The sequence below is a fragment of the Sphaeramia orbicularis genome, chromosome 12 (assembly GCF_902148855.1).
Source record: "Sphaeramia orbicularis chromosome 12, fSphaOr1.1, whole genome shotgun sequence".
NCBI lineage: Eukaryota > Metazoa > Chordata > Actinopteri > Kurtiformes > Apogonidae > Sphaeramia > Sphaeramia orbicularis.
In genome coordinates, this window is record NC_043968.1 from 1,150,830 (window position 1) to 1,218,165 (window position 67,336).

Sequence of the window (67,336 nt, forward strand, 5' to 3'; positions counted from 1 at the left end):
AACGATAATAACCTTGTTAATTACATCTGTGATGGGTCCAACTATGCAGCAGGGACACGGCAGCTGACAGGACATTCCTGTAAACCCCTCCCTGCTTGTACCCCAAAGTTCCTGCAGTGGAAAAGCACCTATACCCTCTACTGTGACATGGCTCAAGAGTCAATCTCTTTTTTTTTTTTTTTTTGGAACATTCATAAGTTAAACCAAGTGGGAGCCGGCCCTATCACCAGCCCAGAACCACCTCCAGGTCCTCATTGTTCAAAGGGGTATAAATCAAGCTAATCTGCTTTCTCCTCCCTTTCAACTCCAGGCTCTGCAGGTCCACTCAGACCTCCTGGAGGAGGACACCAGCACTCCAGAGGTGGAAAGCCAGGGCCTGGATTCCTCCTCCGGCACCTCCCAGGACCAGGACATCAGTGCCCGCCAGGCTTCCCTCCCAGAGGAAGAGGAGAGTGCCAGCGCCAGTGACGCCACCACTAGCGAGAGTGAGAGCTCCAGCACCCCAGAAGAAGAAGAGGAGGAAGAGGAGAGCGCCAGCACCAACAGCGACAGCTCCAGCGCTAGCCAGGAGTCTGAAGATGAGGAGAGCCAGAGCAGCGAGGAGGCCACGGCCACGCCCGGAGCTGCCGACAGCGACTCAGATGAGACCGACAGCTCAGAGAGTGACTCAGATGAGGAGGCGGCCGCACCTGATGCCACCACTGACATGCCAGTGGTCATCACCGCCAAATAAGTTCCGCCCACACCGGAAGTGATCACATACAGCAACCCACTCACCACAGGAAAATGTTGACATTGTACATTTCTGCAAAACCATGAACGTGTGTAATCTAAATGTAAACCGTCACTGAAGGATCTGCCACCTTTTGCCTCTCCTCGATGGGCAGGAGGTGTTCGAGGTGATGGTGGACGAACAAAACTCAGGACTTTGACACCAGAGAGTTCAACTCCTAAATGCTACAGGCTTAGGTTTAAGTGTGGTTAGGGTTAGGAAAAGGTCTCGGTTATGTTTAATATAAACTACTAAGTTTATATCCATGTTTCCATTCAACTGTCAAAAAAAAAAAAACAAGCAGCAATTTAAGCATGTTGCAAGTTGACTGGGTGTCTGAAGATGACTGCAGTCTATGTTACACATGGCTGTAAAAAACCTAGTAGAAGTAGAACGTTCAGTCGTTGCCTTCTTTTTTTGGTGTTTTTTGTGGATGGAACTGAAGAATAATTGTTTCTCTTCATTTGTCTACTCCTCAAACAATGGATCAGTCATGTGAATATACTCCATCTTCATTTACATGCATTAACTTTTCGCACAATTAAGCAATTTTTTTTTTTTGTCTCTTCTAAGGCAACATTAAAAAATATGCACTGATGGAAGCATGGTTATTGTAAATCCTTTGTGAGTCTGTCAAGGCCCTGGTACCTTTCTCTAACTCTAACCAAGTGTTGCCTATGCAAATAGTGAAATAATGCTGGGAATGTAAAGGACATCAGGAGGATGAGTACCGAATACGAATCCAGGAATTGCAGATATATAAAATGCTAAGGTTTTTTTCTGGTGAATGGGTTGTGTAAGAGTGCACGCTGCATCCAGGTGCAATTAAAACCCCTTCAGAGCTGCTTTCCACTGCAGGGCCCAACAGGGACAGCAAAACTAACTATCATCATACACATTGATTTTAAGTCAATCAAGACGTCTGATTACAGGGAAATCCCATCGTGTAGACTGTCTGGAACATCCTGGCCCTGAAGGAGAAACGTGGTCGGTGTAACTTCTGACGACTGCTACCAACAAAAAGAGGTTAATGAACCTCCTGACCTTTGCCCCCTCCCATACGTTACTGCAGGGCAAAGAGTCAAAACAGCATCCAAACGTCCTGACATCAACAGCAGCGAACACAGCATTTACTTATGATTAATTAAAGGCAAAGTTACAATGTTATTGTGCTTAAAATCAAATAAAAGTGCAGTTTATTTAAATCTCTGTAATCATTTCATGCATAGCACCATTAAAGTTGACTTTAAGCCACGCGTTTGCTTCCTGTGTGGCTTAGCTTCGTTGCTCGCTATATGAAATCAGCTGGTGTTGATAGAAGGACGTCCAGGACGGGCTTTAATCAGGTTTAGACGCAACACACAGACACGTACAGCACAATCCTGTTCATTTGCACAGTTCTTACTTACACTACATGTTGTTTGTCCCATGTTGTTTACTGTAATGTATCATATTGTACCATTTCTAAAATATGAATAAAGTTCTTTTTCATAAAACCAGATCCCGGCTCCTCTTCTCTGTATGTTTTTTTCCGCTTTCTATAGCATCATACTTTAGTTTCACTACATTTTTCGTCCACTAAATTTGTCTGACAAAATGTAGTAGTAGCAGTTAGGGCTGCTCGATTATAGAAAAAAAAAATAATCACGATTATTTTAGCAATAATTGAAATCACGATTATTAAAAACGATTATTTGTCAACCTTAAAGTTGTTTATTTTTTTTCTTGCAAAGCAAGGTAAAATATACTCTTTAAACATAAATGAAGCTTTTAACCACTAAAACAAAGTATGTTCACTTTTGTATGAAACAAAAAAATCTTTGAATGCAAGTAAGTGTACTGTAAATTCAAGTATGTTTCCTTTTGTAAATAAATAGTGCACTGTAATTAAACTGCTATAGACTTGCCATAGAACTGTAGCAATAAAAAAAACTCACGTAAAGTGCAAATTATAAATTCAAGTATGTTCAATGTAGTATGAAACAGTAAATTCAGTGGCGTGCCGTGAGGTTTCAGTTCAGGCCTTCTGTATACATCAGCCATCTAGAAAACGCACGTTAGGGTTATACGGGTTAGGTTAGGTTAATACGGGAGTTACAGCATAAAGAGATTCGGAGACTGAAGATTGCATTGCGGACGAAGTTGTTTTTATGCGTTTTAGTTTTTCATAAGATTATGACAAAGGTGGCAGTGGTTCAACTTTAGATGGTTAAAAAGGTTTGTTGTGTTAGCGGTCGGTGCGGACACAACTACCAAACACTTTTTGCATGTGATGTGTTTTTGCTCTTCGTCTTCTTCATCAAACCCAAACTGATTCCATACAATTGAATTGGACTTGCCTTTTTTGTTTACCAAGCACTTCTGCTGTGATTCTCCTGCCGTTTTTCCAGACCGCTAGATACAACTTTCCTCTTGGGGTGGACCTGCCGGCTAGCTGGCAGCAGTAGCTTAGAGTGGGGCCGGGCAGAGCTGCTCATGGTAGCTTGCGTGCGTGTGAATTAAAACAACTCAAAATTAATCATCGTTTTTTCTCGATTACATAATTTTTGTAATTGTTGCGTGTAATAATCGAAATCGTAATTGAATTTCGATTAATTGCACAGCCCTAGTAGCAGTATAATGCAGTAGTAGTAGAAGTGGTAGTAGTAATAGGGCTGGGTATCATGGCCAATTTCCTTAATCGATTCGATTTCGATTCATAAGGTTCTGAATCGATTAATTGCGATTGGATTCGATTCAATTACATATTAATTGACTGATTCAGATTCATTTAGTGATACCAAACTACAATTTTGAGTTATAACATGATTTGAGTACTGCAGCCATGCAACAAAGAATCAATATTGATATTAGAAAGGAAATAAATCTGACATTTCATCAGTAAACAGTTGAATCTGCTCTGAAATAATGAACAGGACACAAACAGTACCACGTTTCTCCAGTGGCTCAGAACGGACTTCTGTTTCATCTTTATTCTGTTTTATACCTGGTGCTTCCAGCCTTAAGGCACATTACTGTCACCCTGGGGCACTGCAACCAATTTGCCCCCCCCCCCGAAACAGAATCATGTTGGGCCCTTGGTATAAGAAACTCACTGGAGGGGGAAGGTGGGCGGAGCTTAGCGATTTCCACTTTACTATTCCTCTAACTCCACCCTCAGCCACAGGTGATCCAAATTAATATTTCTAGAACAGGGATCTGCAACCTTTATTATCAAAAGAGCCATTTTGCCCCCTCTTCTGCCAAAAAAAATAGTCTGGAGCTGCAAAAAATAACAGAGCTTATAAACTTTTACAAGTTTTAATCTTTTTTTACATTTTATCTGTTACAACCACTGAATACAACAAACAGAAGTACAGTGTGGAATGGATTCTGGAGTATGATTACTCTAAAAGTACACAGTGAAAGTATTTCATAGTATTTGTGCTAATAGTATATGAAGTACTAATACCAAAAATACTAAATTCACGAGGTACTCATTGGAAAAAAAAATTATTCATCATTGAATTTAGTCTTAAAGCCTATTTCAGATGAAAAAAGAAACATTTTTGGAGCTTGGAAGGGATTTTTGAGTATGATTACTTCAAAAGTACACAGTAAAAGTAGTTCATAGTATTTTTGCTAATAGTATGAGGTACTTATTGGAAATCATAATTTTATTCATCATTGAATTTAGTCTTAAAGCCTATTTCAGACGAAAACAAATACTTTTGTAGCTTGGAATGGAATCTGTTGTAGGATTACCCCAAAAGTACAGAGTACTTATACTCATTCAGTTGCTCTATGAAAAGTATTGTTATGTATGAAAATTATTCTCTTCAAACACATACTACATTAGTAGAAATGAGTGTAGCCACAAAAAGCCACTGCCAGTCTGCAGCGGGGTGCGCAGACTTATAAATACAATTATTCTGACCACTGATGTGCATGAGATTCAATATGAGATTCAATATAAAATAAATTTACCAGTGAGACACCTCTGAGTATGATACCATACATTAGGGATGCACCAATACCACTTTTTTCCAGACCGAGTACGAGTACGAGTACTTACTTTTGAGTACTTGCCGATACCGAGTACCGATACTAGTACTTAATAATCCCATTCTAGTTCTTAGTTCCTTTTGTAAATGTGCTTTATTGTCGTTGTCATTAGTCTGACTGGAACAAAGTGCTGCTACTGACATTTAATGTGTCTTCCTGATGACGTGAGACAGGCCTCTACTGTGACAATGTTTAAGTCCAGGCTAAAAACAGCTCTGTTCAACTGTGCATAAAACAACTGAAAGGGTTCTATCTGCACTCTTCTCTTTTACTTTGTTTTAATTGATTATTATTTATGTTTTATTGATTATGTTTTAAGTGTAATTGTGTGTTTTTAACCTGTCTCTTTTCCATTTTTGTAAAGTACTGAGAATTGCCCTGTGTATGAATTGTGCTATACAAATAAATCTGCCTTGCCTTGTTGGAATGAGTGTTTCTCAATTAATCCGCCAGGGGGTGCGGCTCTTAATTAACCATACTGGACAAATACCATGAAGAGGAGGAAAGTTTTTTGAGAAGAAGAAGAAGAAAGTCAGTAATAACAAACATGGAGACGACAGAGGCAACACTAATGTGATACTAATATTGCAGCATTTTCACTTGTAAGGTTTAAAAGCGAAGCTTCAGCAGGAAGAGAAAAGAGAAATGAGCCAGAAGTTTTCATTTTCACTTCCGCTGGTGGCGGTCTGCACCGCTCTGTACCCCTCTCTGTCTGTGCAGTGTGAATTTGTAAAAAATCGGAAACGTTCAGGTGAGTTCGATCGCTCTCGGCAGCGTTCTTCAGTAGTGGAGACCGCATTTGTTATTTTCCTTGGTTATCGCTCGGACATTTTCAATCAGAGATGCAAGTTGGTTGATTTTACTAAAAAATACCTTCGCCACTGTGGCTACACAGATTGAAAACAACTTCGCCAACCTGGAAAATGCATCACCAATGGCGATGTGGCAATAGGCTAGTGCAAGCCTAGCCACTAGGGATGTAACGAAAATTTCACATCATGGTTATTGTGACTAAAATTATCACGGTTATCATTATTATCACAGTCTTGTTGAAATGTCCTCAAAATGTTCAAAAAGTACTTATACACAACCTGAAATAATTTAACCAAGTTGTATTTTGAAAAAAAAAAACAAAAAAAACAAAAGCGTCTTTGAGTACTTAGAAAACCGCAATATAAAACCAATGTATTATTACTATTATTATTATTGTTATTATTATTATTATTAAAACAATAGGCCCAATGTACTTTCTGTTGGCAGAAACATTCAAATATCAACATGTACACATCAAACATATAAATGTGCATTAAAGATGGCACCTTATAGCCACTGTTTGACCATTTTCCATATCAAGTTTGTGTTGAAAGTGCGGTAATCAAACACAGATATCCTGATTATTAGAATTTAAATGGTAATACTAACCATCAGGAATTTTACCGCGGTTTATCATTATACCGGTAACCGTAACATCCCTAATTCCCACAAAGACCAAGTATTCTGTCCATTACTAGAATGATGACTACAGAGTAAACTCATGCAGGTGCTTTTGTGAATAGATCCCGGTCGCTGCCTTTCTTCAGGTACTGACTGCCTCTAGTTCCCAGTGACTGAAGATACAAGTCTGAGCAGAACTGAACATGGAAAAAAAATGTTCCAGTTCTTCACCGCAGTATTAGACTGACTGCTTACAGTAATATATCATATCCCAAACCCTATGTTTAAAGTATAGATTTTTTTTGTAGCTGCACATACTTAAATAAAAGTCAGATGAGATCAGTGCAGCCGAGCTCTGACAAGTAAACCATAAACCTCTGTGCGTTTTTACATGTCTGGTTTTTCCACCTCAGGGCTGCGACAGCGATAAGACGTCTATAATCAGTCTGTTTATGTGTACGTTTGTGAGTAACGGGGGTTTCAGCTTAAGAGCAGCTCCCAAATGTTCTCAGCTCTGAACTCAAAAGACAAGATTCATTTGTAAAATCAAAGCTCCAACATGATGTAGTGAAAATAAATCCATATGTGAAAACAATTGTATGTGTCTTTAAATCTAAAAGGAAGATGCACACCGTGCCACATAAAATCAAAACGGCAAAAATATGTGTTAAATGATGCGCTCCAGAGATTTATCCCCCACTAAAAGGTTTCATGTGGATAATGTTTCGGCCGTATGACTTTGTTTCAAATGCTAGTGTTGCTTTTATCTGCACATGTGATTTGTAGATCAGGTCCATGAAACAGTGACAGTGTTCTTTCTGTCAGTTCTTTAATCTGTCAGACTAGATCTGGTCTTGAGCGCTGAATGTACAGTAAAGGATTCTTGGTTCTTATCTACAGTTTGTACAAAGTGCAGTTTCCTCTTATGGCCATAAGGTGTCATCTTTATCACATTTAATAGCTTCAGGTGATGTTGCATAGAATAGAATAGAATAGAATAGAATAGAATAGAATAGAATAGAATAGAATAGAATAGAGTTGTGCAACAAAAGTGCAGAAGGAGTCGATAATCACATGTCCAACTCAAGGACATCCATCTGATGAAGCTCCTCTATTGTGGAACCACCTCCTGCCTCGGTCCGGGAGGCGACACCCTCTACGTTTAAGAGCAAGAATAAAACTGTCCTTTTTGATAAAGCTTAGTCAGGTATAGTCTGCTCCTCCTCCTGTCTGTCCTCCTCTCTGCTCCTCCTGTCTGTCCTCCTCTCTGCTCCTCCTGTCTGTCCTCCTCTCTACTCCTCCTGTCTGTCCTCCTCTGCTCCTCCTCCTGTCTGTCCTTCTCTGCTCCTCCTCCTGTCTGTCCTCCGCTCTCTTCCTCCTGTCTGTCCTCCTCTCTCTTCCTCCTATTTATCCTCCTCTCTGCTCCTCCTCCTGTCTGTCCCCCTCCTGTCTCAGTTATAACCCACCTGTACTGTAGTACGGTGATACACATTTATGTCACTAGATGGCAGCATTGGCTAATGACAGTGGGTAGGAGAAGGATCACCAACAGCACACAGTTAAACAGTCAGGTCCACAAGTACTACTACATCTACTACTACTACATCTACTACTACTACTACAACTATTACTACTACAACTACTACTACCACTACTGCTACATCTACTACTACTACTGCAACTACTACTACTACAACTATTACTACTACAATTACTGCAACTACTACTACTACAACTATTACTACTACTACTACTACAACTATTACTACTACTACTACTACAACTATTACTACTACAACTACTACTACCACTACTGCTACATCTACTACTACTACTGCAACTACTACTACTACTACTACAACTATTACTACTGCAACTACTACTACTATTACTACTGCAACTACTACTACTACTACTACTACAACTATTACTACTGCAACTGCTACTACTACTACTACAACTATTACTACTGCAACTGCTACTACTACTACAACTATTACTACTGCAACTACTACTACTACTACTACTACAACTATTACTACTGCAACTGCTACTACTACTACAACTATTACTACTGCAACTGCTACTACTACTACAACTATTACAACTGCAACTGCTACTACTACAACTATTACTACTACAACTACTGCAACTACTACAACTACAACTATTACTACTGCAACTACTACTACTTCTACTACAATAATGTAATGCACATGTATAAACAACAAGTTATACGCATAATATTGTTAAAATTGCACTTAACCCATTAAGACCCAGTGCTTTTTTTGTCAGTTCCCAAAAGATTTGTTCTCTATTTTTACTTTTTCTTAGGCAATTTATCACCATTTATTCTAGTATTATGTTCAGTATCTTGCAATCTTAAGTGAGAATAATGTATTTTCCTATATTTAATTTTTTTCCTATATTTAATTCACTGATCATGTAGATGTTCATTAAAGCTCAAAATAAAGTTGAGTGTTATTATATTAAAAAAAAAAAAAAAAAAAAGAGAGAAAACGGAAGAAAAAGTGTCTTTTCAGTCCAGTCTCATTAATTGAATATAAACCCAGTGTATCCATCCACTGTGTATAGTTGCTTTTCCACTGGACATCTGTGCAAAACTTTACTGATATTTACTAAATGTCAAAAAAACAGAAGTGCATAATGTTGGTGGTTTTCATTAAATCACAAATGCGATGACTTGTTTATTATCACTAGATGACGCAAGGAGTCATTCCATAAACATGGCAACGAACATATATATCGTGTTCATTTACAGATATATTCATTATTATTATTATTATTATTATTATTATTATTATATAGTATCCCTCTATCTCATACTAAATTGAATAATTATTCGTTTTACTGATGTGTCCACACATACCACTCCATGTTTCTTTTAAAACTCTTCTTCTCTTGTTGCATCATCCGCCAACATCCTTTTTTTTTTTTTTTTTTGGGGGGGGGGGGGGGGGTTGTTTTTAATTCACGACTCTAGTTGCAGAAAGAGGTCTTTCCATTGCAGTTTTGTGTGACATACCATTTGCGCTACGCCTGAAAAACCACCTCTTGCCAGCACAAAAATTTTTAATCGAAAAACGAGAGTTTTGGCGAAATTGTCATTTTTCCATTAGGTACATTTTTGTGCGCAAGTCATATTCATGCAATCTGAGGATCAATGGAAAAGCGACTACTGATCCAACTCCATGGGTTTTGATGCTGAATCAGTGTTGTAGAACAGGGCTGTCAAACTCATTTTCTTCCGGGTGCCACATTCAGCCCAATTTAATCTGAAGTGGGCTGGACCAGTCAAATAATAGCAGGGTAGGCAATAAATAATGACAACTCCAAATTGTTTTAGTGCAAAAAATAACATTCAATTATGGCAATATTTATATCTACAAACTATCCAAACAAAAAGGATGTAAATAACCTGAAAAATGAAAGTGCAATTTTATCAATATTATGCCTCAATTTATCATTTATACATGTGCATTACAGATCAGATCTACAAAGGCACAAAACATTTAGTAACAGGCAAAATATTGTTAAAATTGCACTTAATTTTCTTTAAACATTTCAGGTTGTTCATATTTGTTCAGGTTATTAAAATTTTATTGTTCAAGGATAGTTTCTTAATGTAAATATTTTCATAATTTTATGTTTTTTGCACTAAATCAAAGCGAAAAAATTGATGTTGTCATTATTTATAGGTTATTATGATATTGTTTTTGAGTTTGATGCCCTAACTTGTACTTTGCAAATTTATCCCGTGGGCTGGATTGGAAACTTTGGCGGGCCGGTTTTGGCCCCCAGGACGCATGTTTGACACCTGTGTTGTAGAAGATGATAGTGCTTCCACGGTAACTACGGAGTCTCTGAATGTCCAAATGGGTCATATCTGATGACCATGAAAAGATGAAGAACTGTATTTTACACCAATTATTTACATTTATTGACAGGATTAGTGGATCAACAGGGATTAAACAGTTTACATCAGTAGATGGTTTAGGTTAAAGGTGGATGTTTGGGTCTTTATGGGTTAAGAAATATCAGGTTTTTCAGGTTACTCATCTTTTTTGTCAGAGTTTGTAAATGTAAATATTTTCATAATTTAATGAGGTTTTTTTTTTTTTTTTTTTTTTTTTGCACTGAAAGAAAAAAGTTTGGAGTCGTCTTTAGTTATTGGTTAATTATGTTATCATTTTACTGGACTGGTCCGCTTTAGACCAAATTGGGCTGAATGTGGAATCTGAACTAAAAGGAGTTTAACACCCTTGCCCTAGTTTAATTACATGAACCTGGGTCATAATCTGTCTATTTATGTATATATTTTCTCTTATTGTGTGTGTTGTGTTCTCCCCCAGTCCTGTAGGTGTGCTGTGTCTTTTTGTGTGTCTGTTCTGTTTCATGCAGGAAGCTGATTGGAGGAACAAGACTACCCGGCCCCTTTAAAAATGGCACTGGATCCAGCCGTTCGCTCTCTCCTTGCCTGCTGCCAGCTCCCAACCCTGTTTCCTGTGTGTGTGATCGTCAGTCATCGTGTGCTAATTCAGAAATTGTACATAGTTGTAAAAAGCATTATTGTAAATTCGATCCTTTTTTCTGGTAGGTGAGGACCGCTCTTCTGTTTCACCTTTTCTCCTGTTTTTGGTTAGGGAGTTTTGGGTTAAGTTTCGCGTATTTTATTTCTTGCATTTATTTTTGGTTAGGAAATTTAGTTTGAACGTTGAAGAAGAGATTTTGTTTGTTGTTTTAGCCGCACCCTCCCCTAACCCTCCTTTAGGTGTTTAAAAATAAATATTGTGAACTTCAGTTTTTGACTGACTTGTGTGCTTGGAAGCTGGGAGTTGACAAAGAGTGCATATTATGTACGTCCTGGTAAACCCCTAGGCTGGGACGTAACACAACATTTTATAACGGCAGCCAAAGCATCAACATTAAGTATTGTTTTCAGTCCTTTAAACCGTATTTAATTTGGGAACATATGCATTGACAACCTGTAATTAAACACGAGCCCACTGCGGCAGCTCGGTTATTCTTATTGAGCATGTTCAGACGCAGACAAACAGGATACACCCTGCACAGTCTGAAAAACACACTGTGGCAGGATTACATACTCAGGATACTCCACCACAAACATATTTTAGTCACGTTTCAATGTAATAAAGTGACAAAGTATGTGTCGACACTGAGCTATGACGAGTTAACATGTTCTGACAGCTTTACAAGAAAGAAAATCATCACTACAGTCAATAAGATTAAACCTCTCCTTGTTCAAATTGCATTTTTATTTTTTATTTATCAATTCCAAAGTCCACAGAAAGAAAGAAATAAAAATATATGAACAATACATAATGTTAGGGTGATAAAGAGGACGTTTATGTGGGACAAACGTTAATACTGACACTAATTAACATATTTAGTCATTTTTTTTCTACTTGGATTATTCGCATCCTGCTGCTGAAAATAAAAAGAATAAGAGCTTTCAGGTAAATTATTAAATATAAACAGACAACATAGGTATTAGATTTTTTTTTTTTTAATGACCCAAGTAGTAAACAACATGTATAAACTAAGAAAAGAATTTGCAGGGGTCCTTAAAATGAACCAAAGTGGCCACACAGCAAACAAAACATTCAGAATTATGAATAAAAAATTATCTAAGTAGTCAAATAATCAAAGTAAATACAATAAACACTAAAAAAAAGTGAAAACAGTCAACAAAATGACCAACAGTGACTAAAATGAATAAAAATGAAAACACAAAAAAATCAATAAGCTGAATAAAAAATGACAACCAAAAAGTGAGCAATTTAATCAACAAAATGAATAGCATTGACCCTTAAAGTCAATAAAATAGCCGCTAAACTGACAAAATGAATGAAGCAATAACAATATAGCGTAAAAATATTTTGTCTAAGATGAGAAAAGGTTTTTAATTGTACAATTTTGGTTTACATGGTTTCAAATCTGTCAATATCTGGAAAATTAATAAGCGTTTTCTTATTTATTATGTTTTTAATAGATTAACTGGTATCTGTAACTTTCACAACTGACATTAATATTCATACTATTTAACAGCAGATGTGAAAACACACTTGATTAGAATGATTTTTGGGAAATTCTGTTAAAATTTGTGATAAATTTGATGTTAAACTTGACTTAAATTTCTTCAAAATCTAAGGCATAGTCTTGATATGTGGGATCGTAATGCATATGAAATAATGATTATACTGTAAATACTGGAGTAAACATCAAACCTACAGCTTCAACTATTTACACTAGGACAAAGTTTTCCTGTCCGGTCATGGAGTACGACTCGTTTTATTTGATGTGTTCAGAACAGCTCTCATCCAGTTCCCACCAAAGGTATCCATGCCTGTATATTTCTAAACTCTGAGGTAAAATGTACTGATTTGCACAGATTTCACTAAATTTAAAGGGCTCATATTTATCTAAACCCACTTTTATTAGTCTGTGGTTCATTTCTTTGTGTATTTGGACCCTAATAGTTCATACAGTTTGAATTGGAACCCTTCAGCTGCTGCAAAACTATCTTTATATTTAATTTGGCAAAAATACAGTGGATTTCTACAACCTGTTTGAATTCCTGCTTAATTTGTTACGTTTTATAACTGGTTACGTCTCTACATTTGCACAAAACAGGTCCAGACTTCAGACCAACATTTCTCCAGTATTTCTCCATAATTGTTTGTCAGCAGCAGCGGTTGTAGTCCAGACTGAAATATGTCCAAACTTGGAGCCCATTACCTAAAATGTTCAGTTGTTGGTCGAACGGGACAGAGCAGCACAGCCAATAACCTGGAGGGGGCGGGGGCGGGGCCTGAAGTGGCTTTTGTGCATTTAAAGGGCCAGCGCTCCAAACCACCTTTCTGGTGTCATTACTCAGAAATAGGGTTGAAGATGGACCTGTGGAGCTGAATGAATGAAGAATTCAGACCCAAGCAGAGCCTTTACAGTTTATGGAGACCACAGGGAAATGTGGGAAAATTAAGAATTCCTTTTTTTTTTTAAATATCACTCCTTTAAGAAGTGGTCTGAATTTCACTGTAAATAAGTGCTGCATGTCATTTCCTCTCATTCGTCTGTTATAATAAAAGGATTAAACGCCCAAAAGATGAACAGAAACACGAAATAAGTCACCATTAAATAGTTCTGGCCCCTAGTTGAACCATTGTTGTCATTCTGGAGATAAATGTTTGTTATATCTGCACTCGTTAATTACACATCAGATGCTACATACAATCAATTCATACACTGTTATTGATACTGCGAAGTGTCCAGGAATAAAACAAAGTATTAGCCTCAGAAAAAGCCTCATTTGTCAGATTTACAGGCTCCTGTTCAAAAACTGTGGCTTAAAGGATAAGTCTGGTGATTTCTGGTGAGTTCTGCGAATGCAACCAGATTAAACTTTACAGTTTTAACACTTCCTCTGAAAACATTTTAATAAATGTCACCGAGTCTGGTTGTTGTACAGACACCAGCATTTAACAAAACAGATGAAATCTAATTATGACTGATTCAATGTGTCCAAAAAATTTTCTAAAACCATAAAAAAAATCCTTATTTGAGAAAAAAAAAAGTCCAAATATCCCAAAGATTCTATGTAAAGTTATCTGTGGCAGTAAATTCTACAAAACACAATGAACTATTGTTTTTAACAAACCAGCTTCATCTCAAAACTAGAGATGCATCGATATATTAGAAAATATTGACTGATATTTGCCAAAACAGGAATAGTCAGACAAGACGTCATTCCACTGATGGCATCTGCTATGTTACAGGTTTTCCATATATTTGTTGGGATTCAAAGAAAAAGTGATAAAGGGCTGAAAAACAGTTCAGTTAACCTATTTTTAAAGTATAAAATGAAGATTCACCAAAGGGAAAATGTGTTATAAATAACAAAAATAACTCCCCCCTCTCTGTGGTGTCTGCTGGATGGCCGGGCCTTGGGGCCCTCTTGGTCGGTCCCTGATCCGTGGAGGGAGTGCGGGTGCGGTTACATGTGTGTGTTCTTCACCTCAGCCTGTTTGCCTTGTTCACTTTGTCACAGCAGATGAATGTGAACAACTGACGTTGTGTGGATTTGTTTCTGGTATTATTTGTTATAGGTATTATTTGTGCAAATGTGGTATACAACATTTTGTTCATGCTTTCTTATATTCTTCATTTCATAGGTCTTATGTATCTCATTGTTGTTGTTTTTTTGTAGTTTTGTTTGTTTTGTTTTGTTTTTTTCTCTCTCTTCTGCCCAGTTTACTCAGTTCTGGTTGTAGTTATTGTCACCATTATAATTGTCTCCATGGTTGTTGCTGTTTGTATTGTTGATACTTTCTTGTGAGGGTCTTCACCACCTTCTTCTCTCTTGTTCTCTCCCCTTCTTCTACCCTCCCCCCCCCACCCATGTCAGGTCCGGCATCGAAATGTGGTTCAACAAAACTCATAATAAACACAGTAGAATATCAAAGGGCGCTTCATATACTTTATGAAGTTACCCTTGGCAAAGCAAATTTGTTCAGCACCAAAAGGAACCAGACTACCATTCTGCTGTTAGAACGCTGGACAAGACAAGTAGGAAAAAAAAAAAAAAAAAAAATTAGTGTGAGATACTCCCTGGTAAAATGTCCAAATAAAAGAGGATACACAAGCAAAAATGTTAGAAAAATGGGCAATGATGACTGGGAGTACAGTTGGTGTCGGCTGCTGCCTTATCGGTACAGACAGCTGCCTGTCAGCCAGCTGAGCCCATAAGAAAAAAAAAAAAAAAAAAAAAAAACCTAAACTGATAAACAGAAAACAACATCAGCATCAGCTATCGACCAAATGCTCATTTTAAGCATCTGTATCATAACTCATGCAGTTTGTTTTATTAATTTTACCTTGTCTATATATCCTTTATATGTTGTACATATTTCTTCTATCTGTGGTACAGAGTTGGCCTTCTGTATATTTTTGCATTTTGTTGTAGTTTTGTATATTGTCGATATTTTTCAGTCTAATATTGTCAAATATTGACAAAGATTTGTGGAAGTCACTTTTTCACTGGGTTTTAAAGCTGCTCTTTGCCAAGAGGAACTGGTGTCACTGTCAAAACTGACTTTAGTATTAGTCTGTGGAGCTGGTTTCTTAAATACAAGTGTTCTGCTCTTTTTGATAAAGTAGAAACATGTCATCAATAAACCCATTAACCCATAAAGACCCAAACATCCACTGACAACAAAAAATATCTACTGATCTAAACTGTTTAATATCTGTTGATCCACTAATGCTATCAATGCATGGAAATAATTGGTGTAAAATGCAATTTGTCGTCTTTTCATGGTCATCAGATATGACCCATTTGGACATTCAGAGGCTCCGTAGTTACCTTGGAAATACAGTCATCTTCAACATTGACTAACCAGTAAAACCCATGGAATTGGATCAATGACAGTGGATGGACACACTGGGTTTATATTAAAAAAAAAAAAAAAAAAAGCAAAAAAACATACTAAAATTAAGTAAAGAAGAATAAAATAAGCAACAAAAATGAACAAAACAGCCAAAGTGACCAATAAAATATTGAAAAAATGTATAAATCAAAAAATAATGACAAATAAAATAAGTCACAAACTGAACAAAATTTAAGAAAAAAATAAAGAAAGAGACAAAATGATTAAAAAAATGACAAAATAAGGGTGTAGACACTTGGTTTATGTTTAGTTGATATATTTTACTGAAAAAGTCACTTTTCCTTCAGTTTTCTCTGATTTGATATAATAACCCGCGACAATAATCGGACCTTTTATGAACATCTACATTTTAAATGTAAGAAAATACAGGATTTACACCAAAAAATGCAAAATATAGTGGATAATATTCTAATAAATGGTGATAAATCACTTGAGAAAGGTAAAAGACAGAAAAATTCATTTGGAAAATGCTACTAAAGTAGCGCTGGGTCTTTATGGGTTAATGAAATAAGGTGTTTGTCTTCACCAAGGATTAAAGGTCACCTGACTTCCCCTTTAACAGGAAAACGGCCTCAGGGCTTTTAATTGTCCCCTCGGTTTTCTGTGACCGGAGCTTCGGTTGGAATATCCACAGTGACACAATCTGTTATGCCGCAGAGGGACGTGACTTCAGCGGGCGTCATCGGCGGGGGCGTCGTGGTCTCCATGATCGGGAGGTTGGTGCCCATCGTGGCTGGTTCAGGCGTGGCCGTGCCATCTCCGCTGGTCATGGTCGTCATGGCAGCGGTGGTGGTCTCAGGCTTTGTGGTCTCATCGGTGATCAGGACTTCCGAGGATTCTGAGGATTCGGATGATTCGGATGATTCGCTCGAGTCCTGGAGTCGGTGGTAGTTGGATGGGTCAGAGGACCGCCAGAGCCACCAGTCCTTCCAGTCCATCCATCCCTGAGTCTGATCTTTTTCTGTTATGTCGGCATCATGATGCTGGTCCCGTCCAGCCTGTGTTGGACCAGAACCAGACACTTCAGCCAATCACGTCAGAATCAAAAGCATGTTTATTGACATGTAAGTAAGGGTTCACATTACTAGGAATTTGCTTCAGTGGTTTGGTGCAAACATAGAATCATGGAGTAAGTAAGAAGCATGCAGTAAAAAATAAAATAAAATAAAATAAACAAGTAAGATAAAGTCACAGTGGACTGTCAGATTTTTCAAAATGTACAATTGACAACGTGGACAAAACCATTTTCTAAAACGATTTAAAAAAAAAAAATCCCTATTTGAGAAAAAAAAAGTCCAAATATCCCAAAGATTCTATTTAAAGTCATCTGTGGCAGTAAATTCAACAAAACAAAATAAACTATTGTTTTTAACAAACCAACTTCATCTCAAAACTAGAGATGCACAGATATATTAGAAAATATTGACTGATATTTGCCAAAACAGGAATAGTCAGACAAGACATCATTCTACTGATGGCATCTGCTGTGTTACAGGTTTTCCATACATTTGTTGGGACTCAAAGAAAAAGTGACAAAGGGCTGAAAAACAGTTCAGTTTACCTATTTTTAAAGTATAAAATGAAGATTCACCAAAGGGAAAATGTGTTACAAATAACAAAAAAAAAAAAAAAAATGACAGCATTAGCTATCGACCAAATGCTCCTTTTAAGCATCTGTATCATAACTCATGCAGTTTGTTTTATTAATTTTACCTAAGATATATCCTTTATATTTTGTATATATTTCTTCTATCTGTGGTACAGAGTTGGCTAGTATATTTTTGCATTTCTTTGAAGTTTTGTATATTGTCAATATTTTTCAGTCAGATTTTTCAAAATGTACAATATACAATGTGGACAAAACCAGTGGGTTTGTGTGAGGTTCAGGTTAATTTCCTTGTATAGAAAGGAAAACTAGCATTGAAAAGATTCAATATCAATTATTACAAATGTAAATGTATTGATTAATTGTCGGTTCCAAAATGATGCCCTTAACCAAAGAATGAAAGGGGAAAAAAACAGAAAGTACTCAGAAGTAAGAAAATGAAGTCAGAGAATTAAGAAATTTATTTAAAGAAATTTATTTTTTTTTAAATTACTCAAACCAATTGATCAAAACAGGTGCTAATTCATTTTTCTATAAAATTAGACTCTTTTCAGCAAGTGAAACCACCACATGTTCACCTGGTTTGATTTATCCACCATGTGACTGGATAAAAATCTCTAAACACAATTCCTTCATGTTGAAAGAATACTATCGATGGTATTACAGACAGTGTTTCCTGGTAGTATAGCACCCAGCAAAAGTAAACACTATGAATTAAATACAGAAAAAGCAGACTTTAAACAGCCTCTTAACTCTCAAAGACCAAAGATAAGCCTGTTTTTTGGGGGATTGGACTGTGCTATACGAGTTTTATTTTAGCTGACATCACAGCAAGTTACAGTTTAATAAGTTAAAGCAGGGGTGTCACTCATTTCCTTTCAGGAGCTACATTAAGTTAAATTCGATCTCAAGTGGATCAGACCAGTAAAAAACTAAAACAATAATAATAATGATGATAATAATAATAATAATAATAATAATAATAATAATAATAATAATAATAATAATAATTCCTAATTTTTCTCTTTATTTTAGTGCAAAAAAAACATTAAATTATGAAAATATTTTCATTTACAGACTAAACCAAAAAATGTGAATAACCTGAAAGAACTTGATTTCCTTACAAAAAATAAGTGCAAATTTAACAATATTACGCCTCAACTCATCATTTCAGATCTACAAAAGGCACAAAACATTTAGTAACAGGCAGAATAATGTTAAAATTACATTTAATTTTCTTAAAACATTTCACGTTGTTCATATTTGTTCAGATTATTCACATTTTATTGTTAAAGTTTAGCTTGTAAATATAAGTTGCACTCCTAATTTCGTTGCAGACACAATAACAATGAAGGCTATTCATTGTATTCTATTCTAATCTATGCACATGCAAGATAAAATGCTGCCTGTGGGCAAATGTTTCATGTATCACGAAGCCCTGGATCCATGGACTATATTAATTATTTAACTACCATTTCAGATTTGTCTCCAGTGAGTTACTATTGACTTTATAGCACATTCAGCAAGTTTAGTTTTAATGCATTTACTCTTTATTTTTTCTGAACTACTTTAATCATATCATATGAATCAAGAGGGTTAGTATTTATTATTTAGATACTAATTCACTATTTCTATGCCCTTTTTTTTCTGATGGTCTAAACCAGGGGTGGGAAACCTGTGACCTCCCGGTCCATATTTAGCTCTGGGCCCGTTTCAAGTAGCTCCATGTGGCTTTGTCAAAAAAACAAATGGGAATCAACAGCAGGTTTGTTTGTTTTGTTTTGTTTACACATTTTGTTATTATTGTCACAACCATAAAGCCATTCTGATGTTATTCAGTTTTAAAAATGTAGATTACACTCCAAATGAACACAAAAAATAGCAGTAGTTGTAGTAGCAGTAGTAAAAAAAGGCACATTCATATGTTATGACAGTGAAGGTGCCGACCCATGGTCTAGACGATATTCTGTTGACTGCCTGAAGCTGACAAAACTTAGGATACAGCTTATTAGTTTTTTGTTGATCATCATCACAGAATTAAACAGTATTTTTCTCAAAAGCAGACAAACCAGTGTGTGAAGCTTTCTGTTGAACTCACCGGCTTTGCAGAGGCTGTAGTGAGGAGGAGGATGAAGAATGTGGATGTCAGAAGCTCCATCTTTGGTTATTGTCTGCAAAGAAGGTTGTAGAGTTAAATGAAAAACATCTGAAAACTATCCTAAATGTATAAACATTTGAACACTTTGTACCAATTTACTCAAAACTTACTTTACTTTGCACATTACAGTTTATTTATCTCAGTTCTGTTTTTATCTGTCCACATAATTTATTATGTGTTGTGTGTTTGCTCTTGTACTTTATTTTTACTGTCTCATTAAACTGCATTGCAATTTCCTGGTTTGGGATCCGTACAATCAATCTATCCGTTATAGATCTATCTATGTATCTATTACAAATCCATCATCTATCCATTTATCTATCAATTATAGCTCTACCTATTACAGATCTATCTATCTATCTATCTATCTATCTATCTATCTATCTATCTATCTATTATAAATCTATCTATCTATTACAGATCTATTACAAATCTATCTATCTATTACAGATCTATCTACCTACCTACCTACCTATCTATCTATCTATCTATCTATCTATCTATCTATCTATCTATCTATCTATCTATCTATCTATCTATCTATCTATCTATCTATCTATCTATCTATCTATCTATCTATCTATCTATCTATCTATCTAACTAACTACCTACCTACCTACCTACCTACCTACCTACCTACCTACCACTCACACAATACCAGATAAGATTTAATTTCAGCTACAAACTGAACTCACCAGGCGTCTTACCTTCTGTCGTCTGAGTCTGGCAGTGATGAACAGCAGCACTGAGTTTCAGAGTGAGGTTGAAAGATGTCTCACCTCCATGCAGGACTGGCTGCTCTCATATATGTTTTCTGAGCAGAGTGGGCGGGGCCGTGACAGTGGGGAACAGGAGGGGAGGGTTTGGGATTGGGTAAGAGAGGGCCGGTCCGTGGTGAGTGGATTGGTCGGGCGGAAGGATACAGGAAGTTTACCACATGTATACAGATGCTGAACCAGAGTAAAAGTGCTGGTTTTGGTCAGCTTTTCTAAAGTAAACGCACTAACACTTTTGTTTAGGAATTTGTACCGCACATGGATCACACAAGCCAGTGTCTTTACTGTCATATGGAGAAAGATAAACAAGTTAACCACTCAGTCAAATTCTTCATTTTACAATGTATTTCCGAGTGCCTGTGTTAACAAAACAACAAGAGCATCAGCTCCACAAAGCCACCGCATTCAATTTGACACTACCTGTTTCACATCACCTACGTTATCTACCTTATCACATGACTCAAATAATAAACAGAGTGAACATCACCGCTGTATTACAACTATAAATCAATTACTGCCAAAACCTTTCAATGAAATGTAGGTGTTACCAAGACAACGGACTACAGCCGTTCATATGCACTTCTATCAAAATAAAAGTCCAAAATCAAACTCATGTAAAGTAAACACAAATAATCAACTGACAAGTTGGCGTGCTATACGTACATATTTCCTACTTTTCGCGTGTTATTCAATGTTGTTTGATTATGTGTCAATTTACACCAAGATCTCCGGTTCACATAACCTAACCCCTAGCCCTCAGTGTTTGATGTGGTGTGAACATACACACAGAAAGCTTACAGATAACACACCGGTATATTTATGCAAGTCATGATGTCATGTTGGGTTATCAGCCAGCAGCAACTACAGTTGATGCATCATTGAGATGTTTTTGAACATTAAATACTACTAAATATGTCTCATTATCATTAAAAAATTACATCTGAATAGATGAATGATGTGTTATAACAGAATACTTACGACCCTGTCCATCAAAATGACAGACAATAAAAATGTCTAGCGCAACCTCTGACGGGAACTATATTGATATCTGTAAATATTTATATGTTATAAACCACCAAAATATGGACCGTTAGAGGGCAAATTTTTAATACTTCAAAAATTAAAAAAAAAAATCTACATTTCTGAAAACTGTGAACAAACTTTGCAGACATTGTCCAAAGGAAGATACATATAAAATTTGAAATGAATCCAATGAGCAGTTTCAAAGACAGACTGCTGAAATCCAGACATTGGTGACCTTGGGTTTGACCCTTAAAGGTCATTCAAGGTCAGAGGTCATGGACCCATATGAAAATCCATATATGACTTCCAATCAGTGCTCAGTGGTACCTATATTGATATCTCAAACCATTTACAGGATATAAACCATCAAAATATAGACCGTACCGTACCGTCTTCATCCTCTTATCCAGGTCCGGGTCGCGGAGGCAGCAGCCTCAGCAAAGAAGCCCAGACAGCCCTCGCCCACTTCCACCAGCTCTTCTGAGGCAATGCCGAGGTGTTCTCAGGCCAGCCGAAAGATAAAATCCCTTCAAAATAGAGACCATTATAAATAAAGGCACATTTTTAATGCCAAAATTTCGTCAAAACATGCAAGAAATCTAAATTTCTCAAAACTGAACAAACTTTGTAGTCTTTGTCCTATGGAAGCTGCATATAAAATATGAAATGAAGTTAACCAGTAGTTTCATGAGAAAAAGTTTGAAAAAATTGCGATTGAAGGCAATCCTGGATACAGCACCTTCACAATAGCTCATGGTCTATCGGTCGGTGAGACTGATGACATCCCTGATGGTAACACATGATTGTCTACATACTGTCCCTGTCCTTGATCAGGATCAGTGAAGCACTCACAGTTGTTTCTACGTGACATATACGACCTTCATTCCTTGCTTACCTACCAGATTTCTCAGAATAATTTTAGTTGGATCCAAACACATGGTCACTGCATACATGTACAGCTATATTCCCAGTTTGTACTGGTCATCCAGCGTTGCACTGATTGGCTCTGATGTCAACCACAGTACTGCTCTTTCCCTCTCATTACCTACACTGTGTTAGCGCTAGCCATTAGCCTGCAGCTAAAACACAAGTGGTGAATAAAACTGTCAACATTGGTGTCAATCCCTTTGTTCTTCATGACTGCTACGAAAACTGTCTCATCTTTTCCTCATTGTTTCAATGCCTGGATTATCTGAAGGGATGCTTTCTTGCAATAACAATACAATGTTTATACAATATTTATCAAACAAATGCACTATTTCTATAGACCCATTCCCAGATGTACACACTGTTAATACTGTAAATATTGTGTCTATTCATATTTTATGCCTATTTTTTTGTTATTCTACTTTAGTTCTATTATTATTTGACTTTTTGCAAAATTTTATATGCTATTTTCTTATTTTACTTTTTAGTTTTTGTACATTTTATATTCACTCTATTCTTATTCTATGACATATCGTTTTTTCATTCATATTGTTGCACTGACTTGAGTTGCACTAATATTTTCATTGGAAACATAATGACAATAAAGGTTTTTCTATTCTATTCTATTTTATTCTATTCTATTCTATTTTTCCACATTAATTTGGATGCTACCTTGGTGACATACCTCTGTTTTGTAGCCACTCCTGTGTAAAATGTTCTGTACACCCCTATATCTGTCACCACCCAAACTACAACAGGTTTTCCTAAACCTTTCTCTGGTGTGTGATAGATATAATTTCAGAAATGTATTAAAAATTCCCTGAATCACATAATAAATAATTTCCTCCTGACACTCATTTATTTTTGTCAAATAAATTCTTCTTATTTTATATTATCTTCAATTTATGGTTATATAGCAGGTCTCCAGTGGTGGGATGGGGATCTTTTGTTGTTTGTTAAGCTTACTTAAGAAGCAGAAATCCAACCAATCACAAGAAGCGGTTGCCTGAACATCCCCCTCAGCACTAGCCAATCCAGATCCATTTCAGCCCTGGCCCCCAAACACAGCCAAGCTATTCTGAGTAAAACTCTGAGACACATAAACTCACATCTGATTAGTCCACTTTATTCAGGGTTCATGTAAAGAGTACAGCTGGAGTCTCTAATGAGGATGATTTTAATTAGGTTGATACACTGTCGATGTTACAGCAGGTAAAGAAGTGAAGAGTGAGAGGGCTGAAGTGGTGACACAAGTGCCTCTTTAGACAGACAGACAGACAGACAGACAGTGGAATGTTACAGTTGAACCACACTTTGATCAGATCTGTGTTACCTCATCACTCTGTAACTTTCCCTGTCGTCTTCTCCTTTCTCATGAACACCTCAGAATGAATCACAGACGAGACGGATCACGAACATCTCAAATATAAACACCACAAAATTAACTAGAGCTAGGGCATTGCACCAAAATTCACAAACAAGATTAATTCAGCACCTCATGCAACAATGGAAACACCGACAACAAACACAAACACATCCTGTTTATGTTCGTCTGAAGCACTGAGCAGATAAGAACCGTATCAGTTTTTGTTTTTAGATTGTTTAGTTTCATATTCCTAATCAGTGGGGAAAAAAAAGCTAAATATTTGGTAGTAAGTATGAACCAATGGAAAATAGAGTATCATCTCTGCTTCTGTCTTGCAGTCCCAACCATAGTATTTAGACCATTAATGAACAAAAAAAAGCGATACGAGAGCATAAATACTGTATTCATCTGAGTGTACTTTTGTGGATATCCATGTAAAGGCTAAAACACACCAGATCAAAGATTAAACTGGACTGGATGGGGACCAGTGGTGTTCATCGCTGCCCCCTCATGCCATCCCGTCCTCAAACATCCCAGCTGTGGGTTTACAGGGTTTTCCCTAGGTTTGTGGAGGCGGCGTGATGGTCTTGTTTTCATTGCAAGTGTTATTTGTTTAAAACTATTCGACTACACACAACTGTGCTGAGTGATGAAGTAAACACCATCTCCACATCCTCCAGACTCTGTCCTGTACAAACTTCAAGTCTGTTAATGTATAACTGTTGGATAATGACTCTGGTCAAAAGGGATATAAAAAATTACACTTGCAGTGACAGCAAATTATTGAGGCTTTTTTCCTGCTAGAAACTCTAATTGTTGAGGTGATACCTATTATCCAAACATTAGATCTTTGCAACAAAATACTGAAAATGACACAGTGGTAAAGTTGTTGGTATATGTATTAATTATTATATTCTGTTTTAGTAGGGATGTCCTGATCTGGGGGAGGGGGGTTGGGGGGGGGTGGGGGGCAAAGGTCCTGCCCCCTAAAATTAAAAATTCTGAAGGTAGGGAAAAGGTACACAACAGCGGGAGGCTTAAAGGAATTAGTAAAGTGTCTATAAATTTCACTTTCACTTTAAAGCAGAGGTCTCAAACATGCGGCCCGTGGGCCAAATGCAGCCCACTAAAGGTTCCAATCTGGCCCGTGGGATGAATATGCAAAAGTGCAAAAATTCCACAGTCAAGGCTGTTGAATTCATTTTATTTCAGGTTCCACATACAGACCAATATGATCTACAGTCAAATAATAACAGCACAATATCCTACAAAAAATAATGACTCCATATTTTTTTTGTTTGATGTGGAAAAAAAAAAACATATTATATCATGCCTTTAAATAATCACAACTTCAAATTTATGTATTTATTTTTAGGCAAAAAATAACACTGAATTATGGAAATATTTACATTTACAAACTATCCTTTAACAATTAAATATGAATAACCTGAACAAATATGAACAACCTGAAATGTCTAAAGAAAATTAAGGACAATTTTAACAATATTCTGCCTGTTACTCAGTCTTTAGTGTCTTTGTAGATCTGATCCATAATGCACATGTAGAAATGATAAGTTGTTAAAATTGCACTTATTTTTCTTGAGAAATTTCAGTTTTTTCAGGTTATTCACATCTTTTTTGTTTGAATAGTTTATAAAAGTAAGTATTTTCATAATATATTGGGGTTTTTTCGCTCTAAAGCAAAAACAAAAACTAGGAGTCCTCATTATTTAGAGGTTATTATATTATTATTTTACTGGTCCGGTCCACTGGAGATCAAATCGGGCTGAATGTGGCCCCTGAAAGAAAATAAGTTTGACACCCCTGCTTTAAAGTCTGCACGTACTTGGTTTGAGGTATGTACAGTAGTCATGCACGAGTCGGGGTTTTTCAATCCGAAAGGGCTTTTGTGGAATTATTTGACCTGACCCAATCCACCCCGCAAATAAACTGACATTCTATTGACCCGCCACAACCCAACCAGCTGATCCACGCATCACTAACGGACAACACTCCTATATAATCCCTGCTACAACAGTGGTAAACATACAGCCCGCAGGCCAAAACCGGCCAGCCAAAGGTTCTAATTTGGCCCACAGTATGAATTTGTAAAGTGCAAAAATGATACTAAAGTTATTAAGAGTCAAAGGTGTCATAGTTGTTTTAGTTCAGGTTCCATATCCAGCCCTATTGTGATCTACAGTACAATAATAGCATAATAACCTATAAATAATGACTCCAAATTTAAATCAAAATTTCATAGTAAGAAGTTGGGATCCAATTGGTATTGGGAAAACTAATTCCAAAAAATAATCGGATTGGAAGCGAAAAAAAAGTCCAGATCAGGACTTCACTAGTTTTTAGTTTCTTCCTTTTGTAAATTCTGCAGCTGTTTCATGAAAACTTGTTCAAGCTAAACCTTTATGAACCAAAGCTTTGAAGAAATGAAAGTGTTTATTCAACATACTCTGGACAGAATACCCGACACACTGTAAATAAAGGCCTCGCCATGCTAAGAACCAAGCAAATACATAAACCCACCAGAATCTGGCCTTTTGTCTGACCTTTTTCTACAGATCACCTGCATTTTCCTTTACCAGATGTACTACCATAAAACCTCCAACAAGGAAATGTTCTGAATTCAATAGTCTTACTTATCAGGATGATTTGGAAACAAACAATGTTGGCATGAAATTTTATAACCCACATTACACATACTACCTTCAAGAACAGCAACATCTCACACAGTTTATTCCATACTGATCTAAGTCTGCAGTTAAAGTCAAATTAAGACTCAGAATTACAGATTAACCACGCATCATCACAAATTGCGAAGGTGTGGACAAACTTCCTCTTCTGTCTAAAATCGTGTGAAATGTGTGTATTCAGTAAGCGTATGTTGAGTCAGACGGAAGCGACTGTGGAAACAGTTTCAACCACATTAATTGCATTTGATCCGGAGCCATTCAGTGGAAAATCCCACCACAGGTCACCAGTCACCGTCATACATGTCTGAGTGACTGTCCAGCACCAAAAGCGCTCAGTTTGTAAGTTAACAGGCTATTTTTGGAGGGTGAATATTAATAGGTCACCAGTCCAAAGTTTTCAGTCATTAAAGCTATGGCTGAATGGTTCTGGGTAAAGTGAATCACAAGCCAGCTTTGTCATTATTGAGGCTGTATTACATACAAAACTAAACACAGGTTTGTTCATTGCATGACTTAAACCCAGTCCCACTACCTCATAAGAAATCGCAACAGAGGCGTGTCACTGACTGATGAGTGACGTACCAGTGTGTCTGGATGAAGTAATACCGGATAATACACAAAGAAAGATGTCGTTTTCCGCACAACCTTTCATGTCAATACCAGTAATTAATAATGGGTGAGAAGTTGCATAACACCACAGAATCAGAGTGTCAGAAGCCAAAAACAAAGTAGCTAAAATGAAAATTCATCAGTATTGCATGACTCAGAGTCTAAACATAACACAGGAAGGGTTTCATATCGTCCTCCACTTTAATGTAGGGAACAGTCTCATCATCTTTTGAGAAGTCTGTCCTTGGAAACATGAACGTTTACTCTCTCAGTGAGCATCCGTTTAGCTATATCATATGAAAATTGAAATTCCTGAATTTACATCCAAAACACTCTTAAAAATGTAATTTATCATCATCAGCACAACCTGCATAGACTTCAACCAGGAAATAGGCTGAATAAATGGAAGAGAAATAAAAAAATAATAATATTGCAAATCCCTACAAATTACAGAGATGTCTAGAATAATATCAAAGAACAGCTAAGTTTAATAAAATATGTGGTTTTGCTGTGGCATTTTACTTTAGAAATCACAGACGTGGCAGATTCACATGGGATTAAGATCACAGATGACCTCCGTAATTACTACAAATTAGCAGAGGTTCACAGGTAAAACTAGTCCCATGTAAACAGGGTTTATGACAGTATGTTGCCCAAAACAGCAATTCAGATCATTCCTACATTAAAACACTATTATCTGGGACATAATGATAGAGAATGGAATAAAATAGTCCTAAAAGGCATGTTTTAGCCCCTGCTTTGTGGTGGCAGTTTTATAGCATTTGACAACTATTTCAAAGACTCTAACTCACATGTGTCCGCCTGTCAACAAACAGTTTCCTTTTTACATTGCATTAATAGATTTTTCTGATACAAATACAAGGAGTAAACCTACTTTGTCTGAGGTCTGACCTAGTTCCATATGAATCAAATCATAATATCAGTCTATTATTACTTTATTTAAAACTTATTATTGTACTTCCATCCATCCTCAGGACTTTCTCAACCCCTCTGACCTCACTCATTTAGGAGACAAGAACAGAACTTGACTATCAATAGCCAAATACATCCTACAACAAATTTATGTTACAGATCTTTGGTTCAACAACATGACCTTACTGCAGCAGTGGACAGTAAAATGGCAGTAATACGCTACTGTGCAGGAAAACAACCACTGCAGCATCATCAGGATTTACTTAATATCACTATGTAGCAAATTAGAACCAAACAGGACAACAAATACTGCCCTACTACTATCATTTATGCTATAGCATGCATCACTATGCTTATGTTGGTACTGCTATTATTATTATTATTACTGCTATACTTATTATTATTATTATTATTATCATTATTATGATTATGATTATTATTTTTATTATTATTATTATTACTAATATTCATTTATATTTAGACTTTTATGTTTCTGGTCTGTGACTTTCGAGTGTGTTTAGCTGGTTTATTCCTTTAGGGGTGGGGGGTACAAAGAGTGCACAAAGGAGAATTGCAAAATGTAAGACCCAGTGTCACTAAGAAAGTACTGTATCTACATGGTTTACTTTAGTGAAATAAAAAGACATAGTTTAAAAAAAAAAAAAAAAAAGAACCAAACAGGACGGTTCAAGTGTAGTTACAGTATTATTTATGCACCGCCTTCAGTTCAATGAGAAAAACACAACCGGATAAAAATGAGCCACATTCTTCACTAAACCAACAAGACTCCAGCCTGGATACCAAACATTTTAGGTATTACCTCATTTAATATTCTTAAAATACTCTGGACCTTCAGAAACTGTCATCACAGAAACTTCCACAAACAATCATCACATAACACTGGCTAAACCTCACATGAGGTAAACAGGAAAAAATACAGTTTTAAACAGAGTAAAAGCAGGCACTCACCCATCATTTATAAAGGAAATCCACTCTTGTATGTTCCCAGGTGAAATCCAGATGTAGAAAAGTCTGGAAAGTTCCATAAATGAGGTCAGAACCGCCTTCACTGTATTTAAAACCGGCTAACAAAAAATACTAGCCCGCTAAGCGCTAAGCTAGCTGTTAGCATTTCATCCTGACTGTGGCTGCTCTGAAGTGTCCCAAAAACCGCAGATTGTTCTGGTAAAATTCACCTCAGGTGTAGGTCTTCATCTCCTTATTTCACCCCCCACCAAAAAAAAACATCTTCCAACAGCACCTGCAGTCACTGTAAACGTGGCGGCCATCCTGTTTTCTATAGGCCTAGCTAGTTCCATTGCTCGCCCGCCAAAAGTTTAAGGTCAAAGTGCACGACGACACGGGGACGGTCCTGTCCCTTCACGGCAACGTCTGATTGGTCCATAATATGATCACTCAAAATTCTAACCAGTGTGGAGCCTCATACAGGAAAACGGATCTGTGAAGCGTTTAAAAACATTCCTAATGTAGGAAATCTTAATTCTGCCAAACCAATGAACCACATCACATCCACAAATATACACAAGTAATTAAAACCAGAGACATTCCAGGTCCATTTGATTTAGTACAAGAAACTAAATATATTTTTGATTTTGATGTGATCACCAATGCTTTAGAACAGCAGGTTAAAATGGATTCACTGAACCCTTCACAATAAACTCACCAATACAATAATAAATGAATAATAATAATAATAATAATAATAATAATAATAATAATAATGGGTGAAAAGGACTGAACATGGAACCATATAAAACTATTATTAAACAATTAAAAATTATAGATTCAATGATGGAAAAAAAAAGATGCACTTAAAAAAAAAAAAAAACACAAACAACAAAGAGATATATTATACAAAAGACAAATATATTGTTCAAGAACTGTGAGGGGAAAAAGCACGTTGAATCTTTCAGCCCCAGATGACAGAAAACCCAGTGTTTTGTTCCAGTATTGTAGGAGGTGACAGTAAATGCACCGCTCTCCTTTTCTCCCTGTTATAAATGAATGTCAGACTACTTCCTCTTGTCTGTTCAGACATTGTGTTGAACTCAGAACAAATGCAGAGTGAAAATAAGAGACGATGCGTTCCATCTCCCACGTGTGTTTTACTCAAGAGCAGTTTCAACATTTCCTGAAAGGACTGACGTTCATTTTAACGGCATGAAGAGATAATAATAGATTCAATATTTAACACAATGATAATATAAGCATAGAAATAATCTATTTACTGTATTATTTTGGTTGTAGTGGTGGTGTAATTGAATACAGGTGACTCATGGGTAATCAGCTCTGGACAGTCATGACATTTTCACACACTTGCAAAACTTTCCAGTCAGTGGTTTGGACATTTATACAAAGACATCATGACTGGATTTTATCATTTAATGTCAAATTTACTTTAGTTTTCATGAGTAGATTTACATTTAGGAGCTATTCCAATTTGACACATGTATATTTCATAGAACTAAACTTCTAAGCCCAGTGCTTCTGTTTTTGTGGATCACTTTTATGGTATTTTATTTCTAAACTGGAAAATTAACAACTTTTGAATTCTAACCTAATACAAGTTGTGAAAAATAATGTGACCTTTGATTATATAAGTGCAGTGTGCATAATATGCTCACCTGGATACCTGAAGGTTCCTGCTGTAAAGGACACTGACATTTTGGATCAACACATGCTGCCATTCCATGCAGAGTTCAACCAGACCATGTAAAACCACATTGTGAACACATTCCAGAAGGACAGGGTGCTGGTCCTGGACTGGTCTGATGTGGTTCACACTGGTTCCCAGTAGAGAATGAGACACATTCAGACTTATTTACAGGAAGAATTCAACAAAATGAAGCTCAACCCCTTCATGACCTGGAGTCTTCAGTCATGTTGAGAAAAGAAATGGAACATTTACAAAACAGTCACAGCTGAACTGACCAAACTGTTAATGGGAAATAAAAGCATTAAAAGTCCCTCTGCTGATAAGTGTCCTGTTAATGTTCAGAAAAAAACACAAACAAAAGGTTCAGTTCAGATGCTTTTATTTGTCACTTTACACCTGATTAAAAATTCACAATAATCTGCTGCTTTTCTCTCATCACATCAGTAAAGGGATTCAGTTTTATCTGCATTTATTCAAACAAAAGCATCAACATGGAAAAAAATAGATGATTTTCTCATTGATTCACTCTTTGTTCAAAGTCCAAGTCCATAAAATCAACTTATGTGTGAGTTTGATCTTTCAAAGCAGTAATTCCTCCTCATATGTGGCAGACACAGCAGGAGTTTTGGATCTAATCTACAGACATGTGGATTGAAAATGCACAGACTGAGTGGATGTGTTTGAACAGGATGACGGCGCCCTCTTGTGTTCAGCTGCTGAAGTGTCCATGAAGGAAGACTCAGACACATGACACTCATGAGCCTTTAGGACTCAAAGACTGGAATTCCACTGAGAAACAGCTGTTTATGTACATGTACAAAAAATAAAGTTAAAATATATGTACATATATATATATATATATATATATATATATATATATATATATATACACATATACATATAATACATATATGTACATATACACACACACACATATATATATATATATATATGTATATTTATATATATATATAAAAAAGATAATTTTCTGCAACATTCTGTCTTTCTTCTGTAAATGCGCTCCTTTACTGTAATTGTCATTTTCAGTCTACAGTCCTAATCCTCTCACTGTGGAAAAAATGCACACAGATGAGTTATTGTGGAGGCGTCGTCTTCATTAGCAATTCTTCTGTGAAACTACTGGTTGGACTCATTTCTAATTTTATAAACATAGAAAGCATAAAAATAAACAAGATAATTGTTGAAGAATTTAGGGTGATTTATGTTATTGGTGTTTGCAAATGTTTTGTGTATTTGTAGATGATCAACTCAGACACAACTGTGTTAAAATTCACTCATTAACTATTTCATGTACAAAACACAACTACACATCACACAGAGACACTGAGGATCCCTGTGTCCCGAGTCCAAATCCTGCAAACAGTGGTTCAGTGAATGTGGTTTTGAAGGTGTGCAGGTGGATCAGTTTGTCAGAGGAGACTCTGTAGAAGGACACAGATCCAGCAGGACAGTCCACATACACTGAGACTGTACCAGATAAGGTAATCGAGGAGGGAGAGAGGAACTGAGGGAGGAATCTGTTTCTTTTATCATGCCTGACAAAGTATCCACCGTCATGACAGACCAGACTCCAGGACTGATCATTTCTTCCAAACACACAGTCTTCACTCTCTCCTTTCCTTCTGATTCCTCTGTAAGTCACTGATATTTCAGCCCATCCATTCCACTTCACCACCCAGTAACAGCGACCAGTCAGACCAGTTGAACACATCAGCTGTTGCCAGTCCTCAAATCTGTCCTGATGATCAGGATATGACTGAACCTCCTCCACATGTTCCACCTTCTTGTTGTTTTCAGACAGTTTGAGTTTTCTGTTCGCTGTGTTTGGATCCAGGGTGAGTTCACAGAAATCTGATGGACAGAAGAAAACACAATCCAGCTGCAGTTATTGATCAGTGATCAGCTTGATTTGACTTCAGAGGAAAGACTAGAGAATGACTTATTGTTTGTAATTGTGTCCCTGGTTCACACACTGTTACTGTGACACACATGACCATATGTTGGATTAGTCATGTGTGTGTTTTATAGCTGTAAGCTACACTATACAGTGAACCCTCACAGCTCGCGGTCTCAGCAATCGCGGTCTCAGTACATTGCGGAGGTTTCAAAAATATTCCCACTTGTACTCCTGCTCGCTCATCTCCTCCTCCTGCAGCCCGTACGCCTCCGCCAGCCTCTCCTACTCTCTCGGAAGGGGAGTTGGTCGACGATCCGTCTCCTCTGCCCATATTAATAGCTGACGAGGAGGCGTCCTCAGGAGAGCAGTAAAGCTCTCCCTCAGCACCTGTGCAGGTATCACAATCCATACTTCACACTTGCACAGGCAATCCATCATCGTCATTACCATCGATCATCAAGAATCATCGTCATCATCAAGATCTTCGTCAGCCACACACAGAGGAGAGCTCGTCAAAGTGAGTGTACATTCCGTAGATTTTGCTTACGCGCGTACATGTACATGTACATATACTGTGTGGTACTCCACATCGCGGTTTTTCACCATTCGCGGGGGGGTCACAGCCCCCATTAACCGCGAAGTGTGAGGGTTCACTGTATTGCCAAAAGTATTGTCTCCCCCATCCAAATAATCAGAATCAGGTGTTCCAGTCCCTTCCATGTCCACAGGTGTATAAAATCCAGCCCCTAGGTAAGCAGACTGCTTTTACAAACATTTGTGACAGAATGGGTCGCTCTCAGGAGCTCAGTGAATTCCAGCGTGGAACTGTGATAGGATGCCACCTGTGCGACAAATCCAGTCGTGAAATTTCCTCGCTCCTAAATATTCCAGTCAACTGTCAGCTGTATTATAAGAAAGTGGAAGTGTTTGGGAACGACAGCAACTCAGCCACGAAGTGGTAGGCCACGTAAATTGACGGAGCGGGGTCAGCGGATGCTGAGGCGCAGAGTGCAAAGAGGTCGCCAACTTTCTGCAGAGTCAATGGCTACAGACCTCCAAACTTCATGTGGCCTTCAGATTAGCTCCAGAACAGTGCACACAGAGCTTCATGGAATGGGTTTCCGTGGCCGAGCGGCTGCATCCACACCATACATCACCAAGTGCAATGCAAAGCGGTGGATGCAGTGGTGTAAAGCACGCCGCCACTGGACTCTAGAGCAGTGGAGGCGCCTTCTCTGGAGTGACCAATCGCGCTTCTCCATCTGGAAATCTGATGGACGGGTCTGGGTTTGGCGGTCGCCAGAAGAACGATACTTGTCGGACTGCATTGTGCCAAGTGTAAAGTTTGGTGGAGGGGGGGTTATGGTGTGGGGTTGTTTTTCAGGAGCTGGGCTGGGCCCCTTAGTTCCAGTGAAAGGAACTGTGAATGCTTCAGCATACCAAGACATTTTGGACAATTCCATGCTCCCAACTTTGTGGGAACAGTTTGGAGCTGGCCCCTTCCTCTTCCAACATGACTGTGCACCAGTGCACAAAGCAAGGTCCATTTGGACATGGATGACAGAGTCTGGTGTGGATGAACTGGACTGGCCTGCACACAGTCCTGACCTCAACCCCATAGAACACCTTTGGATGAATTAGAGCGGAGACTGAGAGCCAGGCCTTCTGTCCAACATCAGTGTGTGACCTCACAAAGGCGCTTCTGGAAGAATGGTCCAAAATTCACATAAACACACTCCTAAACCTTGTGGACAGCCTTCCCAGAAGAGCTGAAGCTGTTATAGCTGCAAAGGGTGGAGCCATGTCATATTGAATCCCATAGACTAGGAATGGGATGGCACTGAAATTCATATGCGAGTCAAGGCAGGTGACCAAATACTTTTGGCAATATAGTGTAGCTGCTAGCTGTGCAGTCACAAAGAAAGACGCCGTATTAGATGGAATATAAAACCACAGTCCCACAACCTCACCTGGTACCACATTACAAACACTAATATTCAACAAACGGAATAAAAACTGAAGAAACTCATCAGTAAAATAAATGAAGATGAACAAAAAACAAAACTAAATACAAAATCAACAAAACTAAAAAAAACAAAATATAACAGGAATCAGCAAACATAGTAAAAACAAAACAAACTGGAGAAAAAAAAATCAAAAAAATTAAGAAAACAGCCAAAGAAAATTAATAAAATGTTGATTTTGTTGAATATTTAAAGGATGTTCTTTGTAACTTTGCTGTTCTCGCTCTATTTCATTGGTTTTTTGTTCATTTTGCTTCAGTTTGTGTTTCATTAAACACAAGTCCTGATAGTTCAAGTCCTAGTAGTTCATTCAAAGACCAAACACAGAAGTCATGAAGTTCTCATGAAAATCTTCCACATAAATATGTGACTAAATAAATGCTGATCATGTGATCACATAGATAATGTGTGTTCCAATGCAGATCACTGATGGTAGCAGCGTCACAGCACTTTAAACCTCCACAGGGTTGAGTTCTGATGGTTCTGTCTGAACTCAGGACGGACACAAAGGTCTGCTCTGAAACAGATCTGAGTTTGATTTCACAGAAGCTCTGAGATGTGAGTTGTAGTTGTGCTTTTTCTGTCTAATGTCATGTAGGCAGTAGTCAAGGACAGATAGACAGCAACTGGGATTTACTGACATTTCATTCCAATGGTTCTGTTCAGTCTGTGTCTCCAAGTTCACTGTCAAAAACCTTCTGATCAGAAACAAAAACCCTTATTAGTGACGACCGTGGCACAGATTTTTAAATTTAATCATTCCCGTTTTCCTAATTGTCCATAAAATCCATAATATTACAGCCTTTATCTAATGGATAATAAATATTTATGGAAGGGGTTTAATTTTTTGGGTTATTATTAGTTATTGTGACAAACTTTCCTCCTGATGGACTCAGCTGTGTTTTTGACTGTATTGTTTGTTGGTCTTCCACCTTTATCAGACAGCGGCACAAGAACCACACTAGAATGATCCATAAAGACAGAGGAGGTGTGATCGGCCAATGGTCGGAGGTTCTGAGGACTCGTCCCTCAGGGTATTTGTGTCATGTGATCCGTGTCCTGACCAATCAGCTGTCAGCTCCCCCTCTGTCTTCACTGACAGTTGCTGTGTTTTCTAATGTGGTACCAGCTCCCACTCTATGTTCAGGTTGGGTTTCATCTTTAATCCAATGGAAATCCACTTACACTTCCTCAGACCTGGTCTCAACCATCGGACTCCACTGGGCTCCAACCTGAAAGGAGGAGGGGGGTCAGAGCAGCATTAAACATGGACATGACATCACTGTGATCCACTCCAGCTTTTCTGTTCACATCCAGTCCATGGTTCCTGTCAGTCCCTTATTGAAGGTCTGTATCTGTGACCGTGGTCTGGAACTTCAGTAAAGGATGTGGAATCAGCTGTGACAGTGTTCCTGTCAGCTCCACCTGTTCTATCACACATTCTGTGTGTGTGCATCAGCTCAGTCCATACCTGACAGTGTCCAGTGTCCAGTGTGGATCCTCCACTAGAGCACACAGCTCCTGTCCTGAGGCTCCTGGATGGTTGTAGCTCAGGTCTAGCAGTCTGAGATAGGACGGATTGGACTTTAGGGCTGAGACCAGAGAAGAACATCCTTTCTCTGTGATCAGACATCCTGACAGTCTGCAACACAAAACATCACACATCATCTGAGGAGGAAAAGAAGCAGCGTCAGCTGTTGGACACAGTTATTCTGTGGATGGATTTCAGCACAAATGGGATTTACCTGGAGCCACTTTCTATTTTACTGACTCGGTTCAGGACAAGATCTGAACACAGACTAAGATTAGTCCAGTCCCTGTCCAAAGTCTGGAAAGACCAGGGGCCTCATGTCTAAAAACTTGTGTGGATTTCATACTGAAACCTGGCGTACACTTACATCCAGAAAACCCCGTACGCCCCAAAAAATCCAGATGAATAAAACTGAGCGTACGCCTGAATCCAAGCATATTTCCTGTTCTCATCCCAATCAGTGTGGAATTGACCGCATATGTTGGAGTACCAGACTCCTCCCTCTCCACGCCCCATTTAAATATGCAAATTAGGGCCTGCAGGTGGGATTCCCCTCTCTGCATGATCAGATGACGTCAAGGTGGACGTGAAGTGGAGGACAAACAGGCGGAAGCAGAGAAGAGGATGAACTCAGCCCATTTGAGCAGAGTCACTGCTATTGTGGGTGACACTGGTCTCACAGGGGTGGGGGGGCACATGTGGGTGACTGTGATCACCCCAAAGGTAGAAATATGTTTTGTATTTGTGTAACTCACACATTTGTTCATTCTGCGGGTCATACATTAGTCTGATCACAGCCAAACAAGATAAGGGTCATGTGTGATCATGTCCATCAAGAATCTCTGGGCAGGATTGGCAATGATGGGTCCAGGGTTGGTCTGGTTCTGGTGGCGGTGGTGGTGGTGGTGGTGGGGGGGGGGGGGGGGCGGGGTGCTGCTCTGGCAGTAGGATGGTGTGTGCATTGTTCATCTGTGTATCTCTGATGTGCACATCACTGAGGAATGACCTTTATCACATTATTAACAGTTTCCCAGTATCACCTCTAAGTGTCGCCAAAGGTTCAAAAGCACCAGAAACGTGCATAGGCCAGACATGAAGTTGGTGTGGAGCACCACACATTTCCACGGTCATTTCACTCTGTATACATCTGAACGTGAGTGTGGAAAAAGGCAAACACACCCTTTATACATGAGGCCCCTGAGCTTTTACTGTTTCTCAGACAAATTTAACTGGATGAAGATTGACTTTGACCAAATAAAGACACAAATGTACAGATATTGGTCCAAAAACATAAAGTGCATAAATGAACATCCTTCACCACCTCCAAATCAAAGGTTCAATGGTTCTTGGGTTCCTGTGTTTGAACAGACAAACCAGTTCCACTCCAGTCCAACCCTCAGACTGTAGACACTTTACTGTCCTTTGGATAATATCTGTAGATTTAGACTCATCTGGTTCAAATTCATCTTCATACAGTTTCATGACTGTGTTCGTTTCTTATAAATAAAGGAACATGCATGTGTTTCATGTCAGACACTGAACAGCTGGTCTGAAAACCAGGTCAGACTGATCCACTACAGGTACATCATGGTTTGAATCATCATCGTTCACACTGGTTGAACAATCCAAACCTGAGAGTCTCGAGTTTACAGTCTGGACTCCTTAGTCCATCTGACAGGATCCTCAGTCCTGAATCCTTCAGGTCATTGTTGCTGAGGTCCAGATGTGTTAGACTAGAGGACTGGGATCTGAGAACTGAGGAAAGACCTTCACAGCTTCTCTCTGACGTGTTACAGCCACTTAATCTGCACAAACAGAACAGAATAGTTTGTTTTATTCAAAACAGCAGCAGATTAAACTGATCTTCACTAAACTCCATTTCATTTCAGTTTCAATAGTTGTCGAGATAAGGGGTGTTTCAAGAATTCTTGCAATTTTGGAAAAACTCCTTGTAACCATGGTGAATCTCAGAAATGTACTATAATAGACATGTTCTGAACTGTTTACCTGGTGTGTTGGACATTGTCTGCAATGTGCACGCCTGAAAATTCGGTCAGTAATCCCTACATTTCCCTCTTCAACTCCATTTGTGTCCCGTACATAACCCGTTCTTGCCAGTTTTGTGTCAACCAAAGGGTAATCACAATTTTCAACCCTTTGCCCTGTTTAAAAAGCCAAACAACTGCTTACATATTGAATGATTTTGAATACTCTATGATATTGCCTCAGTGATAGAACAATTTAGGTCTACATTTTATGGATCTTAACATCATGACAGCAGTTTTTCAAAAACCTGTTTTCGTAACCGCTGCTCATGTTTTTTTGACCCTCTCAATCTTTTGTCCCTCAGACGATAAGAAATAGAGGCTTTTATGGGTTTTTATGTCAGTTTCATTCAATACTCATCTGTTATCGAGAATAACTAGTTCAGCGATCAACTAACCAACTTGTTTGTGATTGGTGTCCCTTTGTTGAGGACGTTCTCACCTGTCCCGTACATAACCAAAATTTTCACTTAATTTCAAAGTGATATCTTGAAATAAAAACAGAGAGGCAAGGCCAAAAAATATATCAGTTACAGTCCTTTACCACAGAGGAAGGTAAACAACCACATGTGAAACTTGTTATCTTAGAAATAGACCAGTAGTAAGTGTTTAAACATTGCACGTCAGGAATGTCCCCTACATAACCACTTCAGTGTGGAACATGCCTTTTCCATCCAAGCAGGGTTTGATATTGACTTCATAGTTTATGCCAAATACTCTTCCTACTGATGAAGATTGACCAAAATATCACTGTAAAGAAGGAATTTAGGAAGCCCATACTGGAAATACCTTTCTGCACATCTCCAAAATCTGACAGTGCAAGAAACATCCCTAAACTGGCCGTGTCCCGTACATAACCATGCTTCAAATGTTCATATCTTTTGAATCCTAGAGCAACTATATTTCACTGGAAGAATGTGTTTAGTAACTGCTTTAATCTTCAGAAGAAGAAATCATAGCACAAAGAATAATTCAGTGATCCTTATCCATCTTTAAAAAGAGTGTCCCGTAAATAACTTTTTGCCAGTGTGAGTTACGTACAGGACACCTTAATATATTTAACTTGACATTCTGATTTGCTGATTTGAACTGATGGCCTTGATGGGCATCTCATGGCCCATCTCATTAATGTAGACCCAATTTTACCCAGGATGTGTGGAATATAAGTGATGTTTTAAGCTTCATATCCATGGTACCTGAAAAGTGGACTTTTTTTGCTGGGAATTTCACATCATGCATAAAAAACTTTTTTTCACTTCTTTTTTTCTCTGACTAGAACATGTGCTCATGTTCTAATGGTGGTTGAGGTTGCGAAGTATGACAGGAAGGGTTATGTACGGGACAGCACAAGAGACAATGGTCAATGAAGTATTTTACTTCACCTTTTATCAGACTTAAGTTAGTCTTCAGTCCACATCAGTTTTGAGGCCTCATAAACACTTCAGTTACTATGGTTTAGCTACATTTCAGGTATTTGGAAGTTTGTTCTTTAGTTATTGTTGACACTTTGTCATGTTTTTCTGTTTCATACAAATGATACAACCTCCTTTCCACCATGCAATAGCAAATGACATTTACAAAGCATGGTTTAATCATGTTTTACCCATTTCAGGAAGTAACAAGTTCAAAATGATGATCATGGAGGCAAAACAAACAAGTGTCCCGTACGTAACCTCCATGTCCCGTACATAACCCCTACTGTACAATTTTTGAACATTCTCAGCCTTGATGGAAGACCAGTGATTCATGCCCTTAGTTTTACAGTGTTACCTGGTGATTTGGGGAAATGAGGAAAAATGGAACCGTATCCTGAAAATCCTACTGGACGTTAAGAAAGCACCAGGTTCAAAATCGGACACTAAAATCCATTCAGATTGATTTAAAGTACTTCAGCTCACTTATGCTTGGGCAAACCTGTCAACTGGAGCCCATTTTCTTGATGAGAATTACATTTTTATCATCATTCACTTTATTTTTGTTGTGTGTGTCCCACACATAGCCACAGTGTTGTCATGGTTTTCTAATTGCTGTTATTTCATAAGAAAGCATAGTATTTGAAAACGGTTTTCAGTTTTTTCTTCCTTAGGTTCCTCTCTTAGGGATCAGCTGAGTTTTGAGCAATTTCACCATGGTAAAAATTTTGGCCCTCTGGTTGACAAAAGTTGCGAGTATTCTTGAAACACCCCATAATCACTAGTTTTGGTCAAATATCAGGTTATAAAGTCAATTTATCACAGAGCTACTATTTCCTGTTAACACTCAGACAAACCATATGGACCTTCACTGTGTTTCATTTATGATGATGGTTATGACCCCTTAATTTATCTGGGGGTCTCAGTAACACGTACATTTACAGATTTATTTAAAGACAATCTACATCCATCATTGAAGACCAAACAGGATCTAAATCCATGGTCCACCATAAACTAACTCAGATGTTTGATGGACTGGATCAGATGTGCTCCTACTGTCATACACATGAAGTGGATTGGATGTGAATTCCATCAAGTTATGATGTTGATTAATATGATCAGTGTCATGGTTTGACACAGAATGAATAAGGTGTAAAAATGTCCTAAACCAGACTCTAAATTCAATAAACTCCACTCTGTCTGGACTCACACAGCTTTGTTGGTGGCTTTGACGACTGGCAGCAAATTCAGAAGAGCTTCCTCTGTAGGAGAGTATTTGTTCAGGTCAAACTCATCCAGATCTTTATCTGATGACAGTAAGATGAAGACCAGAGCTGACCACTGAGCAGGAGACAGATGCACTCTGCTGAGATCTTCATCTGTCAGGTACCGTTGGATCTGATCCACCAGAGATCGATCCTCCAGTTCATTCAGACAGTGGAACAGGTTGATGCTTTTCTCTGCAGACAGTTTCTCATTGATCTTCTTCTTGATGTACTCAGCTGTCTTCTGATTGGTCTTTGAGCTGCTTCCTGTCTGTTTCATCAGACCTTGTAGGAGTCTGTGATTGGTCTGCAGTGATAGACCCAGGAGGAAGCGCAGGAACAGGTCCAGGTGTCCATTTGGACTCTGTAAGGCCTGGTCCACAGCGGTCTGGTAGAACTGGGTCTCTGCAGAGCCAGACCTCTGGGATGTGGTTTGTTCTTCTGACAGCAGATTGACTCCAGTGTTGATGAAGGTCTGATGGACATGAAGAGCAGCCACAAACTCCTGGACACTCAGATGGATGAAGCAGAACCTCTTGTCCTGGTACAGTCCCCTCTCCTCTCTAAAGACCTCTGTGAACACTCCTGAGTACACTGAGGCTGAGCTCATATCGATGCCACACTCTGTCAGGTCTGATTCATAGAAGATCAGGTTTCCTTTCTTCAGTTGCTCAAAGGCCAGTTTTCCCAGAGACTCCATCATCTTCATGGTCTCTGGACTCCAGTGTGGCTCTGTCTCAGATCTTCCATCATATTTGATGTTCTTGACTTTGGCCTGAACCACCAGGAAGTGGATGTACATCTCAGTCAGGGTCTTGGGCAGTTGTCTTCTGTCTGTGCTCTTCAACACGTCCTCCAGAACTCTAGCAGTGATCCAGCAGAAGACTGGGATGTGACACATGATGCGGACGCTTCGTGTCGTCTTGATGTGGGAGATGATTGTGTTGGTCTGTTCTTCATCTGTGAACCTCTTCCTGAAGTACTCCTCCTTCTGTGGGTCAGTGAACCCTCTGACCTCTGTCACCATGTCCACCCACTGAGCAGGGATCTGATTGGCTGCTGCAGGTCGTGTGGTTATCCAGAGGCGAGCAGAGGGAAGCAGGTTCCCCCTGATGAGGTTCATCAGCAGCACATCCACTGAGCTGGACTCTGTCACATCAGTCAGGATCTGAGTGTTGTTGAAGTCCAGAGGAGGTCGACACTCATCCAGACCGTCTAAGATGAACACCACCTGAAGGTCTTCAAAGATCCAGATTCCTGCTTCTGTGGTTTCAGTGAAGAAGTGATGAACCAGTTCCACCAAGCTGAACTTCTTCTGTTTCAGCACATTCAGCTCTCTGAAGGTGAATGGAAATATGAAGTGGATGTCCTGGTTGGCTTTGTCTTCAGCCCAGTCCAGACTGAACTTCTGTGTTAAGACTGTTTTCCCGATGCCGGCCACGCCCTTTGTCAGCACCGTTCTGATTGGTCGATCTCTGTCAGCTGGTGTTTTAAAGATGTCTTCACATGTGATGGTTGTTGGTGGTCTGTGTGGGTTCCTGGATGCTGTTTCAATCTGTCTGACCTCATGGTCCTGGTTGACCTCTGTAGCCCCTCCCTCTGTGATGTAGAGCTCTGTGTAGATCTGGTTCAGGAGGGTTTTGGGGTTTCCTGCTTTAGCAATGCCCTCAAACACACACTCAAACTTCTGCTGCAGGTTACGTTTCAGCTCATGCTGAACTCCATACTGACTTCCTGAATGAAGACACAAATAAAACCATCAGTCTCACAGTAAACCCAAGTATTTTCATCTGTTCAATCTGGACAGAATGGTCTTACTGCAGTGCAGACACTCAGCCAGCTCCTCCTGCTTCATCTTCAAAGTCCTGGTATGTGACAGGGTTAATGTTGTGTCAGCTTTCATTTTGAAAGGTTTCACAGGAAGTGTTAGTGTCCTGTTGTGTCTTTTATTGAACTGAAGAATAAAAACGATGTGATGCCAATGGTTCAACAGGACTAACTTTAGTTTGGACATAGAACGCCAAGTTTGGACTGACTGAGCTGAAAACCCTGTTGGTGGATCTAGATCAGATCTGAGGTTCACTTACTGAGTCTGTGGAACACGTCCTGTTTTAAAACTTATGGGTTCAATCATGGAGGCATCACTCTTCATGGACACACAGCTGGGTCCAGGTTCCGGTCCAGGTCCAGGTCCAGGTCCAGGTCCAGGTCCAGCTCTGTGAACATTGATGGTACAGTGGTTTTAGTGCTGAACTCTGACATTAATCTGGTTGATGTTGTACATTGTGTTACAGAATTAAACAGAACACAGTGAAATCTAACTTTCTGTGACAGTGTAGTTTTATATCAGTAACATAAATTCATGTTGGATAATTTAATGTTACATTAATCTACAGCTTCAATGGCCTGTTTTACATGAGGTTAATATTTTAATACACACAATACCAGCCTATAACACAGTACATGTCAGGGTTATTTCAGTTTAAACTGAAACAACACTAATAACGAGGCTTATGCTGTCAGGGGCCGACAGCGAGGGTATATCCCCAGAATCCCCCCAATCCTCTGTTCTATAATAAAGCAAATAAACAACACAATGTGCAAAAGATACCAACTTCATTATTATTCAGAAAGCAGACTGTGGAGAGATTTAATATGAAATGTGACATTGTATAGAAATACCCATAACTGTTCCTTTGATATTTTCAGAACATTATCAAACATGAGATAATCCTTATTATCCCAGAATGCACCTCTTCAAACAAACTGGCAGAAGACACCAGGTAAAGGAAGACACATCAGGATTTCATGATTCACATCAGCCCAACATGTTTTGTATCTCAACTGCCCTGCACCTGAAATATGAACTATTGTTTGGACAAGGATTAAGAGCCCAACTACCTCATCTGTGAGGATCTGCTCAGTGTGGCTAGCAAACAATATCTACTGAATCTGTCATCTGTTCAATACTGTCAAAGTATTTATAAAGTATTTGAAAAGTATTTGAGTTGTTTTCAAATAGTTTGACAGAGTATTCAAATACAAGTACTGTCTCAATTTAAAAACCTCAAAATACAGATATAAATACTGCAGAAAGGTATTTAAATTAGTGCTGGGCAGCAATTAAAATTTTTAATGGCAATCAGTTACGTGGATTTCTGCGGTTAATCGCATAGTTGTATTGGGGGGGGGGGGGGGCAGCATCAACAGTGTGTATTGCCTTTTGCCTTTAAGTGATATTTCAGACTCGAAGTACTCCGGTGATAAAAATAATTCCACATTGCAGTGCTTCCAAACAACTGTGTCCTTCTCACCCCCACCATCTGAAGACATTTAAAATGAAAATGTCCATGGAACAGACCGCTACTTTTCTCCGTGTTTATGTCCACACCAGTTTATTTCCGCTTGTGAGTGATTGGCAGGAGTCTTAAGCCCACTAAGCAGTACTAATACTGATAAGACCAATAATATGTGATGTTCAGTTGTTAAAAGGAAGCAAAGGGGGCCCTCTAGTGGCCGGAATAAGTTGCACTAACGTATGTTTTGTCCTTTCGGTGTTACCGTAGCCAGTTCGGACGTAAGAAGGAACCAACAGACACGTTTCTTTCACTCTGTTTGTATGGCCCTAAAAACGTTTGCCTGTGAGTATTTTCTGTTCACTTGTTGTCAGAATGAATAGTATCAAATATCTCTGATGGGAACCTTTGTTGCTGGATAAAAAGACGTTGTAAATCTTAAATTAATCTGTAAATGCTAATCGTTCGCGTGTCTATGGATTTTCCCATTCAAGTTAGCATCAAGCTAGCGATTGTTTCCCATTCATTTAAATGTATAATGCCATGTAAATGTACTACTGAACAGAACTGAGACATATTTTGTTTGTATGTTGCAGTTTTACAGTGAGTCTACAGTAAAAGATTTGGACAGAAGTTTTGGGCGTCCGGCTTTTCTTGGGAAACCTGTTGTCTATCTGCTGAGCTAATGCTGCACGCACACAAGCAGAAGAATAGGAGTTAGAATTGTACTGTCCTCCCTAAGACGTCTGTACTTAGTCTGAACTAGACAGCGAGCTAAACTCTGAATTGACAATGCAAGATATATCCTCTTTGAAGTTTGCAGCTTTAATGTACATACTTGATAGGCCTGTAACGGTACACGTACACAGCGGCACAGTATGATGAGAAAAAGAAATAGGAACGGAAGACATCGTTCGATGCAGAACTTTAATTCCGCGCAAGTTCCACACGGACAAATGGAACTAGTGCACCCAAATATGAAATAGCTGCTGCCATAAGGTAAAAAAAAACAACAACAAATATGATGTCAACCTGAAGGGAGGAGACTGAAGACCTTCCACCATCAGTACAGTCCAGTTTGGGATCAGTACGGGTTCAGGTGAAAGACAACAACGAGGAAAGAGAAGACGAACGTTGTTTGCCGCCTGTGAACTACGGTAGTTCTGAAACACTGGCACTAGCTCTGGCTCTCGCTCTCACACACACACACACACACACACACACACACACACACACACACACACACACTGTATAACAGAGGAATAGAACCCGGGAGTTGGAGAGGAGTTGAAAGGATGTAAAGTTTCACTTTCGTTTCACGCCAGCGTTAGTTATTACGTTAGTTATGGACCAACCCCCACGTATCCCCCCCACAAAAAAACAAAACAAAAAGCCCCTCTGTGTTTTTGACAAGTCGCACCCAGCGCGCACGCACACAGAGAATGCATAGATGTAATTATTATAAACTTAAATTGACTGCTAATACAACAGTCACAAGGTAAATAAGTAAAGGTTAGTTCAAAGGCTGGCATATTAAACACAACCAATGAATTTACATAAACTTAACATGAGCCTGCATAAAGAATTAGCAACCCATCTGTGACTGCTAGCATAAACGAATTAGCTTAAACATGTTAATAACACATTGTAATAAACACATCCAAAATAACGTCATAAACATGTTTCTAACGGCACGTTTGCATGTGAAATTATTTAGCAAACAACAGAATGAGTGATACATACAGGCGTTGAACTGCAGGAGTTACACACAGTTTGATTCAGCATTACTTGGAAAGTTCACTCTTTTCTCCTCTCAGCTAATCCGGCACCGGTGCTTGGTTCTACAGTACGTGTGGAGCACCAAAATAAAAGCATGAGTTTCAAAATAAGAGTCCGTATGTATAAATGAACTAAGACTTGCTTGAAAGGCAGAACGGCATTAAAGCTATACCGTATGATGTGGCATTTTTACACTTTTCTTTTGTCATCTTAAAATGCTCCTAATAAGTGTGTGTCAAACTAAAATGTAAAAGAAATCCACCAGGTATTGAAACTCAAAAATGTTTAATTCTCATATATTTCTGATAAAAGTCTGACCAATCATTTTAGTCGGTCCGAATAAAATAATTGGCCGAACTTGACTGAGCCTCCTGTCAATCATCCATCACGGCCGTCCAGCATCCGATCCACTATCGCCGTCTCACATCCGATATGTGTACCTCTGAATCTGACGCTTCACTGACGCTGCTCCTCCTGTCACTGACCACAGTCTACTGTCTAGGATGTGTTTGGATAGAACTGACATGCACATGTGGAAGGGATTAAACGGATTTATGAACAGAAACAACAACTGAGGGGCACAAACAGGAGTCTGATGTATGAAGGATGGAGATAAAAGTCTGGAAGTCAGCTGTACTGGACTGAACAGGTCTGCATAAAGCTCAGCTTTTATGACGGTGGGACTCATACAGGTGCATGTACATGGTGTCACATAATGTAAGATGATGTAGAATGATAACTGTATGGACTATGAAACTTCAAATGTCCACAGAAAATTCGCGGAGGCCGCGCGTTCACAGTGCGCGCGCCCATCCCCTGGGCACTGCAGTGAAGACCCTGGCCCAGTACTGCACAGACCAGGTCTACTGATGGAACAGGTCTACTGATGGAACAGGTCTACTGATGGAACAGGAGCCGCGGGCCCGCGGCAGGTGGATGATGCATCTGATTACTGAGGGAGGGGTCCGCGGACACGCCAAAACGGACCGGACCTCCACCTCGGCTTCCTCCTCCGTTTCCATCACTTATCAGATGAGAGGAGGAGGAGCCTCAGAGCTCAGGCAGAGGGAAGGGGGCGGGGCTTTGGAGGGAGGCGGGTTGTTCATGTTCAAACTTTTACTAAGTGCTGTGAGAAATGCCACATCGGTAGGTAGAGCTTTAACAGGAGATTAAAAAAAAATTGTCGGCATTATTTAATGAATGCATTAACGTGGTAATAACACGTTAACTTGCCCAGCCATAATTTAAATACATTAAATTCCAACCTCAAATACAAATACAATGAACCAAATTTGAGCTTGATTTTCCTATTAAATCTATTAATAATGTCCCAAAAGAACTGATTTTTCAACAGAAGCGTCCCCATTTGGACAAGTGATAATATTCATGGAACTCCCCAAATCAGCAGTGTTCTTCCCCTAGGGGTCACCGATGTCGGTGCTAAAGGGGGAGAGTTAACACGTTCACACTAAGGATGTCCAGCCTGAATAATGTCAGAAAAGATATTAGATATTTGTTGGACGATCAATATGAACCAAGTTTGACCTTGATTGGCCGACTATTACCTTAATAATGTAAAAAAAACAAACAAACACAAAAAACTTAATTTTCAACAGAAGGTCCCCCAACCATTTGGAAAAAACACACCTCCTGGTGTTAAAATCAGGGGTGACAGAAAAAAAAATCTCAGGCCTGAAAATGTTTCTTCCGGTCAGGTCATGTGGAATGGGTCATTAGTGGGTCTACATCCAGGAATTCACAGATCTGTATAGGAGCAAATGAAGAAATCATAGACCCCTGAGCAGGGCCGTTTCAAGATATCTGGGGGCCCTAGGCAAGAAAGTAAAGTGAGGCCCCTAATATGCGAAGATGTGGTGGTCGAATCACCGAAGAAGAAAAATGAAATCTAGATGCGATTTCCTGTTTTCTGGTGCATTTAATGAGTCATGAATTACTCTGTATTACGCAACACAGAGTATCCACTAGAGTGTAGTAAAGGACACAGTGTCTTCAATTTGGCATTGTTGATGGGAATGACACAAATTGTCACTATCAATTGGTGCTGACAGAAATTCAAGCAAAGCAACTAAAAAAGAAAAAAAAAAAGGCATTTGGTGAGTGGGCTTATTTTTGTCCTTATTCTAGAAGTATATGATTAAAGTGCGGAGGATTTGATAGTAACTTTGCAGGAGAAGAACTTAACTTCCCATAATGCACCAAAATGTAACATCAGACCTCATCGGCAAAACTACCTGAGCACATGGTGCAAAGTGTTGTGATGTGTTGATGGGCAAGTGTGGGAAATATAGATAATTACAGAGTTTCAAATGTAGGATTGTGATTACATGGTTCACAGACATGGTTCACAGACACCGCCATTCATTGTTCTGATGTTGTATTTGAATATTCTGAATATTTGACGATTTTGAAAAGTGTTGTGATTTCCTAATTATTCTAATTGTTCCTGAATGCCTCATGTATTGTTTATATGTGCCTCCTTGAACGTGAACAGAACTCAGTTCCGCAGTGAGGGCTCAGAGCTGATGTGAGGGACTCTAACAAATGTTGGACTGAAAATACAAACTTTAGCTGCAGTCCTACTCTAGTCCTCTTCTGTGCCTAAACCAGCTGACACACAAGGAACAGACGGACTGATGAGACGGACAAACGCAATGGAAAAGGGACATTTGACTCCTAATGGGATGGACAGATCACCAACGGAAATTGCTAGCTAACCGAAAATGTCCATTGAACTGGATGGATTATTTGTCCAAACTGGATGGGATTCATAGGAGCAGACAATTTAGTTTGGAATAAAGTTGTGTGGGTGACGGCAGCAGGGGGCAGACAACCGTCCAGAGTAAGTGAAAACACTTCAGTAGGCTTAGCTTTGGCTTTTCAGGACTAAATACTTTTAATGCTGTCGTACTTCGGTCCTCCACATTCAAATTATTTATCTCCAAAGAAGTTTTGGAACGCTGTACAACAGTAGAAAAGGGCGATGGAGAAGTTGTGCTTATTCTCTTCTTAAATTCTTCCAACAGAACACAGTTGTGTTGTGTGTATATGATTAGTTGTTGAACTGAATCCTCTCCCTCTCATGCTAACATCTATCTGTGTGTTTGGTCACTGATGTGAGGGCTTTTGTTCACACACTTTCAAACATATCACACAGTTGTAGCCTATTTGGAGAAAACAATGCTTTACTTAATACTTACCACTGTGTCGTTGGTGTTTTTCCGCTTCTTCTTTCTTTTTTAATCTTTTTTCAAACCCTGCAGGGCAGGAGCTTCATCATTGCTGTTCTTTTAAAATGGCCGCCGCCGTGCTCAGTGTGGACAGACCATTTGTTCCACTGACAGAGAGTGGGGGGTGTGATGGGGGGTGCGCGAGGGCAGGTGTCATGTCACTTCCCCATGACCCTCACAGCCTTTGTCATTGCATAGGGGGAATCCCTCTAGTTTAGGGGGCCCCAGTCACAAAACAGTACAGGAGAGGGTTAGCGCTGCCTCACTGTGGTGGTTTGTTTACAATGGATGGTTTTTAAGAAGTTGTACAGATTAATGACCATGCGGCCATCGGGGGCCCTCTTCAGCTAGGGGGCCCTAGGCAGCTGCCTACGTTGCCTACGTCATCCCGACGGCTCCGCCCCTGAGCAATAAGGTCTGATGGCCCCTCACCCACCCAACTCACACTGAATATACAGCATGGAAAGGGGGGTTCAGGGGACCCTCCCCCAAGAAAATTCTGAATATTATAGCACCTAAAGTGCCTTTTCATGCAATTTCAGATGGAACCTACTGGTTTGAGTATTGTTCAAATCCAGTGTCATTGTGCTCCTGAATCCACCAGTGGATCTGCATTAGGAAGGATGAGCTGAGCTTTAGACGCTGATGGAATAAGGCTTGGTTTGGCCTTCACTGCCCCATATAAAAGAGGGAGGGGCCAAAACAACATTCATACATATAATCTTAGTTTTTCACCTCTGTTTAATTTACATTGGACAACTAACTCTAGATCTAGAATCACTTTGAACTAAATTAACACATTTTTAAATGTGTCAGACCAGCTTCATGTGGCTTCATCAGTATTTCATTAGAAGGGGCAGTTGTGCAGCTTATCTGCCCCCTGTTTCTTCAACTGGGGTGCGATGCCATGTCTAATAAAACAACTGGATGCCTGTCGGGAGAGTGACCCATGACAAAGCACAGTTTAGTCTTCTGCTAATTTTGTGCAGATGTTCACAATGGGCTGGGACACAGTGAATGCCAAAACATGTTCTGATAAAAACCAACAGACACAAATTTTATGTTCGACAACACTATCATTCATCGAAGACGAGATGTATGATGTGGTGGCTGTCGCTCCTGGTAACATGTTGTGACACATGCCAGAGTCCTACACAGGTCCACTTTTCTGAACCTGCCTGTACCCGCGTACATTAGACCCACAACCCGACCTGTGATTAAACACATTGTCTCCACGGTAACTCACTGATCAAAGCCCAGGTCGAAGCCCTTGATATTGGACTGGCTCCAGTCTTTTTGCATACATGATATATATCCTGCTGGAATCCTATCACCCATGCAAAATATGACATCATATAAACTCAAGGTAGTGGCATGAAGAAAGATAAGTGTTAGACAATCCATATGAACTCAATTTGAGCTACTTGGACCTGATAGTGTCAGAATAATGGTCAGAGAACCCATTTTTCCCACAAAACTCCACCTAGTGAATGAAAATGAGCCCATATGAACTCTGGATGGTAGACAGAACATGGACATTTGGAAGAACATCAATATAAACCACTTTTGATCTCAATTGGCCTATTACTGCTGATTTATGTCCAAAAAACTGATTTTCAACTAAAGTGCCCCCATGTAGATGACTTATAATACTCATAGAAGCTGAACTCCATAGGGTTCTTCCACTAGGGGTCCACTGTGTTGGTTATCAAGGAGAAGAAATCCAACCAAATCTGTCCTAGTTATCGACAAAACACCAAAGGGATCTGACAGTGGAGGTGTTTGGAGTAAAAACATTATATCCCTGAAACTCCATTTCAGGGATATAATAATAATAATAATAATAATAATAATAATAATAATAATAAATGGATCTTAAACTTACAGAACATATTACCATCATTCTCCTGGATGCAGTAGAAAGTCCTGGTATATGACATAGTTTTTTTTGTTTTTTTTTTTACTCACCACCATCCCTCCTTCTTTGAGGGACATCTTTATTTTTTAATTGCAGCTTGTGCTTAACAAGTGACCAGTAACAATTTCACGTTTACACTCATGTTGTCATCCATTCCTTGCTAGTTCACATGTTCATAGAGGGAGGGGTTCATGTAAACAAAAGTGCACAGGGACAAGACTGAACAAAGGGACAGATTGACACACGACAGTGGGACAGAACAGACATAAGACTAGATAAATGGACAGACAAACTCAGTGGTTGAGATAATCATGTTGATCAGATTTATTGTATTGTTGTAAGTGTGTGTGTGTGTGTGTGTGTGTGTGTGTGTGTGTGTGTGTGTGTAATTATGTTGATGATCAATGTGAGTGAGGTGTGGATGCTAAGATAGAAAAGTTGGTATTTGGGGGGAGGGGGGGGCAAGGGTATGTGTGTTCTGTTCTGATGATACATGCAGTTTTCAGCTGTTTGTTTTCTAAAAGTTATGAATGGGTTCCAGTTGTTGTCAAAGGTTGACATCTGCTTCTTCTGGAGAGCATTCTTCTTTTCCATTGAAATATATTCAGCAGTGAGTTTGGTCCAGTCAGTGATATGACATGAATTCTTGGATTTCCAGTTTTGGAGGATTACTGTTTTTGGTGACAGCTAGAGAAATGAGTACTGGGTTTTTGAATCTGGATGGGAGGTGTACATTGGATGTGTCTCCAAGAAGACAGAGTGGTGCTGATGCTGGGATTGTGGAACTCAGGATGGTGGATAGTGTTTCAGTGACCTTTATCCACAGGGTGTGGACTGGTTGGCAAAGCCAGATGGCATGGAAGTAATCGTCTGTGCTCCCTGATGTGCAATGTGAACAGATATCTGAGTCGGCCAGTCCCATTTGAAACATTTTGTTTTGAGTGATGCGAGTTCTGTGAATGGTTTTATATTGTATCAGCTGTAGGTTGATGTTAGTGGTCATGGAGAAAGTGTTTTTACAGATTTGTTCCCAGAAATCGGGGTTGGGAGAGAAGGCCAGATCGTTTTCCCACTTGACTGTTGGGAGCATTACTGTACTATTTAAGGTGGAAATGAGTGAATACAGTTTGAATGTGAGTTTCTTAGGACTACTGATTTGGAAGAGTTCTTCAGTTAACTGGGATGGCTGTAGTGCAGGGGTGTCAAACTCATTTTAGTTCAGGGGCCACATTAAGCCTAATAAGAAATAAAGTGGGCTGGACCAATAAAATAATATAAATAATAGAATAATAAGAACTTTTGAGTGGAAAAAAAGTAAAATTCCATGATGAAAATGTTTACATCTACGGATTGTACTCGAACATAACATGAACAAATATAAACAACCTGTAAATTCTTAAGAAAAATAAGTGCAATTTTAACAATATTACGCCTCAGTTTATCATTTATACATGTGAATCACAACTTACAGATGTTATGACCCTGAGTCATAATTTGTTTATTTACGTGTATATATGTATATATGTTTCTGTTTAGTGTGTGTGTTCTCCCCCATCCTGTAGGTGTGCTGTGCCTTTTTTGTGTCTGTTTGTTTTGCAGGAAGCTGACTGGTGAAGGGTGATTGCCCGGCCCCTTTAAATGGCCCTGGATCCAGCTGTTCGCTCTCTCTCTTGCCTCCTGCCAGCTTCCAACCGTGTGTTCCTGTGTGTGATCGTCAGTCTTCGTGCTTTCGTGTGATCCTTCGTTTGTATACAGTGGTAAATAGAGTTTTTGTAAATTGATCCTTTTTCTGGTAGGAGAGGTCGGCCTTTTTTTTATTTTCACCTTTTCTCCTGTTTTTGGTTAGGGAGTTTAGATTAGTTTTCTGTATTTTATTTCTTGAATTTATTTTGGATTAGGTAATTTAGTTTTGAACAGTGAAGAAGAGATTTTTTGTTTTTTTAGCCGAACCCTCCTCTCTTTAGTTGTACAAAAAATAAATCTTGTGAACTTTAGTTTTTGACTGACGTGTGCTTGGGAGCTGGGAGGGGACAAAAGTGTGAGCACATTATGTTCGGCCTGGTAAACCCCTAGCCCGGGATGTAACACAGATCACAGTGGATCTACAAATACACAAAACATTAAATAACAGGCAGAATATTTTTAAAATTCCACATACTTCTCTTAAGAGATTTCAGGTTATTCACGTTTTGTTTTTTTTTAAATGCTAGTCTGTAAATATTCTTGTGTAATTTTACTTTTTTTTTTTACACTAAAACAAAGGGGAAAAATTACAGTTTTGATTATTTATAGGTTATTGTGATAGTATTTTACTGGTCTGACCCACTTTAGATTGAACTGACCTAAAATTATTTTAATATCCTTGATTGTTAATATCTTCAGTGTAATTTCTGCATTTCACAAATTCATCCCAGGGGCCAGATTGAACCCTTTGGCGGGCTGGTTTTGGCCCCCGGGCCTCACTTTTATTTTCAGGTTGTCTCTCCAACTGAAAAAGGTTCCTTGTGTTTGGAAGGATTCTATTATTGTTCCTGTGCCAAAAATGAGCTGTCCTAAAGCTCTTAATGATTACAGACCTGTGGCTCTCACTTCTTTGGTGATGAAAACATTTGAGAAAATTGTGAAGGGGGAGCTTTTAAATGCTGTTCAGGCCAATCTGGATCCATTTCAGTTTGCTTATAGGTCTGGCAGGGGGGTTGATGATGCCACAGGTACCCTGCCTCATCTGATCCTGACACATCTGGAAGGTGCAAAGACTTTTGTGCGCCTAGTTTTTATTGACTTCTCCTCAGCTTTTAATTGCATCCAACCACATATTTTAGCAGAAAGACTGAAGAGCATCCACAGCATGGAGCCCGGCTTCATATCTTGGTTGATGGACTTTTCATCTGAGAGGTCGCAACGTGTGAGAGTAAACAGTGTTTTATCGAATGTTCTTTTATCTTCCACTGGGTCGCCACAGGGATGCGTCCTCTCCCCTCTTTTATTTGTGTTGTACACCAATGAGTGCCAAACTCAGTACCCGGGGTGGCATGTCCTCAAGTTTGCAGACAACTCAGTGATTGTGTCTCTTCTCAGGGATGATGACCCTGATCATGGCCCTGTAGGGTCTGAATTCACGGACTGGTGTAGCACGTCCTTTTTAAATGTGAATGCGTCTAAAACCAAAGAGATGATTGTCTTCTCTCCTGTCATCATTAATGGACAGGCTGTTGAGGTGGTTCAGCAGGAGAAATATCTCAGAATGGTGCTGGACCACAGGCTAACTTTTGAATCTCAGGTGGATGCTGTATGTAAAAAGGCTCATCAGAGGATGTATTTTTACCATAAACTTTGCAGTTTCAAAGTGGATAACACTTTTATGAAAATGTTTTATTCTTGTTTTTTTGAGTCTGTGTTGACCTTTTCTTTTATCAGCTGGTGTGGGCTGCTTACTCTTAAAAATAGGAACAGGTTGCAGGGCATCACTAAAGTGTGCAGCAGAATTGCTGGCACCACACTCACTGATCTGACTGTGTTGGACCAGAGGCGGACTCTGAAGAAGGCTCAGTCAGTCCTGGATGATCCCAGTCATCCCCTTTATGATGAGTTCAGGTTGCTTCCATCAGGTCGCAGATACAGTGTTCCTAAATGTAGGACCAATAGGATGAGGAATTCTTTGGTTCCAGCAGCCATTGTTCTGCTGAATAATTCTTTGTAATGTTGGTGCTATTGTTTTTAATGGATTATTTATTGTATTTATTGCTGTTTTGTTGTCTGTATGAAACTGCTGGCTGTAGAACAAATTGCCCCTCGGGGATAATAAAGTTTACCTTGACCTTTGACCTTGTTTGACACCTGTGCTGTAGTGTGTTATGCTTAAGTTAACTTTTTCTTTAATTCTTAGTTGAAGCTGTTGATATTGAAGAAACTGATCTGTCCCAACCCCGTAGGTCTGAAGAACTGTGTTGAATGGCATGAATTGATTGTTGTGAAATAAGGGGTGGAGGTGTGTGATTGCTTTTGTTTCCCATGTGGAGAAGTGAATGGGTTCATTTTGGAGAGTGAAAGTAGGATTGTGCCAGAGTGGGCTGAACTTATTTGGTGCTAGTGAGGACTTTGTGATTCGGTTTATTTTCCACCAGGCTGTCTAGGTTGTGGAGATAGTGTTAGTTTTACAGATGTTAGATTTACTAATAGATTGTGGGAGGAAGGGGAGATCTGCAATGGAGATGTTTTCACACTGATGCTGTTCTAGTTGGAGCCAAGGGGAACTGTGGTTCTGTTTGTGAATACATTTAGCTAAATACTGGAGTTGACTGGCAAGGAAATAGTGTAGGCAGTTTGGTGCCTCGAGTCCACCGAGTGTGTTTTTGTTTTGCAGAGTTGACAGTGAAATTCTGGGTTTTTTATTTTTCCAATAGAATTGTGTTGTTAGTGTGTTAAGTGTTCTGAGCCCATTGTCTGTGGGAGTGGTGGGGATCACAGAGAAGAGGTAGTTCATCTGGGGTAAGGTTTTCAGTTTTACTGCCACAATTCTTCCGATGAGTGGGAGTGGGAGTTTTGTCCAGCGTTTTTAGTCATCTTCAGTTTTTTCAGGAGGGGAGTGTAATTGAGATTAAAAAGCTCTGACAGTCTGGAGGAAATATTAATGCCCAGATATTTAATGTTGCCAGTTTGTAGGGGGAGTAGGGATGTAACAATAACCGGTATAATGATAAACCGTGGTAAAATTTCCGACGGTTAATATTACAGTTTAAATTCTAATTATTATGATAACCTTGTTCGATTACTGCACCTAGAAAACTCACGGTACTGTTCATTTCCTGAAGAAGCAGCAGCACTCCAGGCGTGTGTGTGCAGTTTGTAATGTTTGGCCTCTGAAAACATGGTGAAGGCACCTGCACGGACAGAGCTGCAGAGATTCGGGGATAGGGGCTCCCGCACAGACCCGGTCCATCGGAGCACGAGCGCACAGACCCGGTCCGCACTAGTGTTAACCCCTCCCCGGCCCCCACTGATTCAGATCCTCACCCAACATTGAAACCATCTGAATATAGATACTCAGGACAAACTCCTGTCAGTTCAAATGAGCCCAAATGAGTGAGCTTCAACTGTACAAAGACACATGATGTGTGTGAAAGCCAAAGCAGAGGAGGCTTTATGAACTGAAGGACATTCAACAGGAAATCCACTGACTGACCTCCAGAGGAACTGAACCAGAGGACACTGTTGTGACTGGTCTGTCTCCCACCAGGACTGAACCACTGACCAGTCTGGATCAGATCCGCCTAACATGTTTTAAAATGCTCATTCTTTCAGAATATTTACATTCGTTCATTGTTCAGTTAAATCTGACTGTGTTTCACTTTCTGTTTGTGTGTACAATAGTGGATATGTGTGACACTGGGAATGATTTGATCTGAAAAATGTTCAAACAAACTCCACTCTGACCTGTCCAGCTACTTTTTTTCACACCCAAAAACACCTCAGGAATCAATAGGAGACTTGATAAGGAATTGGACTGATAATCAGAACTGATAATGGCATTGATATTGATCAGATCCTCTTAGTTCCACCCCTGGTGCAGATATCTCTTGTGTCCATAAGGTCCCAGCTTTAATGCACATTTGTATGTTTGTTATTATTTGAATGTTTCTGAAACAGAAAGTACATTGTGCATGTTACATTATTAGTTGTTTTTTTTTTTTCAAAAATTCAACTTGGTAATATTATTTCAGTGTGTGTATAAGTATTTTCTGAACATTTTGAGCACATTTCAACAATACCGCGATAATAATGATAACCATGATCATTTTGGTGACAATAACCGTGATATGAAATTTTCATATCATTACATCCCTAATGGGGAGTGAAGAATCCTGAGTTCCAGAATCCCAGGTGTCATCAGAAAGGGGTAAAATTATTGATTTTTTCCGGTTAATAGTATAATGGGAGATTTCTGAGAATGTATTGATGATACTGAAGGTTTCTTGGAGGGATGCATGTGGATTCTGTAAGTACAGTAGTAAATGATCAGCATACAAGCTGATTTTGTGTTGCGTGTCCATGAGCTGTATTCCTTGAATGATGCTGTTTTGACGTATTGCTGCTGCGAGGGGTTCAATGAAAATAGCGAAGAGGAGGGGTGAGAGTGGGCATCCCTGTCTGATCCACCAGTGCAGTGTGAAACTGTGTGAAGTGATTCTGTTAGTAGTCACTGTGGCCCTGGGTGAAGAATATAGTGTCTTCATCCAGTGTATGAACGACTCTCCAAACCCAAATTTATGGAGAGTGTTGAATAAAAAGAACAAATTTACTTTATCAAAAGCTTTTTCTGCGTCAAGGGACATGATGATAGATTTTTGTTGGGTTTGTTGTGATATGTTGATAAGATTGAAAAGTCTGCGGACATTGTCTGTGGTGTGTCTGTTTTTTATGAAGCCTGTCTGATCTTGGTGAATACGTGCAGGAGTGACTGTTTCTATTCTGGTTGTGAATGCTTTGGTTATAACTTTCAAGTCAGTGTTGATTAGTGAAAGCGGGCGGTAACTAGACGGTTGGGTGGGGTCTTATCTCCTGGATGCAGTAGAAAGTCCTGGTATATGACATAGTTAATGTTGTGTCAGCTTTTATTTTGAAAGGTTTCACAGGAAGTGTTAGTGTCCTGTTGTGTCTTTTATTGAACTGAAGAATAAAAACGATGTGATCTAGACGGTTCAACAGGACTAACTTTCGTTTGGACATAGAACGCCAAGTTAGGACTGACTGAGCTGAAAACCCTGTTGGTGAATCTGGACCAGATCTGAGGTTCACTTACTGAGTCTGTGGAACACGTCCTGGTTTAAACTCTATGAATCGACCCATGGAGTCATCACTCTTCATGGACACACAGCTGGGTCCAGATCCAGGTCCGGGTCCAGGTCCAGGTCCTGTGGGGGGTCTGTGGGTGGTCTTCCAGGGAGGGGCTCCCTCCTCTCTGTCTTCACTCTGATCCATTCTGCTGAATCCACATCAGAACACAAACCATCAGTCCAGACCTGAATCCACACTGATTCATCCTTTACATCAGGGCTGTCAAACTCATTTGAGTTCAGTTCCACATTCAGCCCAATATGAAAGAAACAGCAGCTCAATCTACTTTTATTTTGAAAGGTTTGACAGGAAGTGTTAGTGTCCTGTTGTGTCTGACTTTAGTCTGTAGACGACAACTGAGGAAGGTCAGAAAGACGTTGACGTTGGTTTATTTGACCTAAACAGCAGCTCTTTATCACCTGATCAGATTCTAGTTCATCATAATTGTCTAAACTGTGAATGTGAAAGGTCAAAGGTCAACAGTAATCACAGTCCAATAAAAACAACTTCATGAATCCAAACTGATTTAAACATCAGAAACATGTGTAAAGTGTTTCCAGATCAGTTCATTGTCACAGACTCAGATCACAGCGTCCTGATTGGATTCAAAGAGTCACAGATAAAACTCACCTGTGGACGTGGAACAGAAAAGGGTTTGTGTTCGTCACACTGAGCTGTTTCCTGGATACATCTGAGTCTCACCTGGAAAGACATGAGATGCACATAAACACAACATCATACTAATATAAACTAATATATTTAGGATCATTTTGGACCTTCATATGTCGATGTAAGACGTAGAAAATCACTGATGAATCAACTCTCATCCCTGAGGAAATCAACCTGACCATGAACCTGAACATCCAGGTGGTGCTTTACCTCCCACTCTGTTCACCTTAAGTCCTGGTGTCAAACCCACAGGTGGACCAGACTAAACGTTAGTGTGACCAACTGAACACCACTGAACTCTGTGACCTCTGACCTCTGGAGCAGGTTCAACATCTGCTTTACATTCATTCTGGATCCTAAAAGCATCTGAATCTCAGTGAAAATCATCCAATCACATCCAGACGACACATTAAACCCACTGTGATTGGCTCCAGGATGAGTCCATCTGTAACCCTCCAGGTTCAAATTCTGAAAATTATTGACCTTTTCCTGGTTTTGAGTCAAACTGAAGAGGTTTGAGAGATTAATACAGAAAAAACAGACGCATGATTGAACCCTTTCATGTATAGTGGTCACTCCAGTGGATACCTGTTCTGCAGCTGTTCTCTTGTATATTCATGGATTTGGTTCTTTTAGTTCCATATCAGCTGATGCATCATCTCATACACTGCAACTGATACCATTACTGTAACTGTGCTGTTCTTGATAAACCTGATCTGCAATAACATATTTGACTGTAAATCAATTGCTCTTTTTGGTTTTTTGTTGCATATTATCTCCATGAAGTAAGTAGTAACTAGTATTAGAGTATGTTAAAATGTGAGAAAACATCAGATTACCAGCATTAAACGTGGCTTTATTTCAGAGTTTTCACACAATATATCAGTAAATACATGTTTCTTTGCTTCAAAAATTAAACACATGATGTCCAGCTAAGTGGACATTTTTGCAAATCTATGAAAAGTAGGTTCATAAAAAAATTCAATCGCATTTTTTTTTCTTTGTTTTATTTTTTTTGTTTGTTTTTTCATGCCTAAAGAGGAATAAAAACCATCTGGAAAAAAAATCTTGATTAAGGTTCTCATAATTCATGCATGACAGGGTTAATATCAGTTATTTTTCATGTTCATTGTTAGTAGGGGGGGTCTCCAGAGGGCAGTAAATGTACAGGGATGCAGAAGGGTTCACCTGTACAGTCATTATCACTATGAAAAACACAATCACATGTTCCTGCTTATGGGTTTAATGGGAACTGTTCCTTTACAGAGAGGTTTTACACAAATTTATGAAAAACTAAAGAAATAAACTGAATTTTTGGTTTAGTTTGAGCTTTTCTTGTATTGGTCAGAAGTCGTAGATTTAATGTTTAATGTTTCAGGACAAACATGAAATCAGTTTTTATAGGAGTTCCCACGGACCTTGAACGCATCGCGATTCTATTAGGAGTTCTGAATGGGGTGTACACGCGACCTGGGTTTATTCTGTAAAAGTTATTATTTGATATTTCATGATCGGAACTCTTGGTCCAAGTGTGAGACCGGGTTCAGGTTCGAAACCACCACCACCACTTCCGGTTCTATGACGCAGTTTAAACGGTGTCGGTTCGTCAGATCCACGGACCATTTATTTATTTATTTATTTAACTTTTATGTATTTAATTGACTTACCTATATATGTATTTATATTTAATTTCTTTTGTGCCTCACCTCGACCATTATGTTTTCTCCATGCCATGTTCTGTTCTATTGGTATATGGTATTATGGAAATAAAGTTTAAGAAAAAAAAAAAAAAAAAAACAGATCCAGGACCTTCCGAACCAAACCTTTGTCTCAGTTGGACCATGTGAGACCAGCTCTTACCGGACACACACACACAGACAGACGGAGGTTCCGGTCCAGAACCAGCTCCTCTGAGTCGGACCCAGTTCCAACAGGCCTCGGTGACAGATCCCGCTCCGGTCCCGTTCACCGGAAACGGGTTAAAGCCACACCGATCGGTGGGTTTGAAGGGTTCAAAGTGGAGCTGAAGTCCAGAGGCACAGTGAGCCCTGAAAACAAAGAGCATGAAAGGGTTCAACAGGTGAACTGTTCCTTCAGATGCACAGACCTGGAGCAAAGACCAAGGAGCAAAGACCAAGGAGCAGGAAAGTGAAAGGAAACAGAAGCAGAGTTCAGGGAGGAGTTTAGCAGACTGATGCACCCAAACATCACATGGAACCAGTCATCTGAAACGTCTTGATTTTTACACATTGGACTTTATTCTGATCATATTTTTTACTCGTTGCTTTTGTTCCAAAACTGCTGGAAACATTGAAGAATCCTGTAAAGTCTGCTGTAAAATCTCTGTCTTTGAGGAAACAGTGTTTTGTGCAGCAGTAACTGTCATTCTGTGGATTCAGAGGTTGAAGTCATTCTGTTCAATCATTTCCTAAATGTGTTTAGTTGTTTTCAGTCTTTGATAAACAGCTGATCTTTGTTGTTTTTTTTCTTCTGAACAGTTGGAGGTCTGTTCAGAAACGTGTGATCGTCATTATATCGGCTGAAGCAGTGATTTATCTTTAATAGTTGATTTTCTTTTCATCTCTTTCTAAATGTGTTGTGTGTGAGTCTTCCTTCATGGACACTTCAGCAGCTGAACACAAGAGGGCGCCGTCATCCTGTTCAAACACATCCACTCAGTCTGTGCATTTTCAATCCATGTCTGTAGATTAGATCCAAAACTCCTGCTGTGTCTGCCACATATGAGGAGGAATTACTGCTGTTAAAGATCAAACTCACACATAAGTCAATTTTATGGACTGTGTAAAATGACAAATAAAAGCATCTGAACTGAACCTTTTGTTTTTTCTGAACATTAACAGAACACTCATCAGTGACTTTTACTTTTATCAGCTGATATTAAAGGTTTTGAGCTTCACACTTTTTTCCTGTCAGATAGTTCAATGCACCACATCTGATGTTCATCATTGTCTTATCTGCTGATTACATGTAGGATCAGATTTGTTGCTGCAGTTGTTTAGTCCTAACACTTTGTGGTTCAGACAGACTCCCCAGTGAGTCTGAAAAATGGACTAAACTGAGTACAGAGCGCTGATCCAGTTTCTAGTCCTGAAGGGTCAATCTACCAGACAGGTGGTCTGAGGCGGGAGACGCTTACCCCGAAGCCAGCGCTGCTCATGTGTTTACTCTTGTGTCTTCTATAAATACTACTAAGACTATATAGCAATCCACAGGAGAAAAACACAAATATTCACCCTATGGCATGTGTGATAAACATAAATATGTGGGTTTCTATGTTATATACGTAGAAACATAATGCAAGGATAGTCTGTAAACTGATGATTAGTGAGATCCACAGAGCAGTATTGTTACCCAAGTTTATGTGAGGCAAAGAAAACACAGACAAAATGAACTTTATGCATTTTAAATGGATTTATTCACACTGAAGTAAAAAAAAAAGGCTCAAATAAAAAAAAAAATACTTTAAAACTTTGCAAAAGGGAAGTAAAATCCAGGTGCTGTTGCTGTGTCTGCCTCCTTGTCCATGGGCAACAACTGGAAAGAACAAAACAAAGAAACCGTGCATTAATTGGACATATTCTCCCCAATGTGGACAATAACTCTGTTTAATGGAACACAGTTAACTAGTCAGTTCAGTTCTGACTTTTATGAACCCACCGAGGAAACAGCGTTTCAGAGACAGCACAATTATGTATTGTTAGCTTGTACTTAGCATACCAGTAGGTGGCGTTTTAACGTCCGTAATGTTTGTAGCCCGCTTTAATCTTTAAAATCGACTTTCTGTGAGTCATTAACCATGTGTTTGAGAAACAAAACTTACCAGTACAGTTTTCCGCTGTTTGAACCACAGACTCGTCCATAATCCAAAGCCTCCAGTCCGTGTCTGCTGTGGCCCAGTTCAGTGTACCGGTAGTCGGATCCACTGGTGTCCTAAAACCTGGTCCAGCAGGTCCAAATGTGGGGTTCTTCTCAGCCGGCCGCTGTGTCCAAGCTGTCCTTTCTGGTCCCTGTAGTCCATCTTAAACTTCTTCAGCTTGTTCAGAAGCTGGTCTAGGGTCCGGTCGTGTCTAACGCTGTCTCTAAAAACTAAACTAAAAATCTGCTGGTTGTAGTTGGGGTTGCGTCATCGGTTCTTAGTCTGGCCCCAGTTTCGCCCAGGTCGAAGTTGGTGCTGACCTGGAACCTGTTTGGCCGGTGCTTTGACAGTGGAAACACAAAGAACCGGTGCTAAGTCAGGCACTGGCTCCGAACAAGCCATGGAACCAGTTTGGTGGAAAAGGGGTGGAGTAGTGGGGAACGGTGGGAGGGGCTGGGTGGATCAAACCATTTTCAAGGTAAGGGCGGGGAGGGGGTGCACGTGGGGTGCTGCTTTATTTTTCTTGTTAAAATATTACATTCCAACCATGTATGGTATATGGTTTTGACATTTTTCTAGCTTATCAAAAATGGACATACAGTAAAAAAAAATCTCTCCAGTTTAAAGAATAGAATAGAATAGAATAGAATAGAATAGAATAGAATAGAATAGAATAGAATAGAATAGAATGCTCTTTATTGTCATTATACATTGTACAATGAAATTGGGGGAGCTTCTTCATATCAGTGCAACAATATAAGAGAGACAAAGTAGAAATAGTGCAATTGAAAAAAGTACGATAAAAGTGCAAAATGCTCTATATACAAATGTACAATAAGGCGTCTGAGGTAGAGGTATTAAGAAATCTAAAGAATGTAAGGGTGTTGGGATTCAATTTAGGGGTGCTTCAACACCCCCCAAAAATGGACTACAAACCCCAATGTTGTTAACAATTTGTAAAATTTCAGATAATGAGATATAGTATCTATTTTTAATCATATTGTCTTTTCTTCAAAAAAGCAGAAGCAGTCCAAGGAAAATCTTCTTTTTTTCCTCATTAACTCTACTTTATCAGAACGTCTTCATATGCGTGCACATCCTACTGACATCATTTATACAGGTGACACTAATCAGCTGTTTAATTGGTTGGAACCAGCAGTGCTGGAAACCAGACAGGGGGCAGCATCATCAGGATTTACTTTAGATCACTATGCAGCAGATTAGAACCAAACAGGACGGTTCAAGTGTAGTCACAGTATTATTTATCCACCGCCTTCGGTTCAATGAGAAAAACACAACCTGGTAAAAATGAGCCACATTCTTCACTAAACCAACAAGACTCCAGCCTGGATACCAAACATTTTAGGTATTACCTCATTTAATATTCTTAAAATACTTTGGCACCTTCAGAAACTGTCATCACAGAAACTTCCACAAACAATCATCACATAACACTGGCTAAACCTCACATGAGGTAAACAGGAAGAAATACAGTTTTAAACCGAGTAAAAGCAGGCACTCACCCATCATTTATAAAGGAAATCCACTCTTTATGTTCCCAGGTGAAATCCTGACATAGAAAAGTCAGTAGATCCATTAGTTGGTCTGGAAAGTTCCATAAATGAGGTCAGAACCGCCTTCACTTCCTCTACAACCGGCTAGCAAAAAATACTAGCCCGCTAAGCACTAAGCTAGCTGTTAGCATTTCATCCTGACTGTGGCTGCTCTGAAGTGTCCCAGAAACCGCAGATTGTTCTGGTAAATCCACCTCAGGTGTAGGTCTTCATCTCCTTATTTCACCCCCCACCAAAAAAAACGTCTTCCAACAGCACCTGCAGTCACTGTAAACGTGGCGGCCATCTTGTTTTCTGTAGGCCTAGCTAGTTCCATAGTTCGCCCGCCAAAAGTTTAAGGTCAAAGTGCACGACAACACCGGGACGGTCCTGTCCCTTCATGGCAACGTCTGATTGGTCGATAATATTATCACTCAAAATTCTAACAAGTGTGGAGCCTCATACTGGAAAACGGATCTGTGAAGCGTTTAAAGACATTCTTAATGTAGGAAATCCTATTTCTGCCAAACCAGTGAACCACATTACATCCACAAATATACACAAGTAATTAAAACCAGAGACATTCCAGGTCCATTTGATTTAGTACAAGAAACTAAATATATTTTTGATTTTGATGTGATCACCAATGCTTTAGAACAGCAGATTAAAATGGATTCACTGAACCCTTTTAGATGTATCACACTCACAATAAACTCACCAATATAATAATAATAATAATAATAATAATAATAATAATAATAATAATAATAATAATAATAATAATAATGAGTGGAAAGGACTGAACATAGAACCATATAAAACTACTATTAAACAATTACAAATTACAGATTCAATTATGAAAACAAGATGCACATGAAAAAAACACAAACAACAAACAAATATATTATTATACAAAAGACAAATATATTGTTCAAGAACTGTGAGGGGAAAAAGCATGTCGAATCTTTCAGCCCCAGACGACAGAAAACCCAGTGTTTTGTTCCAGTATTGTAGGAGGTGACAGTAAATGCACCGCTCTCATTTTCTCCCTGTTATAAATGAATGCCAGACTTTCCTCTTGTACTGGGGGGGGGGGGGGGGGGCTTAATATCAAATACCACATTAGCCCTGATTTTCTGACACTCCTGTGTAATTTTTGTGAAATTTTCATCCAAACCCCCCCCCCCCCCGAAAGTTACTATTTTAACTCTGAAAATCACAACTTTCACAGCTTCTCCACTCTTTTGTCCAGTGCAGTGTGTAAATATGTTAATGATGGGCCATTTAATGATCTTGTCAGTGCCATATTGTATCCATAAGAGTACTTTGTACTATGAACAGTCTAATGTCAAGGTCATGTTGTAGGTTAAAGGTCACCAAAATGCCTAGTTTTTTCAAAAATTCATATCATTCCGACATTTGATCAAATATGTCCTCAGTTCTGTTCCCTCTGGTTTCCTGGTGGGATCCCCCAAGGCCTTTGGCCCTTTCAAAGACACATTAGAGACAAAATATTAAAACATGCACTTTCCATTTGAATTTGCCACCATTAGTGTGGCGGGAAACACCAGCACACATTTTGGAGGGAATCACTAACACTTCATTCATTCATTCATTCATTTTCTGAACCCACTTCATCCTCACTAGGTTGCTTGGAGCCTATCCCAGCTACTTGTGGGCGAAGGCGGGGTACACCCATGTCTTCAGTTCATCTCAGGGCTGAACATATAGAGACAAACAACCACTGTCACATTCACACCTGAGGGTGATTTAGATTAACTAATTAACCTATCAGTGCATGTGTTGGATGGTGGGAGGAGCCAGAGTACCAGAGAGAACCCACACAGACACGGGGAGAACATGCAAACTCCACACAAAAAAGGTCCCACCCCCATGGACTGGCATTGGAATGGAACCCAGGACCTTCTGTCTACCAGCTGGCTCACATACACCTCCAGGCTCTCCCCCGGAATTCGTGAAGGAGTGAATATGTTAGCTCTAAAACTGTCCATTAACTGTTTCTGTCTAAAAGCCAATCCCATCTTCTCTTTCACGGCCGCATAATTTGACTTAACTGCATCGGGATAGGCTGTCCCATAGTAGAAAAGCAGACTGTCACAGACGGGTGCGGAGCAGAGGTTGCACTAGACATTTTTATTTTCCGTCATTTTGACAGACAGGGTCATTAAAATTCCGTCATAACATATTATTATCCGTCATTTCAAATTTTTATTTTTTAATGATAATGAGATATATTTAGTAGTATTTAATGTTCAAAAACATCTCAATGATGCAGCAGCTGTAGTTGCTGCTGGCTGATAAACCAACGTGATATCACGACTGGCATAATTATACACACCACTTTTAATTGGTGTGTTATCTGTAGACATTATAAACTTTCCTTGTGTTTGTTCACACAGTGTCAGTCCCATGCACTGAGGGTTAGGGTTCAGGTTCTGTGGACCACAGATCTGGACACAAACTGACGTGCCATAACACATGAAAGGTAGAAAATGCGTACATATAACACACCAAATGCCATCAGAACTGGTGTATAACTTGCTTGTCCGTCATCCTTCACCACATCAGTCCCTCTTATTTCACCGTGTTTATCAGTGCCATCACATTTACTGGGCTTTAAAAGAACTAAGGAGACTCAGCTGTCTGCACAGTTTGTGCTAGCAAAGTAGCATCTAATTTAAGCTAAAGTCAGCTAAACAACAATTACCCTCAGTATTTTAATCTGTCAAAATGATGGACAGCCTTCAGAATTTTCTGTCATTTAAAAAAAAATCTGTCAATGGCGGAATATTTCCGGTTAACTGGACCTCTGTCTGGTAGATCTCCAGTCCTTCCAGATCTGAAGTGTGCACTGCACAGACCAGCATTCTGAAGTTCTCCTCACACCAGTTCTCCCGTCTTAATGCCTGCAACCATAACTTTTGCCGATTTTTCTGGAGGGGATGTTTGCCAGCAGGAATTCTGTAGAAGTTTAAACCCTTCCTTGTGTTCTTTCTGTTCTGATATCCCACGGAACAGTAAGACGACGGCATCATTCACACTGACAGTCAGTGTTTCCCTACGAACTCGGTGTGCTTTCTGCCTCCAAGGTGCGTGAGCAGCATACGTCCTACGTCATCATGAAACTGATCTATAAAGACTTGCGTGGATTTCATACTGAAACCTGCCGTACGCCCAAATCCAGAAAAGTCTGAACGGACAAAAAAATCCAGATGTATAAAACTGAGCGTACGCCCGAATCCAAGTACATTTCCTTTATACATCTCAATCAGCTGGAATTGACCGCATATGTTGGAGTACCTGACTCCTCCCTCTCCACGCCTACATTTAAATAAGCAAATTAGTATAAACAGGGTCTGCAGGTGGGGTTCCCTCTGGGATTCCCCTGTCTGTATGATCAGATGATGACATCAAGGTGGACACGA

At 39.2% G+C, this 67,336-nt stretch overlaps 2 protein-coding genes and 1 long non-coding RNA gene across 4 annotated transcripts in view; 1 reads left to right on the plus strand and 2 right to left on the minus strand.

Annotated features, from left to right (window-relative positions):
- spp1 (secreted phosphoprotein 1) overlaps positions 1–2,273 on the plus strand; it is a 17,853-nt gene extending 15,580 nt beyond the window's left edge. For both annotated transcript variants that reach the window (XM_030150865.1, XM_030150866.1), the window contains exon 8: positions 311–2,273. In XM_030150865.1, the coding sequence (XP_030006725.1) occupies positions 311–733 (423 nt within the window). In that variant the 3' untranslated portion in view covers positions 734–2,273. The remainder of the gene's footprint in view (positions 1–310) is intronic.
- A 33,058-nt stretch (positions 2,274–35,331) lies between these two features.
- LOC115429333 (uncharacterized) lies at positions 35,332–35,985 on the minus strand. The gene is made up of 2 exons (XR_003936772.1): positions 35,935–35,985; positions 35,332–35,695 (listed from the first exon to the last, which is right to left on the minus strand). It is a non-coding gene; the product is annotated as an uncharacterized LOC115429333 (long non-coding RNA).
- A 5,010-nt stretch (positions 35,986–40,995) lies between these two features.
- Positions 40,996–60,595, minus strand: LOC115429963 (NACHT, LRR and PYD domains-containing protein 3-like). The gene is made up of 7 exons (XM_030149810.1): positions 60,321–60,595; positions 58,422–58,493; positions 57,757–57,939; positions 42,804–42,932; positions 42,535–42,581; positions 42,051–42,450; positions 40,996–41,023 (listed from the first exon to the last, which is right to left on the minus strand). Exons 3-7 carry the CDS (start codon positions 57,933–57,935, stop codon positions 40,996–40,998), a joined length of 783 nt encoding a protein of 260 aa, XP_030005670.1. The 5' UTR covers positions 57,936–57,939; positions 58,422–58,493; positions 60,321–60,595.
- Positions 60,596–67,336: the final 6,741 nt, after the last annotated feature.

Excerpts from the sequence above, each read along its gene's own strand:
- LOC115429963 (XM_030149810.1), bottom strand. The coding sequence starts at position 57,935 with ATGGATCAGAGTGAAGACAGAGAGGAGGGAGCCCCTCCCTGGAAGACC. Across the intron at positions 42,582-42,803 it reads GGACGTGTTCCACAGACTCA|GACTTTGAAGATGAAGCAGG; the intron begins GTAAGTGAACCT and ends GTCACATACCAG. Across the intron at positions 42,451-42,534 it reads GGCTGAGTGTCTGCACTGCA|GAAGTCAGTATGGAGTTCAG; the intron begins GTAAGACCATTC and ends GTCTTCATTCAG.